The sequence below is a fragment of the Schistocerca americana genome, chromosome 4 (genome assembly GCF_021461395.2).
Source record: "Schistocerca americana isolate TAMUIC-IGC-003095 chromosome 4, iqSchAmer2.1, whole genome shotgun sequence".
NCBI lineage: Eukaryota > Metazoa > Arthropoda > Insecta > Orthoptera > Acrididae > Schistocerca > Schistocerca americana.
This window is the reverse complement of record NC_060122.1, coordinates 289,220,636-289,292,724: the sequence shown is the minus strand read 5'-3', so window position 1 is coordinate 289,292,724 and position 72,089 is coordinate 289,220,636.

The window sequence follows — 72,089 nt, the reverse complement described above, 5'->3', positions numbered from 1 at the left end:
ATTTCCGGCTTGACAGTAGCAGACGATGTTCTCGTGGACCCTACTGCTATCTCCAACACCTTGGGCCACCATTTTGCGGAAGTTTCTGAGGAAGCTTCTCCGAATCGGGAGTGCTACAATGCCGCCTTCACTATGAGGGAGCTCGATCATGCTCTCAGTTCATCCCGATCTTCCGCCCCAGGGCAGGACGCCAACCGCACTCAGATGTTGCAGCACCTTTATCCTGCGAAGAGGCACTTTCTGCTTAACACGTACAACCGCATCTGGGCAGAGGGCACATATCCCGGACGCTGGCATGAAGCCACCATCGTACCCATACCTAAGCCTGGCAAGGACAAAAACCTTCCTTCTAGCTACCACCCCATATCTCTTACCAGCTGCGTTTGCAAGGTAATGGAACGTATGTTTCATGCCCGGCTGGTATGGTGGCTCGAGTCTCGCAATTTACTGACGAATGCACAGTGTGGATTTCGAGCACGTCGTTCTGCAGTTGATTACCTCGTTACTTTGTCCACTCATGTCACGAATGGCTTTCTGCGGAAATCCCAGACTGTGGCCGTGTTTTTAGATTTGGAGAAGGCCTACGACACCTGCTGGAGAACTGGTATCCTCCACACTCTTTACACGTGACACTTCCGTGGCTACCTACCCTGTTTCCTTCAAGCATTTTTACAAGATCGAGTTTTCAAGGTGCGTGTGAGTTCTGCATTGTCGGACACCTTTATCCAGCAAAACGGTGTGCCTCAGGGTTCTGACCGAGCGAGGTGGCGCAGTGGTTAGCACACTGGACTCGCATTCTAGAGGAAGATGGTTCAGTCCCGCGTCCAACCATCCTGATTTAGGTTTTCCGTGATTTCCCTAAATCTCTTCGGGCACTTGCCGGGATGGTTCCTTTGAGAAGGGCGCGGCTGACTTCCTTACCCATCCTTCCCTAATCCGATGAGACCGATGACCTCGCAGTTTGGTCTCCTCCCCTAAAACCACCCACCACCTCAGGGTTCTGTCCTGAGTGTTGTCCTCTTTGCTATCGCCTGTCTCCAACCGGACATCTCTGGCTCCCTTTTTGTTGACTATTTTGCCATCCATTGCATCTCTCCACGGACCTGTCCCACTGAGCGGCGTCTTCAGTGCTGTCTTTTTCGTCTTTACTCCTGGAGCATCGCCAATGTCTTTCGCTTTTCACCTGACAAAAACCTCTGCATGAATTTCTCGCGGCGCAAATGGTTTCTCCCACCATCTTGGACCTGTTGCCCTTCCGTTCGTTGAAACTACTAAATTCCTGGCGCTCATTCTCGATAGAAAACTCTCTTGGTTCTCCCATGTATCTTACCTGTTAGCCCACTGTACACGTTCCCTCAGTCTCCTATGTGTCCTCATTGGTACTTCCTGGGGTGGCGATCGAACCACCCCCCTCCATTTGTACCAGTCTCTTGTCCGTTCGAAACTCGACTATGGGTGCTTTGTTTATGCGTCTGCACGCCCATCCTTCTTACGCCATCTCAACACTATCCATCATCATGGCACCTTTTCGGCTATAGGCGCCTTTTACGCCAGCCCAGTTGAGAGTCTGTATGCTGAAGCTGCTGAGCTATCACTGTCCTACTGCCGTGACTTCCTCCTCAGGAGGTATGCATGTCGTTTGTCTGCCATGCGTGGCCACCCCTCCTATGCCTCCTTCTTTGATGATTCCCTTGACCGTCCATATGGGGCTCGTCCCTCTTCTCTGTTACCTCCTGGAGTCCGGTTTCGCCACACAAGATGACCGGGTGCGGACGGCTACGTGCCACTGCCGAGAGGAAAGACTATGGTGTTCGGCCTATAGCTCCAGCGCTTCGTACTGCATCTGCAGCAGTAATCTGAGCATCAGTTGGCACCACAGTGACACAACGGTTACAAATCGGTTATTTAAAGGATAGATCCGAGCCGGACACTCTGTAGCGTGCATTCCATCGATCCCAAACCACCACCGTTTGTGACTTCATTGGTCTCAAGCGAGAGCTCATTGGAAGGTGGGGTGGACGACTGTTGTGTTTCCTGATGGTAGCGAGTTCTGTCTCGGTGACAGTGATGGCCGTGTGGTGTTCGAAGGAGATCAGTTGAGGACCTGCAACCAACCTGTCTGCGTGCTAGCCACATGCGAGCTTATAGCTGGAGTTGTGGTCTGGGGCGCGATTTTGTATGACGGCAGGAGCACACTCGTGGTTATCCGAGGCACCGGGCCGTTCAGTCTGGTGACACACTTGACCTCTTAGCCACAAACAATCCAGAGCTAATAGAGAGCATCATGACTGATACAGGGATTAGTGATCACAAGGTCGTTGTAGCTAGGCTCAATACCGTTTCTTCCAAATCCATCAGAAACAAACGCAAAATAATTTTATTTAAAAAAGCGGATAAAGTGTCACTAGAAGCCTTCCTAAGACACAATCTCCATTCCTTCCGAACTGACTATGCAAATGTATACGAGATGTGGCTCAAATTCAAAGATATAGTAGCAACAGCAATTGAGAGATTCATACCTCATAAACTGGTAAGAGATGGAACTGATCCCCCATGGTACACAAAACAGGTCTGAACGCTGTTGCGGAGGCAACGGAAAAAGCATGCAAAGTTCAGAAGAACGCGAAATCTCGAAGATTGGCTAAAATTTACAGACGCGCGAAATTTGGTACGGACTTCAATGCGAGATGCCTTTAATAGGTTCCACAACGAAACATTGTCTCGAAATTTGGTAGAAAATCCGAAGAAATTCTGGTCGTATGTAAAGTACACAAGCGGCAAGATACAGTCAATACCTCCGCTGCACAGTGCCGATGGTACTGTTACCGACGACTGTGCCGCTGAAGTGGAGTTATTGAACGCAGTTTTCCGAAATTCCTTCACCAGTGAAGACGAATGGAATATTCCAGAATTTGAAACACGAACAGCTGTAAGCATGAGTTTCTTAGAAGTAGATACCTTAGGGGTTGCGAAGCAACTCAAATCGTTTGATACGGGCAAGTCTTCAGGTCCAGATTGTATACCGATTAGGTTCCTTTCAGATTACGCTGATACAATAGCTCCCTACTTAGCAATCATATACAACCGCTCGCTAGCCGATAGATCTGTACCTACAGATTGGAAAATTGCGCAGGTCGCACCAGTGTTTAAGAAGGGTAGTAGGAGTAATCCGTCGAACTACAGATCTATATCATTGACGTCGGTTTGCAGTAGGGTTTTGGAGCATATACTGTATTCAAACATTTTGAATCACGTCGAAGGGAACGATCTATTGATACGTAATCAGCATGGTTTCAGAAAACATCGTTCTTGTGCAAAGCAGCTAGCTCTTTATTCGCACGAAGTAATGGCCGCTATCGACAGGGGATCTCAAGTTGATTCCATATTTATAGATTTCTGGAAAGCTTTTGACACCGTTCCTCACAAGCGACTTCTAATCAAGCTGCGGGCCTACGGCGTATCGTCTCAGTTGTGCGACTGGATTCGTGATTTCCTGTCAGGAAGGTCGCAGTTCGTAGTAATAGACGGCAAATCATCGAGTAAAACTGAAGTGATATCAGGTGTTCCCCAGGGAAGCGTCCTGGGACCTCTGCTGTTCCTGATCTATATAAATGACCTGGGTGACAATCTGAGCAGTTCTCTTAGGTTGTTCGCAGATGATGCTGTAATTTACCTTCTAGTAAGGTCATCCGGAGACCAGTATCAGTTGCAAAGCGATTTAGAAAAGATTGCTGTATGGTGTGGCAGGTGGCAGTTGACGCTAAATAACGAAAAGTGTGAGGTGATCCACATGAGTTCCAAAAGAAATTGGTTGGAATTCGATTACTTGATAAATAGTACAATTCTCAAGGCTGTCAATTCAACTAAGTACCTGGGTGTTAAAATTACGAACAACTTCAGTTGGAAAGACCACATAGATAATATTGTGAGGAAGGCGAGCCAAAGGTTGCGTTTCATTGGCAGGACACTTAGAAGATGCAACAAGTGCAGTAAAGAGACAGCTTACACTACACTCGTTCGTCCTCTGTTAGAATATTCCTGCGCGGTGTGGGATCCTTACCAGGTGGGATTGACGGAGGACATCGAAAGGGTGCAAAAGAGGGCAGATCGTTTTGTATTATCACGTAATAGGGGAGAGAGTGTGACAGATATGATACGCGAGTTGGGATGGAAGTCATTAAAGCAAAGACGTTTTTCGTCGCGGCGAGATCTATTTACGAAATTTCAGTCACCAACTTTCTCTTCCGAATGCGAAAATATTTTGTTGAGCCCAACCTACATAGGTAGGAATGATCATCAAAATAAAATAAGAGAAATCAGAGCTCGAACAGAAAGGTTTAGGTGTTCGTTTTTCCCGCGCGCTGTTCGGGAGTGGGATGGTAGAGAGATAGTATGATTGTGGTTCGATGAACCCTCTGCTACGCACTTAAATGTGAATTGCAGAGTAATCATGTAGATGTAGATGTAGATGTAGATGATTCGACCTTTTTTGCAGCTAGTTATGAACAGCACTCCAGGGGTGTTTCCAACAGGATAACGCTCGTCCACATACCGCTGTCGCAACTCAACATGCTCTAGAGAGTGTCGACATGTTGCCTTGGCCTGATCAATCACCAGATCTATCTCCGATCAAGCACATATGGAACGTCATTGGACGACAAACTCCAGCGTCATCCACAAAAAGCATTAACTGTCCCTGTACTGATTAACCAAGTCCAACAGGCATCGAAATCCATCCCACAATCTGACATCCGCTACCTGTACAACACAATTCATGCACATTTAAAAATTCTTGTGGTAATACCGATTATTGATATACCAGCGTTTCATATTTCCAATGGTTTATCTCTCGCTTAGATTTACCTGTAATTTTGCAGGTATATTACGTAGACAAATTTTTCATTACTCTGCATTAATTATTATTTTTGGTGTTGCGATTTTTTTAATACACTACTAGCCATTAAAATTGCTACACCAATAAGAAATGCAGATGATACACGGATATTCATTGGACAAATATATTATGCTAGAACTGACGTGTGATAACATTTTCATGCAATTTGCGTAGATCCAAAGAAATCGGTTTTCTGAACAACCACCTCTGGCCGTAATAACGGCCTTCATACGCCTGGGCATTGAGTCAAACAGAGCTTGGATGGCGTGTACAGGTACAGCTGCACATGCAGCTTCAACACGATACCACAGTTCATCAAGAGTAGTTACTGGGGTATTGTGACGAGCCAGTTGCTCGGTCACCATTGACCAGACGTTTTCAATTGGTGAGAGATCTGGAGAATGTGCTGGCCAGGGCAGCAGTCGAACATTTCCTGTACCCGGAAAGGCCCGTACAGGACCTGCAACATGCGGTCGTGCATTGTCCTGCTGAAATGTAGGGTTTCGCAGGGATCGAATGAAGGGTAGAGCCACGGGTCGTAACACATCTGAAATGTAACGTCCACTGTTCAAAGTGCCGTCAATGCGAACAAGAGGTGACCGAGACGTGTAACCAATGGCACCCCATACCATCACGCCGGGTGGTACGCCAGTATGGCGATGGCGAATACATTCTTCCAATGTGCGTTCACCGCGATGTCGCCAAACACGGATGCGACCATCATGATGCTGTAAACAGAACCTGGATTCATCCGAAAAAATGACGTTTTGCCATTCGTGCACCCAGGTTCGTTGTTGGGCTGCACGATCCGTTACAGCCAGTTGAATAAGATGCCTGTCATCTCGACTGCTAGTGATACGAGGACGTTGGGATCCAGCAAGGCGTTCCGTATTACCCTCCTGAACCCATCGATTCCATATTCTGCTAACAGTCATTGGATCTCGAGCAACGCGAGCAGCAATGTCGCGATACGATAAACCGCAATCGCGATAGGCTGCAATCCACCCTTTTTCAAAATCGGAAACGTGATGGTACGCATTTCTCCTCCTTACACGAGGCATCACAACAACGTTTCACCAGGCAACGCCCGTCAACTGCTGTTTGTGTACGAGAAATCAGTTGGAAACTTTCCTCATGTCAACACGTTGTAGGTGTCGCCACCGGCGCCAACCTTGTGTGAATGCTCTGAAAAACTAATCATTTGCATATCACAGAATCTTCTTCCTGTCGGTTAAATATCGCGTCTGTAGCACGTCATCTTCGTGGTGTAGCAATTTTAATAGCCAGCAGTGTAAATACATTACATTGTGACTATGACATGCCATTCTCCACGGAGGATGCGCATTGATACAGGACAGGAAAATAGAGACACCTGTTGACTTCCTGTAAACCTGTTTGCAGTACGGGCATTCAGCGTAGTTTCATTTGTTAATGCATCACGCATGTAAGTAATATCACTTCATATGTGTTGTATGGCTATGTGTCGTTTGTGCGTTACACAAATATGTCAATAGAATTTTCCTTTGATAAGCAGTTTCAGTGCCGGTAAGTTAAAATAAAAAAAAAATTAATTGCACTGTCAAGAACCACGAACATTACACATAGTGACAATTGTTGAACTATGTGAAATGAAATTGTCAAAACTGCTGAACGGTTTGAGTTAGGACGTCCAAACTGCACGGTTTGCCACGGTGCATTATGGGAAATAGTAATGGACTGTATGGTTTGGTTTAGCGACGAAGCCTACTTTCTTTTGGATGGATTCGTCAATAAGCGAAACTGGCGCATTTGGGGGACTGAGAACCTGCATTTCGCAATCGAGAAGTCTCTTCACCTTCAACGAGTGACTGTGCGGTGTGAAATGTCCAGTCACGAAATAATCCGTGCGATACTCCTCGATGGCACGGTGACTACCGAACGGTACGTGAAGTTTTTGGAAGAGGATTTCATCCCCATTATCCAAAGTGACCCTGATTTCGACAAGATGTGGTTCATGCAACACATAGATCGACCCCACCGAAGCAGGAGAGTGTTTGATGTCCTGGAGGAGCACTCTGCGTACAGCATTCCGGCTCTGGAGTACCGAGAGGCCACTGGCATGGGCCTCGATTGGCTGTCATATGCTCCGAATCTGAACACATGCGACTCCTCTTTGTGGGGCTATAATAAAGGCAAGGCGTGCAGCAATAACCCGAAAAACATTGGTGAACTGAAAATAGCCATTCAGGAGGTCATCGACAGCATCGATGTTCCGACACTTCAGCGGCTCCTGCAGAATTTCGCTATTCCTCTGCGCCACATCATCGACGATGATGGCAAACATATCGAGCATGTCATAACCTAAATCCGAATATCTGTAGTGATGTTTACGTGTTGGATAGAGTCTGTGCACGCCGTAGTTTGTAACTAATTGACGTTTTTTCCATATAGTTCAATAATTGTCACCCTGTATCATAGAAATATTATTTTCATTACACCTTTCCTGATACTACAAAGTTATGTACGTCTAGTTTGAGAGTGAACAGGTAGGTTCGAAACTAGTCAGAGGTACAAATTACACACAACTGTGAAAGAAATTTAAATAAAGAATTATCCAGTCTAATTTTCTGGTTCTTTGCCAACAAAATGTTTGAACTACACAAAAACTTTGAAGTTTGCCGACGGTGATGTAATTCTTTCAGAGATGGGAAGATACTTGGTAGAGCAGTTGAAAGGAGTGGACAGTGTCTTAAAGAGACACTGTTTTCTGCTCAATCTGTTCAGTTTCTAAAATGCTGTAGTTTCAGTTACGATTACAAAGCACTAAGAGAATCCGTAGTACTGGCCACTAAAATTGCAACAGCAAGGCAGACAGCCAATGAAAAAATTCTACTTATCACTTGCATAAAGCATAGCAAGAAGATTAAGCCTGCACGTGATTTAGGAGTGTATTGGGTGTGTCATTTAATAACAGAGCTGTCAACTTCAGCAGCAACAATTGCTCTAATCCCGGCGGGGCAGTGAGTGGAACTGAGCTTGCATGACAGACGCATGCGCGTCATTCTATGTTTCTTCAACTCTGTGTCAGAGTTGATCAGTATTTGGAGTGTAGTGCCCGTCTCTCGGCAACCCATGACCGGATGCTGTGTAGCGCAGAGCTATGATTCTTCGCTGAACACAACGCGATGCTCTCGCTTCCCACGTCCGGGTTCCTGGGTTCGATTCCCGGCGGGGTCAGGGTTTTTCTCTGCCTCGTGATGACTGGGTGTTGTGTGATGTCCTTAGGTTAGTTAGGTTTAAGTAGTTCTAAGTTCTAGTGGGCTGATGACCATAGATGTTAAGTCCCATAGTGCTCAGAGCCATTTGAACCAACCAACGCGATGCCATTCGTCAGTAGTCCATGCTTCCCGGTCAAGGCACCACCTCAAACGCAGCCCTTTGTGTAGTGTGTTGTGTTAACGGCAACCTACACATCAAACGGTAATTCCCTGGTCCAGCTGCTGCTAGTGTCCGAGCAACGGTGGGAGATGACCCAGAATATTACAGGCAAAGGTCCTTGGATGGCAACGCAGATGTGAACAGTTTGCCGATGTGCTTGTTGGGCAATACCACAATCCTCGGTTTTGGTGGTCAGGTGTGGGCGAGTAAAACACTGGGGACAAAAATACTTCTCTTCACGCTCCCATGCGGACCAGTGTCACATTCGAATGCTCTCAAAATCTGGATATTGCACGATTCGACCAGCTCGGCAAATGGAGACCAAAATGGGGCCCCTTTAATACTCTGTCGCTGTTAATTACGCTATCTCACACAACCATGAGTCATCTTCGTGTCCTTCGCGGTGATCAGACAACATCCAACGCTATTCACGCGGCTTACACGCTGATCAGCCACAACATTATGATCAACGACTTAATATCCATATAAATCCGTCCACGCGATGACAGCGTCTCCTGGCGAGGAATGACTGCTAGTCAAACACATGCACAGTGCATGTAGTATGTGACCGTGTTGTCGGTGTGTAGAATGGGGAAGGCGCGCGACCTATCTGAGTTTGACAGAGGGCAGAATGGGATAGCCTGGAGGTTCAGCACGAGTATTTCGGAAACTGCGTGATTTGTCAGGTGATCAAGGAGTGCTGTGATCAGTGTCTTTAACACGCGGTGAAACTAAGGTGAAACGACGGCGAGACGTTGTGGGGTTGGGCGGCCACCCCTCATTATAGATGTCGGACGTCATAGGCTGGACAGACTGCTAAAACAGGACAGGCGGCGAACTGCGGCGGAACTGACGTCAGACTTTAATGCTGGGCACAGTACATATGTGTCTGAACAAACGGTGCATCGAACACTCCCAACGATGGGCCTCCGCAGCCGACGACCAATGCATGTGCCAATGTTAACACCACGACATCAGCAACTACGACTGAAATGGGCATGTGCCCATCGGTAATGGACGTTGGCGCAGTGGCAGAGCGTTGCATGGTCTGATGAATTCCGATACCTTCTTCACCATGCCTACGGGAGGACGTGAATCCGTCGTCTTCCAGGGAAACAGCTCTTTCACAACTGTACTGTGGAAAGGAGACAAGCTGACCCCGAGAGAGGTGGCGCAGTGGTTAGCACTCGCATTCGGGAGGACGACGGCATCCTGATTAAGTTTTCCATGACTTCCCTAAATTGCTTCAGGCAGATGCCGGGATGGTTCCATTGAAATAGCACGGCAAACTTTCTTCCCCATCCTTCCCTCACCCGATGGGACTAATGACCTCGCTGTTTGGTCCCCTCCCCCAAATCAACCAACCAACAAGTTGGCAGTGGCTCTATTATGCTCTGGGGAACATTCACGTGAGCAACCATGGGTCCAGTGGAGCTCATGCAAGGGACCAATATCGTATACCGGTTGCAGGCCACGTACTACCCTTCATGACGATCATGTTTCCCACTGGCAGTGGCATTTTTCAAAAAGATAATGCGTCCTGTTACATGGCCAGGAGTACGATGGAGTGGTTCAAGGAACAAAATGGCGACCTGCAATTGATGTGCGGGCCTCCCAATTCACCAGATCTGAACCCAGTCGAACACATCTGGGATGTGACTGAACGTGGCGTCAGAGCTCATCGCCACCCTCTGCAGATTTACGAGAATTAGGTGACTCGTGTTTGTAGATGTGACGCCAACTCCCTTCAGCGTCCTACCAAGGCCTCACTGCTTGCAAGCCACGACGCGTCACCGCTGTTATCCACGCCAAAGGTAGGTAGTCATAATGTTCTAGCTGATCAGTGTATTCTACCAGGCCTTGTAACAACAGTACACATGAACAATACTAATGCTGTCTGCTGGCTGTCACAGAGAATTTCAACTCTATCGTTCACATACCCGCCGACGATGCATATACCGGGTGATCAAAAAGTCAGTATAAATTTGAAAACTGAATAAATCACCGAATAATGTAGATAGAGAGGTACAAATTGACACACATGCTTGGAATGACATGGGGTTTTATTAGAACCAAAAAAAGTACAAAAGTTCACAAAATGTCCGACAGATGAGACAAAGCAAAGATGATATTCCTTACAGGAAATGCTCAATATGTCCACCATCATTCCTCAACAATAGCTGTAGTCGAGGAATAATGTTGTGAACAGCACTGTAAAGCATGTCCGGAGTTATGGTGAGGCATTGGCGTCGGATGTTGTCTTTCAGCACCCCTAGAGATGTCAGTCGATCACGATACACTTGAGACTTCAGGTAACCCCAAAGCCAATAATCGCGCGGACTGAGGCCTGGGGACCTGGGAGGCCAAGCATGACGAAAGTGGCGGCTGAGCACACGAGCATCACCAAACGACGCGCGCAAGAGATCTTTCACGCGTCTAGCAATACCTTTTTTCTTTCGTTCTAATAAAACCCCATGTCATTCCAAGCATGTGTGTCAATTTTTACCTCTCTATCTACATTATTCCGTGGTTTATTAAGTTTTCAAATTTATACTGACTTTTTGATCACCAGGTATGTAGGATGTGACATTGCCGTCCAACCATCTTCTGGGTGCTCCACTTCCTTTTTCAGACAGTGTATAAAGAACATACTATAGTATGTTACATACGAATAACATTATTATTGCAGCACCACTGTCTGTATTTCATAAAACTGGTTGCAGAACATATAGCAGTAGAGTAGTTAAAGAACAACGTGATTGCATACCGTTCCCTACTTCTAAAGAACGAAGGAAGATTAGAGTTTGAGCCCAGTCGACGGCGAGCTCAGTAGACACGGAGTGCAACCTCCGATTGTGGAAGGATGGTGAAGGAAATCGGCTGTTTCCTTTCGAGGGAACCATCGTTGCATTGCCAAACCTTATTCTGGATTACTATATAGGGGTTTGAACAGTTGTCCTCCCAAACACGAGTCCATTATCTTAATACTGCACTGCCTCACTCGATAACTTCATTCGACAGCCATTCGGTACCACAAGTCATTCAACACTATACTCATGTTGCAAACACCATTCTTCAGTATTAATTATCCATCGGTTGCTCTGTTTCAGATCGTACACACACTCCATAGTGAACACATGTGGAGAAAGGTCCCACAAATTACTTTGTGGAGAGCTAACAATGTAAATTGAGGCACTATTAACCTACAAGAACCGCCAATGTTATTAAGCAACATTTCTACTATAAAATACATTTGATTTCCTAAAATATCGACATGAACCTTAGACCTGCTACGCCATTGGAGAGTAACTACAGCACCATAACATTCCATCAGAGTATGACCCGCATCCATTTGCAACCATTTCAGTGTTCGTCATCTTTCTGGTAGAAATAAAGTTAATTCAACAAAGAGAGAACATTTTTACACTACTAATCACTGGAATTGCAACATCATGAACACTGCATGCAAGAAACTTCAAAATCGCACGAAGTGTTCTACATGCTTGGATGTCGAAATGATTACCATTTACGTACAACCGCACAAAGTACTTATAAGTAATATTCTGTATGCCAGGTGTTCCAAATTTCTACTGCATGGTTTTAGAGGTTGTAGAGAGCAGTTAGTAGATAAAATTTTTGAAGGAACCCATGTCTGGAAACATACAGTTTGGATATAAAATATGTTTGTAGATCGAATCACTTCCACATCTCCTATTGCACAGTACGCAAACTCAAAAGAAGGCGCCACCGTTGTAATTATGGCATCACAACCATTTTCGTCCAACTGCAGAAACTGCCGTCAAAAACTACATTCGCAACTTGGAACGCTAGCCATGGTGCTCCATGCACGCGCTGCACTCTTCACTCCAAAGAGGACATCATTAATCACATAGAAGAGAACGTGTGTCAGCCGGAGTGGCCGTGCGGTTCTAGGCACTACAGTCTGGAGCCGAGCGACCGCTCCGGTCCCAGGTTCGAATCCTGCCTCGGGCATCGATGTGTGTGATGTCCTTAGGTTAGTTAGGTTTAATTAGTTCTAAGTTATAGGCGACTGATGACCTCAGAAGTTAAGTCGCATAGTGCTCAGAGCCATTTGAACCATAGAACGTGTCGACGTCTACTCAAAACATTGCCCTCTCCTTGGGCTCCTGTAGATCGCACATGTCACAGCTCGTTGTCTCTGCTCTGGGTGTCCTGTGAAGAGAGAGAACTGAAAGTGATGCGACTTTCATACTTTTTTCATATCCAGACGGTACATTTCCTAATCAATATTTTGTCTGAAATTCCCAGAAGTCCGTAATAGGAATTGTGGAACACCCCGTATAAGGAAAGTGAGTCGTGTGCACTGCCAATTCCTCCTCGATAGCGCAAGGCCACGTCTTTGGTGGTCGCTAAGCAACTCCTTCCTGGTGTCTCGCGAGGGGCGTGTACGCGACCGGCCACGGTGACAACACTGAGCCGCTTTGTCCCTTGGTCAGTTCAAAATGGTTCAAATGGCTCTGAGCACTATGGGACTTAACGTCTGAGGTCATCAGTCCCCTAGAACTTAGAACTTCTTAAACCTAACTAACCTAAGGACATCACACACACCCATGCCCGAGGCAGGATTCGAACCTGCGACCGGAGCGGTCGCGCGGTTGCAGACTGAAGCGCCTAGAACCGCTCGGCCACAACGGCCGGCTTGGTCAGTTCTGTCTTGCTGATAATTGGAGATGAATGTTCCTGAGCAGTTCAAATGGCTCTGAGCACTATGGGACTTAACATCTATGGTCAACAGTCCCCTAGAACTTAGAACTACTTAAACCTAACTAACCTAAGGACATCACACAACACCCAGTCATCACGAGGCAGAGAAAATCCCTGACCCCGCCGGGAATCGAACCCGGCAACCCGGGCGCGGGAAGCGAGAACGCTACCGCACGACCACGAGCTGCGGACCCTGAGCAGTCGCAGGTAATCGTTCCATGGGGATGTATGGGGCTGTAAACCGACGACCAGTTCTCACATTGTGAGCAGGTCTTGGATTGCTAAGCTCACTTGTCTGAGACACACAAAACTCGAGTTCCAATACGGTGTTGGTTCACCTTTGCTGCTTGGTGTGGGTACACGGACAGGTTGGAGCAGCGTATACATATGGATTTGTTTGATGAGCATCTTGCTTGGTCCTGTGGTGTGCTTGTGTTCAGTGGTTAAGTGTACCCACTTCCAAGGGAGGCGTAGACGTAACGGCATTATTGAGCTCTTTTTCCGACATGCAATGGCAGCACTTGCCTTTTTGGCGTCTATGTCTTTAACAAGTGTCTGCCACATGGGTACACCCCAGGGGCAAGCCCAAAATTTCCAGTGCTTTTTTTTGTTTCTTCTTTTCTTTTTTCCTTTTTGATCCCACTGAACTGGCCTGCGTTGGCCGCATTTACGTGTGCCGGACGAGGTGAAATGGTTTTGTTAAGCATGAGACAGTTTTTTGGTACCTTTTATTATGTGTTGTTTATTTGGTTAAATATTTTTGGATTGAGAAATATTTTTAGTGTACATATTTGCACTTTTAAATATTTTTTACTGTAATCTGGCCATTGGCTTGAAGTTTATGATCACTGAAAAGATATTCTTGCATGTGTAGTGCAGGCTTTGAAGTTCAGTATTTCGAGCACTCTTGGCCTTAGCAGTAAATGGTTCAAATGGCTCTGAGCACTATGGGACTTAACATCTATGGTCATCAGTCCCCTAGAACTTAGAACTACTTAAACCTAACTAACCTAAGGACATCACACAACACCCAGCCATTACGAGGCAGAGAAAATCCCTGACCCCGCCGGAAATCGAACCCGGGCGTGGGAAGCGAGAACGCTACCGCACGACCACGAGATGCGGGCCTTAGCAGTAGCTAGGGCCCTAAGTTGTATTACGCCCACTTGTTCTTGTAGTCATTGGCTATGATGGCTCACTCGTCGATCTCGACCTATTCTTAAACCTTCTTGAATGCTGCTTTTCATCAATACACCGAATGTAAATTTTTTCTCGATATTACTATTCTTTGCCTAATACAGGTTGAGAAAGGGACAGCAAAGACTACAACTGGTTAAATTGCACTCTACATGCCTCCTGTAATTATGTTATTGATGTCTCAATGTTTTTAAATTGTAGTTCGTTTGCTTAAATGCTGTTTTAATAGAGAAGTCTTTTTACTAAATTATTATTACTCACTAACTGCCATTCACAATCTTCCAATTTTTTAAAAATTCTTTGAGCTATAAGAGTCATTCATACTGCTGCCATAAGAAAACATTTTGCAATAAAAAGCAAAGCGGAATATCTTTAGTTTTATGGCAAGTAATTTTTACTGGTGTTTTGAAACAAAAGTCTTTGCTGGTGCAAACGTCACTTTCCAGTGCCTCATCGTTCCCAGCTCCCTGTTAATTACCCAATTACAGAAAGGTTACAGAGCGGGTGTCTCGTTCGTTAATCACATTTGAATTTTGGATGCTTGTGTGAAGATTGTGCTTGCCGCGTATAAGAAGTAGAAGCGTGTACCAGCGTGTGGCGGAATTCAGTGGCGGCAGGACTGTGGCTTATCGAGATTGTGGCTTATCATTCCAAGATATTGCTGCTCACACTGGCGAATATGGTATTGATGTGTATGGTGGGCCAAGCTCAACGTCATTAGGGACTTCAATAGCTCATAGTGCCCAAGAGACACATTCTGTTAACTCGGTCATGCATCTTATAGCACTGTTATATACCTCATGGTCAGAAATTGGGATTATTTGCTGCAACAAAACTATCCATACAGGCAGTGCGACAATGTGTGAATCACTATGAAACTGTTGCAGCTTCACTTCATGTGGTAACATATTGTGATGCGCAACAAGTATGCCCAACAACAACACTATGCACAGAGGTGACAATATGTCGTCTATTCAGACGGATCTTGGTTCAGCATTCAGCGTAACGGTGGACATATCCGTGGAAGGAGGCTCTGAGGCGAGCGAAGTTGCTAGATTGCGTCATAGTCATACAAACTCAGCACCTGTTGCGATGTGATGGGGATTTTCGGTTACCCACCACAAACACTTCTGTTTCACATAGCCGGTAATATGAACGTAACGTTTCTGAAATGGTAAGATCGGTGGATGATCCGTATCTCTGAGATATCTGTGCCTTTAACAAGATTTTGCACGAGCACGTTTTGGCCTCCTGTACTGACATATCTCGATGCAGAGGGTGTTAGTCTGTTGTCCTGGCCAGAACGTTCTCCAGGTATCTCACCCATAGCCCTACGCTTCCCAGGATGACCATCGTTGGTGGGTTTGGAGAGACAGAGCAGAGTTACTGCTGGCGTCATGGTATAGGGAGTTATCAGGTATGATTCGAAGCCACGTCTGGGAGCGACTGAGGGAACTCTGACGGCACAATGGGACGCCATGGACAAGCTGCATCCTCATGTTTTACTCTCATGATATTAATGCGGTACCATTTTTCAACAGCACAGTGATATTCCACAGCTGGCATGTACCCCTATGAACTCTGCGTAATGCTGAGGTACTCGCATGGCCAGCTAGATCCCCGGATCTTCCCGCGATAAAACATGTACGGGACCAGCTCGGACTTCAACTCTGTCCCAGTGCCAGTGTCCAGGATACTAAACTCCATTTATAACAGTTGGGGGACCGTTTGACTCGGAGAGGATCGAATGGCTTTACAACGCCTCCCTCAACCGAATCAGTGCATGTGTCTAGGCCAGACTTGACCCAACGTGATGCTGATAAGTGGGCTCATACCGCCTTCTTTGTAAATTTGAGTTGATTTTGTAATCACCGATAATCACCTGCACTCTCAACTCGTAAAGTTTCATTTCGTTTCGTCCTCCCCTTGTACATGCTTCACTTTTTCAAAAAAAAAAAGAAAAAAAATGGTTCAAATGGCTCTGAGCACTATGGGACTTAACATCTGAGGTCATCAATCCCATAGAACTTAGAACTACTTAAACCTAACTAACCTAAGGACATCACACACATCCATGCCCGAGGCAGGATTCGAACCTGCGACCGTAGCGGTCGCGCGGTTCCAGACTGAAGCGCCTAGAGCCGCTCTGCCACACCGGCCGGCTATGCAAGAAGCGGCTCACTTTTTCAGTCAGGCAGTCTATTTTCGGTGTACTCCTTTTAACATTCCTCTTAACATCACAGAAAAAAACTAGATGTAGTTATTACAAATATAATCGAGGAATCGACACACACTTTTACTGCACCAGCCAGAGAAGAGAGTGTGTGAAATCTGAGTCGACATCTGCACACAAATGCTACAGCTCGTCTGGTCCAGCGCGTATCGCACTCTGAACCGGACGGGTGTCCAGCTGTGGTGGCCAGTACGGCCCCCGGAGAAAGTCCATTCCCGGCTGAAGAAAATTCGTTCCCGTTGCCGGCGGGGCCGGAGAAAGCCCGGTTCTTTTGCCGGATCTTTGACACCACGCCGGCCCCGCGGTTTCCTCGGTTTGTGCAGCTCGCCACATCCAGCAGGCAGCCTACTTCTGGCAAGAAGCGCCACCGGCCGTCCACGCAGCCGCCGGATGGATGAGCCCGCCGCCTTTCGTCCCACGCGACGCGCTGCCGGCTTACGGGATAAGCGCACACAATGCGGCCGTATCTCGCAGCCAGCGGGTCGCGCGCCGCTGTTAAGGTCTGGCGGGTGACGCGCGTTTTACAATGTGTAGCTAAGGTTTGCGGAGCATTCTCTGAAGCGTCGAGGTTGCAGCGAAAATCCTTCTGACGCGCCAGTTCTTTAGCCGCGTCAGGACGCTGGGACGTCACTCACTTCTGTATAACGCCAAACAGAGTTTCAGAGTCCTCAGCAAAGAAAAGAAATTCATTCACACCCGTAGCTGCCAATTACATCCGAGCAATGATACATTAATAACACAGGCCAACGATGGAAAAACGTTTTTGCGGAAAGTACCTTATTCTTATGCTTTTTAGGATGGGAAATACAAATATGATACTTAAAGAACTATATAACCCACCATTTCTTCACATTTTACAGTTAAATTTACTAAATTAAGCGATTTTTTAAAGAATTTAACAGCTTTTATATAGTTACAATAATTCAAAAAGGAGGTGTAGATGACATTGGTAGCACTGCTGAAAAACATTTGTTGGCAAAAAAAAGGTCGATCTGTCTTTGTGTTCACAGATGGTGTTTTGTTTACTGTCAACCTAATCTCACTTTCCCGTTTTCTGTACATGTGCTAGCCGGCCGCTGTGGCCGAGCGGTTCTAGGCGCATCTGTCCGGAAACGCGCTGCTGCTACGGTCGCAGGTTCGAATCCTGCCTCGGGCATGGATATGTGCGATCTCCTTAGGTTAGTTAGGTTTTCAGTAGTTGTAAGTCTAGGGGACTGATGACCTCAGATGTTAAGTCCCATAGTGCTTAGAGCCATTTGAACCATTTGTGCATGTGCTCAATATAATGTCTAATGGTAGTTTTAAGAACTCTGCTGACAGTTTTTGTTATATCTGTGGTGAATTCGTGATTAAAAATCACCAAAGAAACATTACAGAGTTTGTGAAAAAGGTTTATCTATCATACTTTGGACCTAAACTTGGTGATCAAGATAAATATTTGGCGCCGCATAAGGTATGTTATGTTTGTGTTGAAGATCTGAGAAAATGGTCCAAAAAGGAGAAAAAAGCCTTTAGATTTGCTGTTCCTATGATATGGAGGGAGACAAGAAATCATTTCGATGATTGCAACTTTTGCAGTGTTGATATTACTGGTCATAATTCGAAAAACAAGGAAGTAATAGGCTACCATAACCTTCCATCCGCCATCCTACCAATAGGGCATGGTGTAGATGTGCCGGTTCCTGAATTACCAGATGATTTAAATTCTATTCCAACAGAAGTATTTTCTGATGTACGATTTGATTTAGATGAACCAGATGATGATGAATTCCACTGTAATACAGAAAGTCTAGAGCCCAAATTGTTTACTCAGACCGAGCTTAACGATTTAGTTAGGGATCTGGGATTAACGAAAGAAAAAGCTGAATTGCTTGGTTCTAGACTAAAAGAAAAGATTGGCAATTTGAACCAGTATATACATGTATAGAAAGAGAGAGCAGCAATTTTCCAAGTTTTTTCAACAAGAAGGTGATTTACTGTACTGCTCAGAGATTTCCATCTGATGAATGAGTTTGGTATTCAATACAAAAAGGAAGACTGGAGGCTGTTACTTGATTCATCCAAAACTAGTTTAAAGGCTGTTTTATTACACAATGGTAACATGTATGCGTCTGTACCTGTTGGTCATTCTGTACAGATGAAAGAAAGCTATGAAAAACTAGAAATAGTGCTAAATAAAATAGGCTAGTCTGCTCATGGTTGGATGATATGTGGCGATCTAAAAGTAATATGCATGCTCATTGATCAGCAAGGTGCCATTACCAAATTTCCATGTTTCTTATGCGAATCGTATCAACACTGGTGCAGAAAGAACTGGCCTGTGAGAGAGTCTTTAAAACCTGGTGAGAACATTCTACACAAAAACTTTGTAGATCCAATAAACGTACTTCTACCACCTCTACATATAAAGGCAGGCCTAATGAAACAGTTTGAAGAGGCTTTGCCTAAAGTTGGACGATGTTTTAAGTATCTCTGCCAAAAGTTTAGACACCTTTCAGAAGCTAAACTAAAAGAAGGCGTCTTTGTCGGACCTGACGTTAGAAAATTTATATCATTCAAGCAAGTCGTTGCAAAGCTCTTAGGACATGAAAAAGACCTAGAATATGTTTCTACTATAACTACAATGTTAAAGAAGTTTAAAACTTTAAAATATTTAATGAGCCTGAGAGTTCACTTTTTGAACAGTCACCCTGATTACTTTCCGGACAATGTGGGAGATGTTAGGATCAAGGAGAGCGTTTTCACCATGGCGTTAAAGTGATGGAAAAACGCTACCAAGGCCGCTGGAACACCACCATGATGGGGGCTACTGTTGGTCACCTCACCGAGAAGTTCAGCAAGTGACTCATCGTAGAAAAAGCTACACAAGAAGCTCCAAAGAAATAAGAGAAAGAAATTACAAACCAATTCCACCTGACAAGTAAATCTCTATTAACACGTATCATTGTTTTAAGTAGCTAACTGCAAATACAAACCATGCTTATGTTGTAACAAAGCGTTTAATTAATTTCGCCGTTTCTCGTATAGCATAGGATTGTTATACTATATAATAAAAAGCATTTTGCTCGAAAACTATGAATGACACAAAAAAACTAAGGCTAGATTTGGATTCAGCTCATAAAAATCTATAAAGATCAGCTATCAAAGTAAAATAAGTTTTTTTAAAAAAAATTTCGCTGGCCTGTATGATGGAACAGAATTCCCTTCTGTGACTGAATACTTGCTATGTCATTCACGTGCAACACCGTTACCGGTTACATCAATATATTTCTGAACCGTTCATTTCACAGGTTACTAAAAGCGTGTTACGGCTCAGAGGTACCAATACGATCGAATTGCCAGTGACTACAGAGTAGTGGAAAGCTGGTATACAAACTGGGCGATAACTGGGCGTAACTGTATCAGTTTCTTCCATCCGTAAGCCACCGTTACACAGATGTTGCGCATGTAATGCTTTAAGAAAAAGAAATGAATCATAATTTATAAACTGAGCTGCCAAATGTGAGGAAAAGGGTTGTCACCTCTGAAGATGTGCCGTGTAGACACAATACGTGAGCAGTCTGTTACAGATAGGTGAATAACGAGAACATGGCAGTACGTCAAGAGACAACAGATTTTGAAAAGGGGTGATAATCAGTGCTAGACACATAGTTCACGCCATATCGGAAATTACACAAGAATTCGGACGTCGATGTCAGCAGTGTCTAGGGTGGATCTTCAATATTACGGAGAAAATGTTTCCATGTTTGTAAACTGCCGCAACGGACGACCACAAGTGTTTGCGGATCGGACATCACGTCACGCCCCTGCAGTGGTGACAGACGGAGTGAGTCAGGTCGCAGCCAATTTGAATGTGAGACGCCAAGAACTCATTCCTGTTTGGAGGAATGGAGGCACTGCATAGGCCTAGGCAGTCTACAACCATTCCTTCTACCTTCGCCTTCCCATGACTTGTGGGTACTCGGTGTATACAGGGTGAATCAGGAGGAAAGATACATGCTTTGAGGGCTGATAGTGATTCTGAACAAAAATCGTCGTATGTAAATATGCCCTGTCCTTAACAGCTTCCGAGGATACTTGATGAAAACAATGGGAAAGAGGACAAATGCAGGTGATAGTAATGAAGCATTTTGAGCTAATGTTTTGTTTAATTGTGTACATTTCCTCACAAAAAATGTTCAAAAAATCCACCGTCAACTGCAACACATTTTGCAGCTCTTGTAGACAGCCGATGAGTAGCTGAGCTGAGCTCATTCGTACGGATCGTCGCACTCCGTGTATTCTGTTCAGTAATGAGTCAACGTTTACCCGCGACGGCATTAATAACACCCGCAACTCTCACATGCGGGCAGATGAAAATCTGCACGCTATTGTGGAAACAAATCTTGAACGACGTTTCGCAGTGAACCTGTGGTGCGGTATTATTGATGACCATTTCATAGGTCCAATTGTTTTAGATAACCGTGTAAATGGAGTAGGTATCTTTGTTTCCTTTCAAATGTGTTACCAGAATTTTTGGAGGGTCTTCCTCACCCCTCAAACCATGTATCTTCCCTCCCGACTCGTAGTGCTATCATCGGAAAAAATCAAAGTGGGTTAATAACTGTTGAAAAACTATAATATCTCAAGAAATACCCACCAGAGTAGGATCCCAGAAGGTTTGAGGCGCCATGTCACGGATTGCGCGGCCCCTCCCACCGGAGGTTCGAGTCCTCCCTCGGGCATGGGTGTGTGTGTTGTTCTTAGAATAAGTTAGTTTAAGTAGTGTGTAAGTCTAGGGACCGATGACCTTAGCAGTTTGGTCCCTTAGGAACTCACACACATATTTGAACACACGTTTGATGCTCGACTTAGCTTTACCAATAGGGACTATGCACTGACCAGTATTCCGATTCAATTGGCCACGACTTGTAAAAGTTGATTCATCAGAGAAAAGTACCTGTGAAATCAAATCATCATACGCTGCTAGTTGTTATTGTATCGAATTCCAAAAGTTCAAGCGGTTCTGAAAGTCGTCTCTATGCAGTTCTTGATGCAACGATAAGTGATATGGATGGAATTTATGTTCATACGGTATGTCCAGAACACGTCTTTGCGAAATTGCTGAAGGGACAAAAGGAAAGAAACACAAAATAAGAACAGCCTTTACTTGGTTGCAGCGCGGACAATAATTTTGTAACATCTACGTTTACAACAGATCACATTTACAAAAATGTTCTAGAAATTAGCACCGCGTGCTCGAATGCATGTATTGCATTGCTCAATCATACCTTCACGTCCAAGCCTAACCTTTGCTTGTGCGGCGAGGTACATCACCTAGTGACGTCACATGTTCAGCATTTCTCCTCTACTTTTGGGGTATTTCCCGACGTTTGCGACCCCATGTGTTCTATATTAAATTACTTGTCACAGAGTCATCTACGTCGCTGTGGGAGTTTTTAATCGTTAACAAGAATCTCGCTGTATAGGAATATCTCCTTAAAAGTACTTCCAATCTGGTGTTTCTTCTGTACATACGAGAAGTTTCGAACAATGACGAGTGATGATAGAATCTTAGTGAACTATCAAAATGGCATCTACGCAAGACACACGTTACGAGCAATGTGCTCTGATTGAATTCTTGTTTGCGGGAAAGGAACTGTGTCGAACATCCAGGAACGTTTGTGTTCAGTGTACGGTAACATTGTAGCTGATGGGAATATAGGAATACTGTTGGGCGATGGGTAAGGGTAGCTAAACCGTGAGGAATTACAGAGACCGACCTCCATGCTCGTCCACGTTTGAAACGACCTGTCACAGTCACTGCTCCCGAAAAGGTGAATCGCGCCACTTGAGGATTATCTATGTGACACACACTTCGAAGATTGTGAGAAAGTAATTCAGGTGGTGAAAACATTGCTATGATTAGAGGACAAGAGCCTTTACCAACAGGAAACACATGCCCTTACACAATTTTGTCGCAGGGCAATAGAAAGTGACAAACAATGTGTAGAAAAATAGTACATTTAAAATTAATTTTGATTGATGTTGCCACCAAAGACTAACTTTTAAGAATAAACATATTCTGAGAAAAAAATATTGTGGGACAATATTTACTGAACGACCTATGTAAGTTATATTATCTAGTCCACTGACACATTGGATTTCTCCGCACACAGATAGATAAGAATCTACACTCCTGGAAATTGAAATAAGAACACCGTGAATTCATTGTCCCAGGAAGGGGAAACTTTATTGACACATTCCTGGGGTCAGATACATCACATGATCACACTGACAGAACCACAGGCACATAGACACAGGCAACAGAGCATGCACAATGTCGGCACTAGTACAGTGTATATCCACCTTTCGCAGCAATGCAGGCTGCTATTCTCCCATGGAGACGATCGTAGAGATGCTGGACGTAGTCCTGTGGAACGGCTTGCCATGCCATTTCCACCTGGCGCCTCAGTTGGACCAGCGTTCGTGCTGGACGTGCAGACCGCGTGAAACGACGCTTCATCCAGTCCCAAACATGCTTAATGGGGGACAGATCCGGAGATCTTGCTGGCCAGGGTAGTTGACTTACACCTTCTAGAGCACGTTGAGTGGCACGGGATACATGCGGACGTGCATTGTCCTGTTGGAACAGCAGGTTCCCTTGCCGGTCTAGGAATGGTAGAACGATGGGTTCGATGACGGTTTGGATGTACCGTGCACTATTCAGTGTCCCCTCGACGATCACCAGTGGTGTACGGCCAGTGTAGGAGATCGCTCCCCACACCATGATGCCGGGTGTTAGCCCTGTGTGCCTCGGTCGTATGCAGTCCTGATTGTGGCGCTCACCTGCACGGCGCCAAACACGCATACGACCATCATTGGCACCAAGGCAGAAGCGACTCTCATCGCTGAAGACGACACGTCTCCATTCGTCCCTCCATTCACGCCTGTCGCGACACCACTGGAGGCGGGCTGCACGATGTTGGGGCGTGAGCGGAAGACGGCCTAACGGTGTGCGGGACCGTAGCCCAGCTTCATGGAGACGGTTGCGAATGGCCCTCGCCGATACCCCAGGAGCAACAGTGTCCCTAATTTGCTGGGAAGTGGCGGTGCGGTCCCCTGCGGCACTGCGTAGGATCCTACGGTCTTGGCGTGCATCCGTGCGTCGCTGCGGTCCGGTCTCTGGTCGACGGGCACGTGCACCTTCCGCCGACGACTGGCGACAACATCGATGTACTGTGGAGACCTCACGCCCCACGTGTTGAGCAATTCGGCGGTACGTCCACCCGGCCTCCCGCATGCCCACTATACGCCCTCGCTCAAAGTCCGTCAACTGCACATACGGTTCACGTCCACGCTGTCGCGGCATGCTACCAGTGTTAAAGACTGCGATGGAGCTCCGTATGCCACGGCAAACTGGCTGACACTGACGGCGGCGGTGCACAAATGCTGCGCAGCTAGCGCCATTCGACGGCCAACACCGCGGTTCCTGGTGTGTCCGCTGTGCCGTGCGTGTGATCATTGCTTGTACAGCCCTCTCGCAGTGTCCGGAGCAAGTATGGTGGGTCTGACACACCGGTGTCAATGTGTTCTTTTTTCCATTTCCAGGAGTGTATAAGTAACAATGGCCGCTCTCGGCCAGTTGAAATCATTATCAGGCGATAATCGTCCACAACGTCAACTTGAAAAAAAAAAAACCAAACAGCGCTTGTTGGATAAGAATTTGCTTTGTAAAAACTATAAAATTTAGAAAACAAATGATCAGTAGTCATCGCTGATACAGCTTATGAACCTTTCGACGGGGCTGTCTGGACTCTCCTTTTTTATGCATATATATAGCTTTCCCCGATATTATTCAGTCTGTATATTCAGCAAGCACTAAAGGAAACTAAAGAAAAATCGGAATAGGAATTAAAATCCATAGAGAAGAAATAAAAACTTCGAGGTTTGCCGATGACATTGTAATTCTGTCAGAGACAGCAAAGGACCTGGGAGAGCAGTTGAACGGAATGGAGAATATGTTGAAAGGAGAATATAAGATGAACATCAACAAATGCAAAACGAGGATAATGGAATGTAGTCGAATTAAGTCGGGTGATGCTGAGGGAATTACATTATGAAATGAGACACAAAAGTAGTAGATGAGTTTCTCTATTTGCGGAGCAAAATAACCGATGATAGTCGAAGCAGAGATGATATAAAAAGTAGACTGGCAATGGCAAGGAAAGCGTTTCTGAAGAAGAGAAATTTGTTAACATCGAATACAGATTTAAGTGTCAGGAAGCCTTTCTAAAAGTATTTGTATGGAGTGTAGCCATGTATAAATGTGAAACATGGACGATAAATAGTTTAGACAAGAAGAGAATAGAAGCTTTCGAAATGTGGTGCTACAGAAGAATGCTGAAGATTAGATGGGTAGATCACGTAACTAATGAGGAGGTATTGAATAGAATTGGGGAGAAGAGGAGCTTGTGGCACAACTTGACTAGAAGAAGGGATCGGCTGGTAGGGCATGTTCTGAAGCATCAAGGGATCACCAATTTAGTATTGGAAGGCAGCGTGGAGGGTAAAAATCGTAGAGGGAGACCAAGAGGTGAATACACTAAGCAGATTCAGAAGAATGTAGGTTGCAGTAGGTACTTGGAGATGAAGAAGCTTCCACAGGATAGAGGAGCATCTAGAGCTGCATCAAACCAGTCTCTGGACTGAAGACCACAACAACAACAACAAGAAGAACATAGCTTTCCTCGCACTACTCGTTCCAATTTTGTTAATGTAGATCATGGAAACCTTTATCGTTCGATAAGGACCATAGCTTATTGTAACCGGTCGTAAATAAATGAGTTCAGTGCAGCTAAAAAAAGAGGAAGGAAGATGGGGAAAAGATAATGATGACAATTACCAGCCACTTAATGTGCTAGGAGTGTTCAGAAAGCTGTTCAGAAAGCAATATATATAAGAGAGTAGTGTTACATTCAAAACACGCAATTTCTTTTCTGACTTGCAATTTGTCTTCAGGAAAGGAGTACATTTCAAATTCACTGTCTGCAAGCGCGGTGGTTGCACGAACAAAGCTTGGGTGAGCACATGTCTACACTTTACTAGTCAGAAAGAGACAGAAGACGTTCACAGCTCCAGGTAGAAAAGAAGTGTGCTTTGCCTACTCCTCCACAATACGCTACTGAACTGTAATCTGAGCGCTAAGCAATATCATTGACCTGTGCGACTTCACATTCAAAGTACTTGGTACACGGTTTGTGCTACCCAGTCAAAGATTAAGCTACTCTTAGCAGAGGGAAATCTTGACTATAGTGTTTTCGAGTGACACGAGTGCTTAGCAACTCGCGTGAGAATACATGACATGAAAGTCCTATTCCTCCACGGGATTTGTGGTCGTCGGTATTGGCTCATTTAGAAGGAACTGCAACATTCATTCAGTAAACACTAGAAGGATAACCCATTTCCACTTGGATAACACTTCCTTCAGAATTGTCATAAAAGTGCGCACTAATCGGCAATATCTGCAGTAGGCTTCCAACAGAACTAAAGACGTTCCGAAATCATTGTTTAGTAAGACATCCCAAGGAGCAGATATAGACCAAGAACATAACTTAGTAATGAGTGTCGACTGAAGTTTAGGAGAATCGTCCAGAAAAATCAGTATTGGAAGAAGTTTGGTACTGAAGACCTGAGGAATAACGAAGTGTGTTTGGAGGTATCTAAGGCTATAACTACTGCAATAATGAACCCGCCAGCATAGCCAAGAGCGCTAATGCGCTGCTTCCTGGACTCGGGTAGGCGCGCCGGCCCCAGGTCGAATCCGCCTGGCGGATGAACGACGACGGCCACTGTGCCGGCCAGCCTGGATGTGGTTTTTAGGCGGTTTTCCACATCCTCCTTGGTGAATACCGGGCTGGTCCCCACGTCCCGCCTCAGTTATACGACTCGCAGACATTTGAAATCCATTCACACTATTTCACGATTTACACTAGACGCAGACAGCTGGGGTACACTGATTCCGTCCTGGGGGGTATGGGGTGGCAGCAGGAAGGGCATCCGGCCACCCCTTCAAATTAACCATGCCAAATCCGTACTTAACCCTGCCGACCCTGCGCACAATGCGAGATAAAGGCTGTAGCAAAAGAAAGAAGAAAAAGAAAAGATATTGCAATAATGAATACCACAGTAGCCTGTATCTCAGCCAAGTAGCAACGAGAATATCGCACCTGTGAGCAGCGATGTGGAGATGAAATCGATTAGTCACCATAGTGGGGTTGAGCATGGGTGCAGAGCCATCAGACATCAGAGGCCACCAGGAGGTGCAATATAGATGGGCGAACTCTTTGCTTTTATGGCTGCTTTAAATAAACCTTTACCACCGCTGGGGAAATAATTTGTATACTGTAGTGACATTACTGTCACATATAGCTAAGCGACACTGATTCATTTTTTCCGCCATTTGTTGGTTAATTTTACACAGAGTGTACTGGACACATTTGCTACCAGGAATCCATTATATTTATCTCACTGGGGAGAAGTTCTCCTGGCGCGGCCTCTGGGTGCTGATTGTCGGCAGGAGGCAGTCAGCAAATCTCATTAGGAAGGGAGAATGTCCTCTGGAAGCTGGTCAGTTTTTGTGGAAGTAAGGCTTAGGCCTGCTTCATGCTTCTTTTGTCGACACAGGTGGCACCTCTCTTTGTACTGAGCGGAAGTGTCATGTCGCCATCGCCATTCCCAGAGAATAACTGAGCATGGCATTTCTGCCTATTTTGTTCGGACATCAAACGATGAGATACCTAGATACCGTTCGATCAGCGTGGAAAGGCCCGTTCCCTTCGCTCCAAACTTTGGTGTATCCATTAGAATTGAGTCGCCTCGTCACTGTGATCAATTAAAAAAAGCCGGCCAATCGACCGGTCACTGCTCCATCCCAATACAATCCTCCTATTTGTATTGTATTGTCTTTGTATTTTGTACACCAAAAGTGTGATGTCTCTCCACCGTTCCAGAATTTTTTGATGAAATAAGCGTTATTCTTATCTATCACATTGGCAACAGCATTCAGTCAGTCCCTCAATACAGATTTTTTTTAAAGTAGAGACTTGTGCAAGGAGATCTGTGTCTCGTGCCCGTTCAATCACCGCCTGCCATGAGGGCCACTTGTCTTCCAGTTGATGGGCGCGTGCATTACTGGTTTTGGAAAATTGTAAGTGTCGCAACTGCAGTAGTGTGGTCCATAATATGAGCAGCTCATTGCTTGCTTACTACTCAATTCAACATGCGTTGCTTCATTTGGTTATAATTTATGACATCTTGTATTGTTAACTTTGAATTCATGAGCTGCCCAAGCGAGCAGATCTTGTGCTTTCTGCATACGGTCTTCCACACATTTTCGAACCTACTAACAATGTGGACATCAATTTTTAATATGATTTGAGTTTTAGAGAACCTCATTGTGATTTTTGTCTTAAAAGTGGAGTCTTGTGCATTGAGATCTGTGTTTCGTGGCCATTCAATCACCGCCTGCCATGAGGGCCACTTGTCTTCCAGTTGATGGGCTCATGCTTTAATGGTTTTGGGAAATTGTAAGAGTCGCAACTACAATTGTGTGATCCATAATCTGAGCAGCTCATAACTTGCTTTCTATGCAATTCAACATATGTTGCTTCATTTGGTTATAATTTATGGCATCTCTTATTGTTAACTTTGAATTAGTGAGCTGCCCAGGTGATAAGATCTTGTGCTTTCTGCACACAGCCTTCCACACATTTTCGAACCTACTCACAATGTGGACATCATATTGTAATATGATTTGAGTTTTAGAAAACTTTAATCTTCATTGTGATTTTTGTCAATCATTAGAGCAAATAATTATCTGTTAATCTCGCTCTTGACTCAGATTCGAAGATCTTTTACATTGCCATAAATATTACCTGATGCACACCTAAGCTTGTTCTGACTGTGACAGCGTTATCGTTGTGCACAGTGGCCAAACACAGTGATCAGTTATATTAAGATTTCGAGGTAAAGAACCAGCATTACACTCGCTCAACTTGTATGATGAAATGTTTGTTGTATAATGAACAATACTTTCAGGTCTACCCTTATCCAGGATGTTACCTTTGGTTTCTTTTGATATTTGGTAGTTATCACGGCAAAGTGAGGCACATAGGCACATCTTGGGAATTCCAGAAGTTGTAGCAATCATTTTTGTCCCACTCTGTAGCTTGCAAATTAATCTGCAGTTGAGGAACATGCTAGCGTGGCACATGCAGGCTACGTGTTATTTATAATTAGTTATTCTGTGTATTTACTTGTGTTTTGGGGGATTTTGTTGAAAAAAATTGTATTGCATGTCAAGATTTTTTAGTATCAGCTGTGAAGATATATTTTTTGTGCTCAGGATTATTCTCTGATGTCAAATTTGTCATAACAGCAGGTCGTTGTGTAATAGATTCTGATTTCATTTCTTCATGGATAGTCATAGCTAAGCATACGCTAAGGAGGCAAAGCGACTTCTTAACCAGGAGGATTCAATGGAATCAGAGAGGAGTTGTACCAAATTTTATGTGAGAGAGGCATTAGCAGCAGTTGCATTGCCTGAAACCGAGCAAACTGCACTGACAGTTGAACAATGTGAAACTAGGTAAGCTAGGGAAACAGAGGGACTGTTGCACAAAGCAACTCGATTCTCTGAAACATGGACGATATTCCATTCTGAGCACAACAAATGCTAGAAAAAGCCAAAGCAAATGTGAAAGAAATGCAAGAGAGAGACAGGACAGCAGAGAAGAGAGATAGGAAAGCTGAAGCAGATAGAAAAGAAGCAGGAGAGAGAAATTGGAAGGGGGAAGCAGAGAGGAAAAAGGCCGAAGGAGATGGGAAACAACTTTGGGAAAAGATGACTGACCCAAACAGAAAACTTGATTCTCAGTTCAAATAAATGGAAATTCTGGAAATTAACGTGTCTAGTTTGGTCCAGGCTGAGCCAAATTTCATGATGAAACAAACATGTCACTTTCTCAGAGAATATAGAATGTAGAGGAAACTAACTTCTCGATATCTCAAAAAGCTAAGGCTCTTGGAGAGCGCCCTGAATCAGTAACTACAGAACAAGTTCAACTCGCAGAATCTGAGGACTGTACCTCACTCAAGTGCGATGGCAGCATTAATGCCTCTAGCAGAGAGTTTGAACGGAATAGTTGCGAAAATTTGCAGCCTAGTGGTACAAATGCATTAATGCAAGACAATGCCAGTGCGAGAGAATCATGTGTAGCATTGGGTTCTGCATCTATCAACGAACAGGACTTTGATGACAAGCATTTCTTTTCGGTGAGGAAATTCCTCACTGATAACGCAGATGGAGACCTGTATTTCAAAATGTGGAGGTGCAGCTTGAAGGAGGCCTGCCAGACTCCCGGCGAATTTGGGGAATGCTGGAGTTCATGAGTGGCCACACGAATGGAGATGTAATTGCGGAAGTCACGAGGTACTGTAGGAACTTTATGGAATTTTGATCGAAATCACAGAGCTATACTGATCCACTGCTGAACAAAATAGGGCGTGTCTAAGCATCATAAAAGCTCCGCCAAAGGCAAGAATTCGTTTTCAAACCTATTCAGTGTACTTCTACGACATTCTAAAACGGAATCAGCATCTTGACCATCCATACAGGTGGTTAGCTGAGTCAGTTATACATTAACATAGTGCCAACAGAACGCTAGAGGTCCCTGCTCTGTGTTGAATTGAGTGATAAGGAGGCTTTCAAATTAATACTGACAGATCTCAATGAGTATTTGATGTAAGATAAGAGAGCGGATGGAAGGTATCATCACATGAACTCATGCGAGACTGACTGCATGAACGATAACATAGGGGGAAGCGTCAACAACAGCTGGGCCCAAAATCGGGGACCCTCTTGCTGAAATCCACAGAGACCCAGACGCTATGACGAGAGACCACGTCCAGGAAATGGTAGAGTAGGACAGCTGATAGAAATGAAGCGGGGGAAATAGTAGAAATTTAGAATCCAGCTCCAGATTAGAGTCAACAATCGTGACTCGACATTATGCAAAAAATGAGGGTGGATGAGTTCCATGTCTACACACTGAACATGATGAGATATAATGAGGTCAGAGACGATGTTTTGACCGAGACGGGCAACCCTGAAGATGGTTCAAATGGTTCTAAGCACTATGGGACTTAACTGCTGTGGTCATCAGTCCCCTACAACTTAGAACTACTTAAACCTAACTAACCTAAGGACATCTCACACATCCATGCCCGAGGCAGGATTCGAACCTGCGACTGTAGCGATCGCGCGGTTCCAGACTGTAGCGCCTAGAACCGCTCGGCCACTCCGGCCGGCAACGCTGAAGAAACATTGTGCCCCGTCATATCTATTAAAATGGTATACAAGGACTTTGGGCTATACAGGACAGAAGATACTGATGAACAGCCACCTACTCTCTTTGCAATTGATAAAAGCCGCCATCAGTGATGAATTGTGCAGTCTTTGTTGAAATCGCGCTCTGTCGTCAATTTACCGATTATGTAATTCAGGAAATTATTGGCTTCGAAAGCCGAGACGCTTATGTGCGTTTGTCACCAACATAATAATAATCGTAGCAGCTGACATCACAATCTACGAGGCGTCCTGTTTGTTGTGGCTACCGTCAGGGTATTGAGACGGTTAAGGAATATGTCAGCACGTTCAGCCAAGGGGATTATGAGTTTTTGTTTACATGCAGAAATCCACGAGCTATGTGCAAAAATGACAGGATTAATAAAGCTCTGTATGTGGCACACTTGAAGTTAGCTAGTGTGATTAGTATGAGGTCCTTTGATGCAGTACGTGAGCATGTGAATCAGTGTGTCAATAAATTAGGGGATAGGCTTTCGTCAGTTCACCAGAAGAAACTACGGAAGTCACGCTCCCGAAGTAGGGAACCTCACCCTCCCAGTATTCCTCAAAGTGGGTTTAAATTTGCCCCACTGGGTCTGCAGCCTAAGTGACATTAGGTTCAACACCATTGCAACACAGCTACTTGAGAAAGGATTATCACATAATACAACCCAACAACAAGCTGATTATTCCATACCTCACTCCTTAGCCGCCATGGATGGCGTTCTATTGTCAATTGTCCCAATGAAATAAAACGGCAGTTAAAATTAATAAGGTAATACGGGGAACCTCCAGCAGCAAGAAAACTGTTACTCTGCGGAATTCTGTAACTTCCTATCCCATATGACATTCTATACATATATACATCACAAGACCCAACTCAAAAGTTTCGAAACCGGTTGTGTGGGTGTCTAATCGATTCAAACAAATACAGCTACAGCGGAGTATTTAACTTTCCATTAAGTTTTATGTTTTAATATTTTTAACACCTGCATTTAAATACCTGTTGCACTGTATGAATTTTAGCTGTGATTGCCCCATTTTTAAAATTATCTGAATTGTGCTGTGTATGAAATGAGGATTTACGGACGTTCTGTTCTGCCCAGTCAGTGAACGCGCTGCAAACGTTATTATGATATTACCTTGTGTAGCACCTACAACGCCTCTCGGTGTTAATAAGCCAAAATATCTCCCAAATTAGCTCCCATCCCCTCGAAATATAAATTCAGAAAATGTCCGAAGCCCCTCCACAAGTAGTAATTTACGAAATAGAAATAAGAGACAAATAGAGGGAAATCTATAGTAGGAAAATAATAGAAAAAGGAAAGAATTTTAGTCATAAATTTTGGAAGCATGGGAGGGGGGGAAAACGATAGAAATGGTTAAATTATTAGTTATTCTTATATATGAGAAAATCAATATTATAGTCACAGAACGTAGGTCTTGAACATCAAAGATAGCGTTTACTAAAGTATAAATATACATACAATGCAATTATGATACTCCAGTCTCTATCCTCTAGTCTGTTCGAAGTCAATTAGGACGTACAGCTTTAGGAAGCAACAATAGGAGCTTTATTAAACCAGGGCGCAAGAATAAATCGCGACGAGATTGTTTTTTGGGAAGCATTAATTTCAGATCAGAATTAGAACTTTTGTCATATTAGAGGAACGGGGAGGTGATCAATAATCTCTCTGACTTTAACGTCACTTCGTGTGAAGATTTAAATACTTTACGGAATTAACGATTTTTGGACAGATTCGGACGTTGCATTGTGATAGTGGAAAAGCTTTACTTCACGCGACTAGTAATCACAGTTCGTGACAGTTTATGGATATTAAACAGGAACAATCTTTTTATCGAAAGTGACAGAACATTGTTTAGTATCTCTGATATTGATGGGATTCCTGATTAGATACTTATTCAAAGAACCCCTTTGAATGCGATTGTGTGAATGAACTGATTTATTAATAATTATTGTTAAATAAAATAACGTGTTAATTTGAAACTGACTATTTGTCTTGAACTTTACTTCTAGGTTACGTGATTTTCACCAAGAATAAACTGCAGACTAGTAACTGAAACAAGTGAACGAGAATCTATTGAAAACACTAGTATTAATTTACTTATGGTTTTTTCCTCCAGAACTGGGAAGACAATATGAGTAGTGACTCACTGGGGTTAATTTAAGAACTAGCCAGGATAAAACAAAACCCCTCAATACCAGTCAATGTATAGATAAATTAACATTCCTACTTTAATGCAAGATACGGAAGTCGGGATAGAAAAAAGGGTCGCTACAAACGTATATGACGCCCTATAACGTGGGTCTCGATCAGAAGACGAATTAATCAAGATTTAAAGCTGTTACAGGATTTGAGCCCCAAACAGAATCTTAGGAAGAAGAAAGTCGTGCGCTATTTGTTTAACAGGGCGCGAGAAACGCAAGTCTTACCAGTTGCTGGAGGAGACGACCGGCAATGCAGAGGACGATTCAGCGCAACCTATAGGCTACACTTGGCCTACTGTCAGTATTAGTGTATTACGCCTTAGGGTATTTGCCGACTTGTTTTGCACATTTGTCAGATATCAGCTTTCGCCAGCTGACTGATCCTGACCATACTTGTTATGAACTGTGTCTCCCTCTGTAACATTTTCCTACTTTCACAAGGCTGTTTTGCTGGAACGTGTTGTCTAATTTTGATCATGCTAGCCTGACTGAACTTACTACGGATAGTGAACATTTCACTTACACCATCATATGGACATACCTAAGGTATAACACCAGTAGTTTGTTAAACTTAACGTCTTTCGAGGTAACGTGACTTCTTTTGCGGTAAAAACCATGTCTTGATTTCCTTTTATGTGGAGTAAATAAACTGATCTAAGAAATTTTTCTTGGTTGCGCAGTCATATTCGTTCTTTTAATCATTGCGATATGTCAAGACAGGATTATCATGTGCTGGGGTAATGTTGTGCACAGTGGTAAGACTTGCTAATTGGGTTGTACAGCTGTTTCAGAAACAGACGAGCTGCAGGGAGATGCGAGGAGAGTCCCGAGCAACAGGAATAGACGATGTCAGTGACCTCCTCCCACGTCAACTCACAAAGGAATCGCTGGCACGCGCCTCTTGTCAGTGCCGTAGCGGCCAACGCTAAAAAAATGCGAACGTAAACCTTCCATGGGCAACTCCAAGTCAAAGAGGTGACGTCCTTTAAAACTAGCATAGCCTTACACGATCTGAGCTACGTCTCAGAAGAAGAATATTTTTAAGAATACCCTGTAAATCAAGCTCATTTGAAAACACTTGATTTTGTGGAGAACAAGTTGATGTACAAACACAATTAATTTGGTTTGAAAACATTCATAACCATTTGTTTTCCAATACACTTGTAAACAAGTGGCAGATGCCACCATTTAGTGCCACAGCTCAGGCCCACCACTACTATTCTCTAGGTTACATTTGTCAGGTAACAATTACATTTGGCCCATTGAGGCGCCAGTAGATAGTGATTTTTAATTATAAGATTAATTCATTTTTGTGTGTTTCGCATAGAGATAAATTCATTACGTAACTTGTAAACAGTAAATAAAAATAAGTAGATTCCCCCTACACTAGGGGATGTTAGATTTTACGTTAAATGCTGTTGGGTTCTTATGAGCCATCATGTACACAACACGTCCTTTTGACCCAAAATTTGCTAGATATTAGTATACCTTGGACACACTCATATAACAAGGTTTTTTTTATTATTATAATTTTGTCAGACTAGTGTGGCAGAAAATGTTTATACAGATCTAACCACACTTTCGTTGTAATAATCATGTGTCATAAGTTCAATTTCGTGGGCACAGGTCCACAAAGCATACATGTTGTACAAATATTTTTCATCGTGTAACACAAGAAAATTTTGATTAATTAAGTCGATAATGAAGCCTGAAATGCGTACTCAGACCAAAAGATAATTTTATGATTATCAAATTTATGTTATCTGGAATGGAATTACCTGATATTATATTTTGATTTTGCAAATGCACTGTTAATTTACGTACAAACTTGGGGTGTCATATCTATCCTCAGATTATAGTGCCATTACAAATGAGACAGCCAATATCATGACTTCCTTTTTTTCTCAATAATCCTGACGGAAGACTGTTAGGGGCCATTTTCTGGCTTGGGTCATTCTTGAGCTAATTAATTTCTGGTATGCTTCAACTAGGTGATGAACGAGGACTGCTACCTGTGGAGTATCTATTCTTCTTCAAAGAAGAATTAAGGGGTTATATGCCACATATCACAATGCGATATTGATTCGTTTTTGCCACTACCTCATGGTTATTTAGAGTCTACTGGGCACATTTTCTGTGAGGAAACCTTTGCGTTTTCTCACTGGGGAGGTGTTCTCCTGGGTCCTTTCTGCCGCCAGGAGGCAGTCAATGAATCTGTTTAGAAATGGTGAAGGTCATCTGGGTGTTTTGGTGGAAATAAGGCTGTGCTCTACTTCGTGCTGTAGTTGGCAGAGCTGGCGTCTCTTCTAGACCACCTCTGTCATACCTACAGAACAACTGAGCATAACATTTCTGCCTATTCTGCGTGGACATCAGAGGACAAGATACCGCGACGCCACTCGGCCGGCGCGGAAACGTCTATCGCTTTCACTTCAAAATTTTGTGTACCCATCCTGTCACCAAGGTTGGCACAAGGAAGCCGACAAATCGATGGGACATTGCTCCATTCCAGGATGAACTACTTATTTGTTAAGGTGCGTTTTGTATGCCAAGAGTGTGAACTTTCAAAAGCGTTTCCCCATTTCTTCATGAAATAAGCAATATCTCATCTATCACATAGGCAACAGCGTCGAGTCGTCCCCTCCAAACGAAGTTGTTTTTGAGAGTAGAGAGTTGTGGAGAGTGTTCTAGGTTACATGATCATTCGACTGATGCACACCATGGGGATTAGTCACCTCCCAGCCACTGCTGTGAGCATAGTTCGGAGATTTGGGAGAAATTCAAGTGTCGTAATTGCGGTAGTGCATACATATTTTGAGTAGCTCGTTACTTGATTAAGTTGCCACGCAAGTTGCTTAATTTGGTTACAATTTCTGCCATGTTATTGTGTTGTTAACTTTGATTCTGCAAGCTGCCCAAGTGAGCAGATCTTGTTGCAGTTTCTCCTACAGTCTTCCGCACTTTTGGGTACCTCCCCACAGTGTTAGCATCATTTCGTAATTTGATCTGAGTTTTAGAGAACTTCAATTTTCATTGTGATTTTTGTCAGTCACTGGAGCAAATAAATATGTGTGAAGCTCAGTCTTGACTTAGATTCAGGATCCTTTACATTGTCCTACCCACTAATAATAAATGTAACCGATGCTTGTTGTTCTCACCGTGACAGCGATATCGTTGGGCGCAGCGACCAAACGCAACCGTCAGTAGTATGAAGAATCCAGAGAAAAGAACGAGCCTAGCACTCGTCTTGTACAATCAAAATTTTGTTTTATAACGAGCATTGCACTTCCGCTCCTCGACTATGATCCAGAACTGGGACCCAACTTTTACATTCCAGCACGCTCTCATATAAGTAAAATTACTGTTATTAATTAATCATCTCCTCACACAGACAATACAACAACACATCGCCACGCAATTACGGTTTCACAGCTTTCCAGTCGCTGAGGGTGACAGTAATCTGAAAGAGAGAACAGTTGACACGAAGTGTTCCGAATGACGACTTAATGATCAGTACTTGGGAGGCCAGCGGCTAACTTACCGCACCATTACTACAGAGCTCGCCTGCACGAATTAACAACAAGAACGGTACATATGCGGCCCTGCACCCCCCCCCCCCCCCCTCCACAATGTCAATATATTTTTGTGAAAATTATATAAAGATTATTTCGCGTTCTAAGAAAACAAATTTCTTTTCAAAAAATTGCCTTTACTATTTCTCTTGCCCTTGTATCATGGAGTATGAGCCGCGGCGTTACTCATCCGCCCGTTGAATGATGAAGTGTTCGCTGACCCTCTTCGTGTCGTTCAAGTGTAGTAGGCTAACTGCAAGCACCGTATTTTGCAGATCACCTTCAATTCAATTACAGATTGCGACGCAGGTGAGCTAATCACAGTCATTCACACTATACAAAATGGCACTTCATAGCGCGTGAAAAGTAAAGAACGCCTTTTCATCTCCGCTGTAGCCTTGTGTAAGTAAGCAGTACGGGGTTTTTGCCATTATCCCACATGTCCATTGATAGTTGTGGGATCTGTGGCGTCCATCGAGGCGAGCGATTCGTAGGTCCTGCGTCACCAGAAGATAATTCTTCTTCATTAGTGGAACAATGGATTCCCAAATGGTAATATGTACGAGAGGGCTACTTCCGGCAAATGACTTATGTACAGGGTGTCCGAAAAGTCTTTCCCTGATTACATAAATTGATAACTCAGGCTAGAAGTAAGATACAAACTGGTGTCCAATTGTTTACAAACTTTCAAAGTTTTTTTCACACATCAGTAAACTTCCACATGAGCACCCTTGGTATCACGTAGCACATCTAGGCGATATTCAATTTCCGTCCAATCATTAGCCAACATCACTGAAGGGATCGATTCAACGACTGTGGTTATCCGTTGCCGCAGGGTTTCAAGATCTGGTACACGTGTTCGGAAGACCTCGTCCTTGACATAACCCCATAAAAAGAAGTCTAATGGGGTTATGTCAGGAGAGCGTGGAGACCAAACCGTTGGCCCATCACGACCAATCCATCGCCCAGGAAAGGTCATATCGAGATAGGCACGGACGTCCAAACCCCAATGAGGCGATGCACCGTCTTGCTGAAACAAGACATCGGGGTGATACTGAAGCAGCTGAGGAACAGCATACATTTGCAAAATGTCCAGATACACTGCAGATGTGATGGTAGCCTCAGCGAAGAAGAATGGCCCGATAATTTGATCGTACAATAGCGCGCACCAAACATTCACCTTTGGACTGCCTCTGGTGCACTCCATGACCTCGCCAGGGGGTTGTGAACCCCAAATGCGCACATTATGTCGATTCACTACTCCACTGACAAAAAAGGTCGCTTCGTCGGAAAGTGCAATTCGTCTGAGATAACCATCATCGTCCTCAATACGTGATAGCATTTCGACCGCAAAGTCATATCGACGTGTCCTGTCATTGGGCAACAGGGCCTGAACGATTTGCACTTTGTATGCACGAAACAATAAACATTTGTGTAAAATGTCACGGAGAGAGCTTTTTGGCATCTGTAATTCACGTGAGGCCCTGCGCACCGATTTCTTCGGACTTCGCAGAAAAGACTGCCTTACAGCTTCCACCCTGTTTGCTGAGGTTCTTGGTCGACCAGACCTCGGAAGGTCAGCAACCGATCCTGTGTTCTTGAACTTCTCATACCAGGCTTTAATGCTCTTGACATCAGGTGCATTCCTTCCAAATGTAGTCTGGCAGTGTCTCTGCACTGTGGTTGGTGATCGTGTCTCATGGTACAATAGGACACACTGTGCCTTCTCCTGATTGGTTAACATGGCTTCTTGGGTACTGCACCTCATCCACTACTTATGTACTGCGAACCTACAACAGAAAAAAACTTTGATACTTGTAAACAATTCGACACAAGTTTCATATTTGTATCTTACTTCTAGCCTGAGTTATCAATTTATGTAATCAGGGAAAGTCTTTTCGGACACCCTGTGCAACAAAGGACAATCACGAGGGAACATTGATAGGAACACGAGGAATACAGGTTTTTCTATTTGTTTCTTCAATGGAACGTGTGGGATTTGTGTTGTAATACACCTCCTGCTTCTCTTTGTGTCATAGGATAGGGTTTTGTAGAAATTTATTTATTTCATGAGCCTCCACGAATGATTTTTGTATAGATAACGCAACCGGGCATATTCTGGAAACGTTAAACTCATGACAATGACTAATCTTTCCATTACGGGTGAACGTCAGAGAAAGATGCCAAACACACGCAATTGATACTTCTCAAGACACAAAATTGTGACCACTTCATTAAATACTAAAATACTGCCAAGAGAGAAAGATTTTTTTATCAGACAACTGCAAACGTCATTCATGGGACATTTCTGCACTGCAACAAACACACAGAGCGCAAACGACCGAAGACCAAAAATGGACGAATGAAGGTGGTAGTAGTTTACCTTAATGAACGACATTTTAGTGAGGTAAGACCAGTTATAGAATTAAGTAAACAAGTCTTGCGGACGGGCCCAATATTAAATTTTTCACATGTGAGCTATAGTCGTGTAGTTTTGTATCAGTGTGCAAACCACCGAATACTAATTTTACTTTCCACGAAACAAATAATTTTTATAGCCACAACATGATTATATTGAGAGATTTTAACTGTCACAGTGTCAACTAGGGATATAACTCGACTGATAAATATGGAGAGCAACTAGAAAGTTAGAGAGAAAGAGAGATACTAAAGCTTATTTTTGACCCTAAACTAAGACCATCATTTAATAACGGCATATGGCAGAGATGGTATAATTCTGACAATATCTTCATTACTGAGAACATTACTCTGCATTTAACAAAAATATTAGAACCCGTCCCCACAACTCAACATTTACTTGTATCCCGTCTAGTTTTCGGAGGCAGTTTCCTGTCCGAGGCAGGATTCGAACCTGCGATCGTATCCGTCGCGTGGTTCCAGACTGAAGCGCCTAGAACCGCTCGGTCACATCGGGTGGCCATATCATCTCAACCCGTGAAGTTTAATTTCGTTTCCTCCTCTCTCTCTCTTGGTGCTTCACTTTCTTTATCAGGCAATGTAGACTGGAGAGAGCTTAGACAGACCATTTCACCAATCCAAAATACTTGAGAGGTAGCCTAGATCGTACCTTGTCATTTAAAATGGTTCAAATCCTCTGAGCACTATGGGACTTAACATCTATGGTCATCAGTCCCCTAGAACTTAGAACTACTTAAACCTAACTAACCTAAGAACATCACACAACACCCAGTCATCACGAGGCAGAGAAAATCCCTGACCCCGCCGGGAATCGAACCATGCACTGAGCACAAAGGAAAAATATGTACAAGAAACCATGTTATACGTAAACCGACTAGATCAACATATGGAGTGCAGCTGGTGTTCTCCGATCGCTAGAAATGGGCCCTGTTTTGTAGTAGTAGAATATGCGGCTCCAGTATGGGTGGCGTCTTGCCACTCCAAACAAATAGACGTCGCTTTAAATGAGACTGTCAAGATTATAATGTAATGTCTCAGGCCTCCATCTCTACACAAAATTTACTCACTTGCAGTCACGGCAGCACCATATGTTAGCGCAAAATAGCCGGTGAAGTAGAGAGGAGAAAATAGAAAAGCGGTCCACAACACTTAATAGATAACCACCTAACAGCTCCACCTCCTCTTAAGTCAAGGAAGAGCTTTATCCAACGGATAGTACCGCTAGGAGGCCGATCTGAGACCCATTGAGTATCTTTATGGTTGGACTCTGCAAAATACACACTTATGCCCCAAAGAAATCACACAAGGGAAACAAGTACAGTATAGTACATGGAGAGCACGCAACAGATTAAAAACAGGAGTCGCAAAATGCTAAGTAAACGTGATTACGTGGGGCTACTCTGAAGATGACCAGTGTGAATGCGGAGAAACAGACTATTGTACATTTGGTAATGTTCCCAAGTATGGAGTTTGCTTGATGCAACGAAGTATGACGGAAATTGGTTTCAACGACAGCGAGAGGGAAGCACAGAACAATAAAGAGCGAACGGATGTTATGCCCAACCCTAGCAAAAGTACGAGAATATAGCAAATATCGCTGACAGTTCATTTAGAGCAATGGTGTTAAGATTAATGCCCATCATAAAAAATTGTGTAATCTATAAGAAAATTAATGTCACAAGAGGGAAAATTAAAGGCATTCAGCTAATAATACATATAGAAACTTCCAAAGATAGAGAGCAAACGGATATGACCCCAAACGCTAGCAAAAGCACGAGAATGTAGCGAATACCGCTGACAGTTCACTGCGAACAATGGTGTTAAGAGCAATGCTCATCATGGAAAATTGTGTAATCTATAAAAAAATTAATGGTCACAAGAGTGAAAACTAAAGATATCCAGCTAATAATACACATAGAAACTTCCGAAGATTGTAAATAGTATGAAGTAAATATTTTGAAATAGGTGTCAGAGTTTTCAGTGAAATAAGCAAATAAATCAGGTCCGGTACATGTGTCCATTTCAGGACTGCAAATCATCAAACACATAATTTTGTTTCACGATAGCTCTAGGGTCTCCCCCCCATCTGCGCTTGACTCGTAAGTGCATGCTTTCGGTGCCATTAAATATAATGTCGTGTACATGCGCAGATTACCTTAGTTGCATTTCTGCAGTTTCTTACCTGAACCTGAATCCTGGTAAAAAACCATAACGCGCGGCAATTCTTAGAATGCAGATAATTCTTTCTAAAGCTAGATGAATACTCCTTGTATAATAGTCCTTGTATTCATGTGGAGTTTAAGATCAACGTTACACTCTTTGCTCCTACGTCCTCATTCAAGGAAATTTCTAGTTGCAGATGAGATTAAATGCTTATCAGTTGTGGTGCTAATCCACTCTGAAAACTGCGCATTTCGTCACGAGGCCGTTCACGTATGAGGATTACGAGCAGGGAGATTAAACCAGGTTGCCCTGCATGACAGCACGCACTGGCAATGACTGTCTCACACGAGAACTGCCAGCGTCATGCAGCAGCAAGCAGTCGGATGCTTAAGCCACACCACGAATACGCCCAGCAAACCGGTCACAACCGGCATTAATTTTTATGACACCTGCTGCCAAGTCATTGTGCGTTATTGTCTCAAAGTTAACATTTGACTGAGTGTGGACTACGTGTGCTTTATCAGGCACGGGTATTTCTTTTGTGTGATGCTGCTCCCGATTAGATGCACCAAAAATGGATCTCTCTGTTCCTTGTAAGAAGAGACTCCCTTAAATATTAAATATTTGAAACAGTAAACATTTGAAAATAAAATTTAAAGCTTCTTTGAGAGCAGACGGGAAACTGTAGATCATAAAATCCAGAAAACGGTGAAAGAGGCTGTACATGAAGTAACTGTGATGAGAAGAAAGAAAATAAATGGATCGTTTGATGACGATTCTAAACTAGCAGGAATGGAAATAGATCCAATAGGAGTTTGAGTGTTATAGCGAGAGACAAGAAGAATGGTGGAGGTGTATAAGGAATTAAATGCCGACGGGATACGCAAGCAGGAGAAAAAAACGTGACTGACAGTACAATTTCTAGGGATAGTGAACTTAATGACAGAGGAAAATATTCCAGTCGACACTACGTGAACACAAAAATGGAAGTGATGGAATAATTAGATATTAGCAAAAATATTACAGACATGGATACAATAGTTTGAAGGTATAATGAATATCAGCTCAGACTAGGCACCTAGAAATCCACAGCAGCGGGAAGAGAAGAGGCATAAAGATAACAAAGCAAAAGGTGGAGTTTGTCATACACAAATTCGAAAATATCCAAGCGTCTGACGAAGACAGAATAGTGTCACAAAATATTAAATGTGGTCCACCGTTTCCCCACGAAGTGCATGTAGTAATAAACAACATGCAGGATAGTGAATGTCCCATTTGATGATTGTTTCAGATTAGGTGTTTCACCCTGAAATTTGCGAAACAATAAGTGAAAGGAATATTTATTTAGATAGGTAAACATAAGCAACGTTATTCTTTCCGTTACTTTCCAGAGTGTTGCATTAACAAGGTATAATTTTTTAAATAGAGCGTTATCTTTTCTGTCATGTAGCTGATATGTTTAAACCAACGGTGTGCAAATCGGTTTAAATTAATTTCCAATCAATTTTAATTAAAGAGCTAGAAACATTCAAAGTTTTACCCGTTGATGTAATGTGCTGTATATAATTGTCTATGTTCAGTGCGCCTTCTAAACGACCTGCGGATAATGTGTGCTCACTGGCAGAAAGCATGCTTCACAGTATTTCGTAACCTTAAGCCCTAGCATAGTCGCTCGATGTTTCATATTACTGCAAAATACGTTATATAGTGCGCATTTACGTAGTACCTCAGTGTAGTCCAAATGATCAAACCTCAGCATTCCCTGTGAAAATCAAATGCAGACTATTACCCATCACTGGCTAAGAAATGTTTCTCCGATACATGTTTCAGTGGTCATTTTCAGTTATGGTGATGATGTAACAGAGGGTTATTAAAAGAAACTGTTGTAGCTTTCTCTCACTGGGTGCATGCTCTACTCGATGAGTAAAATCCTTTTTTGTCAGATCAAAACACAATGACAGGGCTGTACTTTCTTCTGGTTACGATTCTCTAAGCAAGTGTCCAGTCAATGGAGACCCTCTAGTTTGATTTACCGTTGTTTCTGCAGCAATGGAAAGTGAAAGGGATTGATTTTTCGTTATTATTTCATTAATAATCAAGAAAGAAGAAATTTTATTACGAAAATTTGAATAACCGCATCGAAAATTGTATCCGTCAGTACTTTCCCTATCTTAAAACGTTTCATGCGTTGAACTATATTCAGTATCTTTCTGAACATTCTTCTCCTTAAGTAAATCTTTTACCATGTTACTAAAACTATCCAGATGACTACCTGCAATTAGAATCGAAGTTTGTTTATTGGTCCATGTCTTGCAGTGCAACAGAGATTAGTCCATCTCTCTACCTCTTATTATATCCTCCACAGACTTACTAGCTATTAGATACTGAAACTTCTAGAACGCTATCTGTTGAATTCGAGCTTGCCAAGTGGAATACAGCTCTATTATGAAATAGGCTGAGCGTTTAATAGAAATAACTACGCAAAAAGAGGCTCATTTAGCGGAAATTCAACTCTTTAACAATGAGCTGACACAGAACATGTACACGGTCCAGTCACATTAATGTGACCACCGCCTATGTTGGACGTCAACGTGCAATAATCACTCACAGTTGGCACGTGGCAACACTAGCAGTGGAGGATATATACAGCACGTCGGGAGGACGCGAAAAACAGTGCAGTCGTTATCGTAATGCGGAAGCGGGACGATTTATATGACGTCCAACAGGGCATGACCATTGGCTTTCGGGCAAAGGGTGGAAGCATTTTCGAAATGAGTAAGTTTGTGAACTGTTTATGCGTCAACGTGGTTGAAATATACCGTTCATGGCAAAATGGCGCTATCCAAAACCGGCGCAGAGGAAACCATGGTGCACCAAGGGCCATAGACGATAGAGCTGAACGACAGCTGCGGAGATTTGTACGTGCGAATAGACGTGCAAATGGTTCAAATGACTCTGATCACTATGGGTCTTAACTTCTGAGGTCATCAGTCCCCTAGAAATTAGAAATACTTAAACCTAACTAACCTAAGGACATCACATACATCCGTGCCCGAGGCAGGATTTGAACCTGCGACCGTATCGGTCTCGCGGTTCCAGACTGTAGCGCCTAGAGCCGCTTGGCCACTCCGGCCGGCAATAGACGTGCAACTGTTGAGCAATTGACTACGCAGATGAACCAAGGGAGTACCAAATGTGACTCCTCCACGATCGTTCAGCGAACATTGCTGCGTGTGGACCTTCGCAGCAGGTGCCACGTTCATGCACCCATACTGACTACTGTTCATCGGCGCCGAAGGCTGGAATTTGCACACCAGTGCGGCAACTAGACATACACTGAGTGGCGACAACTGAACCACGTTTTATGCTTCAGTGCACGGATGGCCGCTGGAGTGTACGGCATGAAAAGTCCGAAAGCAAACTCTCTGCATGTTTTATGGTTTGGGGAAAGTTTTCGTGGTATTCCTTAGGTGATGTCGTCGTTCTGGAAGGCACAACGTATAAACAAAGGTATTCAGGTATCACTGGGCCCCTACATGCAGTTTGTGTCTTCTCAGGGTGATGGTGTAAGTAGGCTGTTTAGGTTTTTATGTTGGTAACGCCACGTAGCGCTCTATATGAAAATCACTAACTGTGCTGTGTGAAGTCTGTGGCTGGTTTGCATTGTTGGAATATTTGCTATTACGGTGTTGGGCAGGCTGGATATGAACAGCGCGTAGTGTTGCGCAGTTGGAGGTGAGCCGCCAGCAGTGGTGGGTGTAGGGAGAGAGATGGCAGAATTTTGAGAGTGGACGATCTGGACGTGTGTCCATCAGAAAGAGTAAATTTGTAATATTGGATATCATGAACTGATATATATATATAATGACTTTTGAACATTATTAAGGGCCGGCCGGAGTGGCCGATCGGTTTTAGGCGCTACAGTCTGGAACCGCGCGACCGCTACGGTCGCAGGTTCGAATCCTGCCTCGGGCATGGATGTATCTGATGCCCTTAGGTTAGTTACGTTTAAGTAGTTCTAAGTTCTAGGAGACTGATGACCTTAGAAGATAAGTCCCATAGTGCTCAGAGCCATTTGAACCATTATTAAGGTAAATACATTGTTTGTTCTCTATCAAAAATCTTTCATTTGCTAACTATGCCCATCAGTAGTTAATGCCTTCTGTAGTTAGAATCTTTTCTTTTGCTGGCAGTATTGGCGCTCGCTGTATTGCAGTAGTTCGAGTAACGAAGATTTTTGTGAGGTAAGTGATTCATGAAAGTTATAGGTTATTGTTAGTCAGGGCCATTCTATTGTAGGGATTGTTGAAAGTCAGATTGCGTTGCGCTAAAAATATTGTGTGTCAGTTTTGTGTTGATCAGAATAAGTAAAGATAGAAATGTCTAAGTACGTTCAGTTCTGCTCAGCTGTTTGAAAATCAAATAACGTAAGAGGTTTATCAGGACAGTAATTCATTAATTTTTCCAAGGGGACGTTTCAATGGCATAGATCAGCAGGACAATGCAACGTGTCACACAGCCCGCAGTGCTCGTAAGTGTTTCGAAGAGCACCAGGAAGAGTTTACTGTACTCCTCTAGCAACCAGACTCCCCGAATTTAAACCCAATCAAGAAAATGTAGGACTACCTCGGTTGGGCTATTCACACCACGGAAGCTCAAGCGACAAACCTAAGGCAGGTAGCCACGGCACTGCAGCCGGCAGGATTCCTACCTTCCATAACCTCACTGACTTGCTTCCCGCACGTCTGCCCTGCAAAAGGTGTTTATTCAGGCTTTTGACAGGTGGTCACATTAATGTGACTCTACAGCGTATTTTGTGCCGAACGTGCACGTTACCGACAAGAAAGTACAAATAGTCATTCACCTTTGTTCCTCCTGTCGTGTGAAGGTCACTTGGTGTATTGTCTATGCCCGAAGCTTTGTTACTTTAGAGTTTTTTAAAGCAAATTCTTCTAAGCCATTTTTCAAGATACACGGATCACCCAGAACGTTATGACCGCTGACCTACTATCGATATAAACCAGTCCAGGTGATAGCATCGTCAGCTGACGGGAAATGACTGCTAGTGAAACACATGCACGGTGAATGTGATATCAGTCAATGTGTCGTCCGTGCGGAGAACGGGCAAGGCGCGCGATCTACCTGAGTTTCACCGAGGGCATATGGTGATAAACCGTAGGCATTTCGGAAACTGCACGCCTTTCGGGTGTTCGAGGAGTGCTGTGGAGAGCGTGACCAACACGTAGCGAAACAGACGTCGTGGGGTTGGGCGCCTACCCATCACTACAGATGTCAGACTTCGTAGGCTGGTCAGACTGATAAAACGGGACAGAGGGCGAACTGTGGCAGCACTAACATCAGATTTTAATGCTGGTCGGATTACAAATATGTCTGAACACACACTCCACTGAACGCTCCTAACGAGGGGCCAAGGAGCCGACGACCCATGCATGTGCCAATGTTAACACCATGACATCGGCAGCTGCTACTGAAATGGGCAGGTGACCATTGGTACTGGGCGTTGCCGCAGTGGCAGATCGTTGCATTGTCTGATGAATACCGACACCTTCTTCATGGGAACAGTGCGTAGAGAAATTGTACAGCAGAGAAAATATCTGAAGACGTTAAAACGTTACTAAAAAAAAAGGAGAAGAAGAACGTCCGAGATGGTACTGGTGCAATGGGAGAGCGAGAATCCGTCGTCTTCCAAGGGAACAGTTCCTTGATACCTGTACTGCAGGGCGGAGAAATGTTGGCGTCAGCTCATTATGCTCTGGGGAGCAGTCATGTGGGCATTCATGTATCCAACGGGGCTCGTGCAAGACACCATGACGGCCAAGGAGTATGGTACACGGTTGCAGACCACGTACACCCCTTTAATGGGGTGGTTCGAGTAACACAGTGGTGAGTCCAGTTTATAGCCCCGCAACTCGCCAGATCTGAACCCGATCGGACACATCTGGGATGTGATTGAACGTGGCGCCAGAGCTCACCGCCCCTCTCCCCCAAATTTACAGGAATCAGGTGACTTGTGTGTGTAGATGTGATGCCAACTCCCTCCAGCAACCTACCAAGGCCTCACTGCTTCCACGTCACGACGCACCGCCACTGTTATCCGTGCCAAAGGTACACATACTGGCTCTTAGCTTTATGATCGTAATGATTTTGCTAATCGGTCTTCATGCACCAGTACCATCTCGGACGTTCTTCTTCTCCTTTTTTTTTTAGTAACGTTTTAACGTCTTCAGATAAGTTTTCTCTGCTGTACAATTTCTCTACGCACTGTTCCCATCTTTGTGCAGCCCAGTCATTAAACAATATAGTGGCACTTTCTTCCACAACTACTGTGTGTCTGTTTCTTCTGTGTCCAAACAAATATTTTTCAAATGTATTTACCTCTTGTTTTTAATGTGTTCTCCACTGTCACGTAGATATACCAAACGCATTTATCCATTTGCTCTTGTTTTCTCTTTCTTATCGATCCTCTCTTATATTTCTTAGGGTGCTACACTTCTTATGGTCTTCACTTTTTTTTGAGATCTTTCTTTTAGATTTCCTCTACATTTCATACCAAGACTTTCAATAGTTACGTATTAATTTTACCTCCCCTTATCAGGCCTTTTCTTTTACTGCTTCTAGGTTTTATTAATCCCAATCTTATTTGAATGTCATTATAGTATGCTACATTTGTTTTTCCACGCGTTGTCGTGTTGTAATAGTTTCAGTTTTCATTTATTTAGTTTAATTAAATCATCTTTATAATTGTTTTCGATTACGATATTCGTAAATTTCGGCTTACAATTTTCCATTGTCGATACGGGGTAACTTAGGACATTAACTCTGTAGATAAGACGGACAAAACATATTGACTGAAACGATCTCCGTCTCGAATAGCAAGTGTATTTTTGACATGTGGAACAGGCTTTCAGCGCTAGACCGTGAAAGTTTTTGCTTTCCTCGTATGTTCACAGGACCGGCTGGTAGTACTGCCTTCTCCCTGGTGTTGTCTCAAACTGTGGCTGGAAGGACGTGAAAGAGTTCCACGGCTGCCTGCCTTTTGTTTCTCAGCAATTTGTCTCAGCGTCTGGAAGCTCTCAGCGACGCCAGCTTTTTAGGTTATTAACTGAGCAGCGAGAAATGTCGCCGTGTATACCTTGCAGTTCCGCAGTGTCGTCATTCCATGCTCTGCAACATGCTTTAAGTGCTTCACTTGGAATCGCAAATACGTTGGCCGATGTCCTGCTTGAATCACACTGATTCAGATTTCCTCCCAAAATATCAAACAAGAATTACACTTGTAAACTAAAGATTACGGCCAGGACGCACAAGCAAGGGCTAGTGGAGGGTAGTGCACATCTCCCCTCCCGTGCCACCCCTAGGTCCGATCCTCTAGAAGAAAAATTATCATCTTAGCAAACCGAACTCGCGTTCTGCCACGCCACACGTAGAGATATGTCAGTTCCGTATCAGTCTGAACAAAACCAGATATAACTGCTATAATGTGGGTGGCTGTATCTTATGCTGGCCTGCTGAGCCCATTGTAACTTGTTGGCCTTTTCTTAAAACTGACTGATCCGCTTTGGTACGCCAAGTATACCTCTGCTGTCTTACACTGGCACGGATCGCCAAGTATAGTTCTGTCTGTTAAATCTTAATGTTTATACATAACGGATTTCATGTCTGTACGTATTACTGGATTTGACTGTGGTTATGAATGCGGTCCAAGGAAACTTTTTATTGATTCTGCAACAGCTATGCTGCAACTCATGAAATAAATACTTATATGGATACGGTGTCTGTTCTTTCGGACATGTCCGAAGTTCTGGCATCACTTTCTTCTTCTGTGCGGGTGCACACATATTCCCCGAACTCTTACGGGACTTGGAAAGACTGTCTTCCACGAGTAATGAGTGTGTTGGGGTGGCTCAAATGGTTCAAATGGCTCTGAGCACTATGGGACTCAACATCTTAGGTCATAAGTCCCCTGTTGGGGTGGGACACTACGAATGTAGTGTGTGGACATACAAGGTGAGAATGTGGGACTCGCAGGAGGCGTGAGCGAGATAGTCCCTGCAGTCGCGCTATCTTCTGTGCCCTCGCTGGCTCAGATGGATAGAGCGTCTGCCATAAAGCAGAAGATCCCGGTTTCGAGTCCCGGTCGGGGCACATATTTTCACCTCTCCCCGCTGATATATATCAACGTCCGTTAGCAGCTGAAGGTATTAATATAGTTCTAACTTCGTGAAATGAAACTCAGTTCTTTGCTATCTTCAGATCAGTTGAGCTGCCGTGAAGTGCGTCGATCCTTTCCTGAGGTAACTTCACAGAAAAATCTTTTTCCTGTCTTTATCCCTTACCTTCACAGGGTCGACATGTTAAACTGGATTTGGCAATGTTAGTGGTAGGGAGTGACTGGATGCGCTTCTCCTCCACTTACCCCCTGCCCCCTTTCATCTCTGCCTTCTACTCCCCACCCCCACCCCCCGTCCGTCCTGTGTACGCCATCTGTCTGCCCCTGCTGTTATCCCATTTGAAAGTGTGTTAAGATTCTCGAGAATTGTGTAACTGAGGTGGGACGTGGGTACCAGCCCAGCATTCATCCCCAGTCTGAAGTGGGAAACCACCTAAAAACTACATACAGGCTGTCTGGCACACCGGTCCTCGTCATTAATCCGCCAGACGGATTCCATTCATGGACAGTGTGTCTCCCCGAATCTCAGAAGGGGCGTGCTAACGCTCACGGCTATCTGGGCGGGTATACAATTGTAGGCAAATTATTTATTAAATGAGAGAGACCTACACACACACCTTCTGCTTTATCAGTTACGATACCAACTGTTATCATACACTGTTATTATCTATTGCATTAAGTGTTTTCACTAAGTTTCACTTGCGCAAAAATCAACTTGTTTTAGTATTTTATATTCCGTATCACCACTTTCTTCCGCTCTTAGTATTCTGTCTCAAAACTGGTAATTGTGTCAGTGTTTGTCCACATAATCAGACATCACTCTTGTTCACATAAACAGACATCAGTCGCTACTGTTCACTCACTACGTTTGGCACTAATCTTCCACTACACATATCTATTCCTAACAGCCTAGCTCGGCATCACTCTCCAGGGCTACATATCCTCGGCTGACGTCACTGGGTAGCGTCCGTACGTCATATGTGATGATTTCCACTTGTTGCAACACATGCAATGATTTAACGACGAACACAACACCCTTTCAATAATTTCGTTTTCTGAGTGGTGCTTTCTGCTAATTAAAGTGCTGCATACTCTCGGGTTTGAGTTCAGGGTTTATTAACATGTTACTTTACATATAGAAAGTTTAATTGTTTGTCACTGAATGAAACAGAAAATGTTTGCACAGATATCATCATCTTACAGTTAACTGGTAATAAGGGTGCGAAGAGCATTCTGTCGTGATATTTCAAAACTATTTTGCCAGTCGTCTCTCATCCCGTTCCAACTAAAAATTCCAGGTTTCTAAAGGCTTCCCGCACCGGTAGTGTTGCACCTTCAGATTGCGATGATTTCTTGTCGTGTTGCTATCTAACGTCAAAAACTTAAGAACAGAATATAGAATGGATTCGCATGTATATGAACGTTAATTACGAGGTAATATGAACAAATCTCATACAAACTAATCTCTGTCTTAAGTACACAGCAATTAGTGGATACTTATAATAAACTAGTAACATTAGTAGCACAATACTTCTGAGCATTATTCTGCAAGGCCCGCATCTCGTGCTCGTGCGGTAGCGTTCTCGCTTCCCACGCCCGGGTTCCCGGGTTCGATTCCCGGCGGTGTCAGGGATTTTCTCTGCCTCGTGATGGCTGGGTGTTGTGTGCTGTCCTTAGGTTAGTTAGGTTTAAGTAGTTCTAAGTTCTAGGGGACTTATGACCACAGCAGTTGAGTCCCATAGTGCTCAGAGCCATTTGAACCATTTTTTTTATTCTGCAAGGAATTGCACTTCGCTTCCTCCACACCTCCCCCTTCCAAGAAAGTAAGATGAGCTGTTTTCCCCTCCCATGGCTCACATCTTGGTTGAATTGTTACACTGTGGTGTTTTCGCGAAATGGAACGCTGGCTCCAGTTCAACAGTTGTTATTTTTAAAGTCACAGTCGTTATTGTTTAAGTCTAACAGTGATGTTCTTTTGCCACACGTATTTATGTACATTAGACGCAATAAATTCTGTAACAAATGGTTCAAATGGCTATATGCACTATGGGACTTAACATCTGAGGTCATCAGTCCCCTAGAACTTAGAACTAGTTAAACCTAACTAACCTAAGGACAGCACACACATCCATGCCCGATGCAGGATTCGAAGCTGCGACTGTAGCAGCAGCGTGGTTCCGGACTGAATCGCCTAGAACCGCTCGGGCGCAGCGGCCGACCCTTCGCATGTGAAAGAGTAAACGTCCGCGATGTGGTGGTGGCCCCTCTCTCTCTCCACGGGGCCGCATACGGCTTTCCGAGCAGAATACAGGGCGCACACACTGCAGACTCACGATGGAGAACACGGAACTTAGCCACCAGTGCTTGACGATCGCATGTCATGGCTTGGAGACCATTTTCATGTCTCTAATTGGCGTTAAAGGAAAATGCGCACAGCTTTAGTAGCTACTAAAGAATATTAATCAAATGCCGCACGTGGCTAATAATATCTGAAGATGGCCAGTATAGACAGAAACTAGTTATGATAACTAAATCAAAACCCAAAGCTGTCGATTGGTGTTGATATACATCAACAGGGACAGCTGAATATGTGTACCCCGACTGGGACTTGAACTTTGGATCTCCTGCTTACATGGCAGACGCTCTATCCATCTGAGCCACCGAGAGAGCAGAGGATAGTGCGACTGCAGGGATTTATCCCCTGCACGCTCCCCGTGAGACCCACATTCCCAACTTCATGTCCACACACTAGGTTCGTAGTGCCCCTGACCATTACACTCATTACTCGCGGCAGACAATCTTACCGAGTCCCGTAAGAGTTCAAGCAATGCGTGTGCATCCAGCACAGAAGAAGAAGATCAATGGCCGCTTAGCCTTAACTATATGAAGATGGTATCTGTTCTTTCGGACACGTCCGATAGAACAGATACCATGCTCATATAGAAACTAGTTATGATTGTATTATAGAATATGATTGTGTCTGACATATAAGGAAGTGCACAAAACGTCAGTCACGAATCTGCTTCCACAGAATGTCATTTCTGTTCAAAAATGGAAGAAGGTAATAGAATTTTGTGTCTGGGGTCGTTATCATAAAATTTAAATTTAAAATCAGTTTCTCTATAGATCAACGTGGTCTCTACAATACGTCTTTTAACCAACAATTTTTGTGAAGAATTGCTACTTTACATTTTACCTTTTTGATGGACAGAATCAAGTAACTACCCCGCCTCTCGTGGCATTTTGCCTGATTCTTTCCTTAGGTTCCTGAGTGAATTAGATGCATATAAATAAGCTATCTGAGATACCACTTCACTCGAGTAATCGAGTGATGATTTCGGAATTACCAACTCTACTGCCTCATATTTAACGATAAGCTCTCGCACGGTGAATAATCCTGTCTGACCAGAAGAGGGTGTAAAACACGTCTGCTTCGAAGAAAGAGCGAATGCATACACGTTACTTACTCGATTGTAAATGAGAAAAAATGAGAGAAACAGAGAGTCGTGTTTCGTAATTTATTTACATATTTATGCCATCAATGGATAGAAAAAAGCTCTCTCTTTCAATTTAATAGCAAAATTCGGTTCAACCACACTTAACAGCTGATGTGCTCGTGTGGTCTAGCGTTAGTCCCGATATATCAGGTGAGCACGGAAACAAGCTGCTGGAAACCTTGGCAAATGCTGTTGACCTAGGAGGCTGTATGGTGATACAATGGAGGTGGTGCCGACAAGATGACTGCCTAGGACAACGTAGTCTCAAAAATCTTGCTATGTTTTATGACATGAACCGATTTGTGCTTTTATTCGTCGAGTCATTCAGGTTCTTATCATGTGTGCTGTAACTTTCCTACTACATAACTCTGTGCGTATATTGTAGAGTGTAAGCGAACAAAACTAATTACTGAAAAGTGCGATTACTTAAGCCCTGTATTACACAATAGAGTGAACAGTGGTCTATTCCCTGACCTCGCAATGGACAGCTTTCAACATCTGAAAGGTACCCTAAAATAAAACCAATAAATATTACACATCAAATGAACTACTAAATTTAGTCAGCATAATTTATAAGAATTACTTTAATAGAAGTCCACTGCTGACTTATCCAGCTTCGGAAACAACACTCAGATTACAAACAATGTATCACACACGGATATATCGTACTGTTCACTGACATGTACTTTGAATAATAAGAAAACAACTTCCAAACTGAATGTAATCTATCTGGCCTAATAACTGATTAAAATGACGTTGTTCTGTATGTACAGGGTAATTATATGACTATGGCCCTGAACTATTCCCGCACTTACCTCGGTACAGTAAACAATTTCTCCCGAAAGTGGAGCACAGCCAGCAGCGCTGCAGCAAAGCTAAATTAAAATGGTAAACTAAATATGACGTTCAAGGCGTGTATGTTGCCACGTGCAATGCGGACACAAGTAACATACGAATTTCTTACATAGGAATAATTTTCGGTGCTAATGTCCTACAAATGATATTTCTGAAACAGTTTTGTAACGAGGAATTACTTTATGACTTGACTTTCAAGGCCGTGAACAACATTGACTTTGTGCAAAAATGACTTGTTTTTACAAGTTGATTATTCAAAATTTTACTTTGCACAAAAGATTAACCTACCCAAAGGGATCTCTATTTTTCCAGAAAATGGATACGTGGGAGAGGAGAACTAACTTCCCTAGCTGTGAGCAATCCATGAGGTAAGTTTCAACCAAATTTCGGTACGATAATTAATTTTACAACAGAGTGCTAACTATGTACAAGGATGCAAAGGTACAAATTTACTTTACATCAGTTCTTCGTAAAACTCTTTTCAAAACCCATAAATAAATACTCTCATCATTGTCTTATTGAGTTATTTGCATCAAATCTGAATTCAATATTTATGAGCTCAGTTCCAGATAAAAGCTTCCTGACCATTCAGTTTTACGTCTGCTTTGTAACACATCTCGATTAATAATGACACTCTCTCTGTGAGTGCCCTCAGGCACAGACGGTGTAGCAACACAACGAAACATTCGGGAGGACGACGGTCCAATCCCGCGTCCGGCCATCCTGATTTAGGTTTTCCGTGATTTCCCTAAATCGCTCAAGGCAAATGTCGGGATGGTTCCTTTGAAAAGGGCACGGCCGACTTCCTTCCCTAATCCGATGAGACCGATGACCTCGCTGTTTGGTCTCTTCCCCCAAACAACCCAACCCAACCCAACACAACGAAAGGTCACCGATCAATAAAGTTTTCTCTCGAATGTATACACACCGATGTATGAAAGTAAGAAGTTAACAATTTTGTAATGATCAAGATGACATGCACGCTTCACAGAGTACCTGGAGATTGAAGATTGTTGTTCCAAAACGCGCCAATTCTAATGTCATTAGATTTTAAGATGATTAACATTATACGTCTCCCGAACGAATTTTCGCTCTGCAGCCGAGTGTGCGCTGCCATGAAACTTCCTGGCTGGGTAAAACTGTGTTGCGGACAGGGACTCTAACCCGGGACTCTTACCTATCGCGGGCGAGTGCTCACCAACTGAGCTACCCAAGCACGAGTGACGACCTTTTTTTCCAGAAGTGCAAATCTCGTCAATTATCTAGGAAAACTTCTGTGAAGTTTGGAAGGCTGCAGAAGGAAGCGACGTGACTAATGCTCGGATAGCTCAGTTGATAGTCCACTTACGCGCGGAAAACAAAGGACCCGAGTTCGAGTCCCAGGTCGCCATACAGTTTTAATCTGCCAGGAAGTTCCATTAAGCGTCTGGTTGACCCGAATCGTTCTCTTAAAATAATGAATAAGAACCGCGACCTCGTTACCACCGAGCTGTGGATAAAGTCAAGGCTCACTTTCTAATGTGATGATGGCTTCGCTCAGTACTGGAGATTCACATGCTGAATACTGCTTCGAACATCCACATTAATGTACCGAGCGCTGTTTTGTAGCTTTTCAGCTGACTTGTCTCACCTTTTTGCAAGGAGCTATTGAGAAAGGTACGCCGCGCTAATCACGCTTTCACTCTGCCTGAAAGTTATTCTTGCTCTTGTTACCTTAATTTGAAGTAGCGGTTAAGGACTGCGGCAGCGATATTGAGAATTAGGTCATTAACGACAGGGAAACGCTAGGACGAATAGTGAGCTCTACAAGAAATACTGAGCGTCGCTACAACATTCACAAAGGAAAGGCAAGTAGAAAGCACGGAATGAGGTCATTATATTGTCGCTGTTTATGGCTGCATCGGTAGCTCGCGAACAGTTATCCGCTGAAACGAGTTAATAATTCCGACTTATCACTCATTTTTCGTTCTCTTCTCGTTTGTCACCTCATATCTTCCCATTGAATTACTCGAGGAGAAATTATGTCACTACATATAATCTCGCTGCCTTTCTAAAATCGTTCAGAATTTTGTGTGTGTGTGTGTGTGTGTGTGTGTGTGTGTGTTTGTGTGATAAAGGCAGCCCACTGGTTACAATGGACTTTATAGTCGAATTGACCATGGTTTCGACTCCTAAACTAAGGGAGTCTTCATCAGAATATAAAATCCATTGCAACCAGTGGGCTGTCTTTGCTACAAAAAATATTTTCACGGTTGCTGCAACAGCTATGTTTAAAGTTGATCGTTGAGAAAGTAATAACAGCTGCTGTTCATAGGCTATAGAAACGTATCTCATTAATGTATGATTACGTTATCTAAAATTTCGTTGTTGTTGTTGTGGTCTTCAGTCCTAAGACTGGTTTGATGCAGCTCTCCATGCTACTCTATCCTGTGCAAGCTTCTTCATCTCCCAGTAACTACTGCAACCTACATCCTTCTGAATCTGCTTAGTGTATTCATCTCTTGGTCTCCCTCTACGATTTTTACCCTCCACGCTGCCCTCCAATACTAAATTGGTGATCCCTTGATGCCTCAGAACATGTCCTACCAACCGATCCCTTCTTCCAGTCAAGTTGTGCCATAAACTCCTCTTCTCCCCAATCCTATTCAATACCTCCTCATTAGTTATCTGATCTACCCATCGAATCTTCAGCATTCTTGTGTAGCACCACATTTCAAAAACTTCTATTCTCTTTTTGTCCAAACTATTTATCGTCCATGTTTCACTTCCATACATGGCTACACTCCATACAAATACTTTCAGAAACGACTTCCTGACAGTTAAATCTATACTCGATGTTAACAAATTTCTCTTCTTCAGAAACGCATTCCTTGCCATTGCCAGTCAACATTTTATATACTCTCTACTTCAAACATCATCAGTTATTTTGTTCCCCAAATAGCAAAACTCCTTTACTACTTTAAGTGTCTCATTTCTTAATCCAATTCCTTCAGCATCACCCGACTTAATTCGACTACATTCAATTATCCTCGTTTTGCTTTTGTTGATGTTCATCTTATATCCCCATTTCAAGGCGCTATCCATTCCATTCAACTGCTCTTCCAAGTCCTTTGCTGTCTCTGACAGAATTACAATGTCATCAGCGAACCTTAAAGTTTTTATTTCTTCTCCATGGATTTTAATACCTACTCCGAATTTTTCTTTTGTTTCATTCACTGCTTGCTCACTATACAGATTGAATAACATCGGGGAGAGGCTATAACCCTGTTTCACTCCCTTCCCAACCACTGCTTCCCTTTAGTGTCCCTCGACTATTATAACTGCCATCTGGTTTCTGTACAAATTTTAAATAGCCTTTCGCTCCCGGTATTTTACCCCTGCCACCTTCAGAATTTGAAAGAGAGTATTCCAGTCAACATTGTCAAAAGCTTTCTCTAAGTCTACAAATGCTAGAATCGTAGGTTTGCCTTTCTTTAATCTAGCTTCTAAGATGAGTCGTAGGGTCAGTATTGCCTCACGTGTTCCAACATTATTTCTACGGAATCCAAACTGATCTTTCCCGAGGTCGGTAGTTTTTCCATTCGTCTGCAAAGATTCGCGTTAGTATTTTGCATCCGTGACTTATTAAACTGATAGTTCGGTAATTTTCATATCTGTCAACACCTGCTTTCTTTGGGATTGGAATTGTTATATTCTTCTTGAAGTCTGAGGGTATTTCGCCTGTCTCATACATCTTCCTCACCAGATGGTAGAGTTTTGTCGGGACTGACTCTCCCAAGGCTGTCAGTAGTTCTAATGGAATGTTGTCTACTCCCGGGGCCTTGTTTCGACTCAGGTCTTTCAGTGCTCTGTCAAACTCTTCAGGTAGTATCATATCTCCCATCTCATCTTCATCTACATCCTCTTCCATTTCCATAATATTGTCCTCAAGTACATCGCCCTTGTATAGACCCTCTATATACTCCTTCCACCTTTCTGCTTTCCCTTCTTTGCTTAGAACTGGGTATTTCGTAACTTATTTAAATGTACTGGATTTGGTAAGATAACTGCATCCTTACTCTTAAGTTACTGCTCGTTATTGTTGGCATGTAGAGGTGCACCAGTGTACTCTTACATCCTTCGTTCTCACTTTGCCGGGGATGCACTGGAATAACGACAATCGTTATTTCTTCGTATAATCTGGTTTATAAAGGTAACTGTCACAGCAATTATGGAAGACGCTTCTGGGAGGAAATCATATATTTATTGGTTAGATTTGCAATATTTGCTCTCAGAATTTAAGGAAATAACCTTTCCGTGACGTACAACGTCTCTTTCTCACCGTCCAGTCACATTAATGTGACCACCTGTCAGAAGCCTGACCCTCCCGCCGGATGTTCGTGTCCTCCCTCGGGCATGGGTGTAAGAGTTGTCCTTAGCGTTAAGTTAGTTAAGTAGTGTTTAAGTCTAGGGACCAGCAATTTGGTCCCTTAGGAATTCACACACATTTGAACATTTTCAGAAGCCTGAATAACAACGTTTTTCATAACGAACCGCTGCGGAGCGTGCAGGAAGAAAGTCGGTGAGGTTCTGGAAGGTACCAAGAGGAATGTGGAGTGATGCCGTCTCCATTGCCGTGCCCAGCTGCGCTAGCTGAGGTTCAGGATCCATGGCCCGAACTGCCCGATCGAGGTGGTCTTACATTTTCTCTATTGACTTCAAATCCATTTAGTTTGGTAGCCAGGCGACCAATGTAAACTCACCCTGTTGCTCTTCGAACAATGCACGTACACAGCAAGCTGTGTGACGCGTTGCACTGTCCTGCTGATAGATGCCCTAATGTCGAGGAAGAAATTAACTGCTTGTAGGGTCGGAATTGGTACCCAATAATAAGCCATACTTGTGTTGATCCACTGTGCTTTCTGCAATGACGAGACCACCAGGGGAATGTCACAATAACATTCCCCAGACCATAACTCCCCATCCTCCGACCTGCCAAAGCCAATGATCACGCCCTTTTGGGCGCCAGATAAATCGCTCTGTTTCCGCATCACGAGAACGATTGTCATTTTTTCCGCGTTCCCCGACACGTTTGGTATGCCATCCGCTGCTGGTGCTGCCGTCTGTGAATGGTTATTGCACGTTGACGTGGAGCATCGGTGGTGGTTACACTAAAATGACTGGACCTTGTAGCCGAGCATTTCCGTGTTACGCTCTCGTGCCGCTCTTGTAAACATCTTTTCTATCTCTATCACTCATCTGACAAACACCACTCAAGCTTCGGTCTGCCAACAGTTCCGTAAGCGATCCTACTTGTGGATGAATTACCGAATATTTACCACTTAAGAAAATACTTTGTGAAAGAGAATATTGACCGCCATTTTCGATGTCTGCAAATACTGGAGTACTGGATTATCAGATCGCAACCAGAACCAAGTTCGTGAAGAGATTTTCTGCTAACGCGACTTCCCCTGAAGAATCTAGACATAAATAAACACATCAGTCCCTACTGATTAAGTTACACTGTTCACACCTTAGAACAACAATATACGAAGAAATCGCCAAGTTAAAATTAATGTGAGTTGATTGAGGGCTTTTTTTTAATGACGTAGATGACAAATATTCAGTCTCTGAAAAAAATATGATCTCGAAAACTAATTATTACAAATATTTTCACACTATTTTTTATCTGATGCACTGTTCTCGTAAAATACCAGCTATTTTTCTTCAGAAAACTGGGATGAGAAAGTATACCAGATCCAACGCTAGAAACGATAAAGTACTTATCGAGAATAGAATTTGAAGGCAATGTACCGACGATGGTTGTTTGCAAATGTATTAATATCGGAGTCAACGTGAATTAGTACAACTCTTTCGCGTGGGAAACGTATTCTTATGGAACAGGAAATTTCAATTATGGAACAAAATTAAAACCTTATTTCGCTTTATTAAGTTTATTCTTTACGTTATTAAGAAGTATCGTATTAAATCACAACTCACAGAGAAATCAATTCATATTTTTAGAAAAACTGCAGATTAATAAATTCTGGGTGTCATACAGATACTTTTTTTTAGCAATACATTTGCTATGACATTATTCATTCACGAGTTAACAGAGTAATTTGATATTCGTGAACAAAAAACATTAACTGTGTATGTTCTGCTATAGTAATTTTATGGCTGATAATTAAAGTAAACGTTCATTTTTTATGTTTTTCATCCTCAAAAACGTGTTTGAACTCAAAAGTTTATCATGGAATTGGCTATGGTTTACGACTACCTTACGGAATTTGCAAAACTCCACACGTTTTGCGGGCCGAAGTGGCCGCGCGGTTCTGGCGCTGCAGTCTGGAACCGCGAGACCGCTACGGTCGCAGGTTCGAATCCTGCCTCGGGCATGGATGTGTGTGATGTCCTTAGGTTAGTTAGGTTTAACTAGTTCTAGGGGACTAATGACCTCAGCAGTTGAGTCCCATAGTGCTCAGAGCCATTTTTTTCCACACGTTTTGTGCTTCAGTCACCTGTTATATAGTAGTGATTCAGCATGACACGTTTCGTCGGTTTGATGCTGTCTTTCCCAAATGTTATTATTACACCCTTTTGTGTGTTTCAGAGGCGATGTTTGTGCGGCGAGGGTCTGTTAGCGTAGGTACCGGAATATTTTACTAATTCCAACTACTCCATTGTAAAATTCCTTGTAAAGAAAAATTGCGAATCGCTGTTTTTTGTGTTCAGTGTGTCACAAATGGATTAAATTCTCGTACAATGCGTAGGTAAGTGCTTTCTCATATTGTTACATATCACACAAACTACAGAACGATATATTTTTTTCTGTCCATAGGTCACAAATCAGAGATGTGAGTTGCTTGTAGCCCAAAGTCCTTCATTGAATTTCTATTGTGATCGATTTAATGCAGATGATGAGGGAAGGAAGCTTCACTTGGATTTTCAATTACATGTTGGTGCTTAGTCATATTAGGACGCTCTATTTTCAAGCGGATATCCAAAAGAATCATACCGACCAGAAAGTATAATTTGTCCTCTCCACAGGTGTTGGTTTTAACTGGACAGTGACCAGGCAGTGCTCACCTCCGCCCATCTTGCTTCTACAGATACGTCGACGATACTTTTTTAATCTGACCACACGGCAGCGACACGCTGCAGCAGTTCGTCGAATATCTGAATGGTGTACATCCAAACATAAAATTTACATTGGAGGTAGAGAAGGAAGGGAAGTTACCATTTTTAGATGTGTTGGTGGAGCGAAAGCCGGATGGACGACTGGGCCATTCTGTGTACAGGAAGCCAACCCATACAGACTTATATCTGCATAGCCATAGCTTCCATCATCCGTCTCAGAAGAGAGCTATGCTGAATACTTTAGTACACAGAGCCAGGACTATTTCCGACAAGGACCACCTCGGTCCCGAGATTAACCATTTGACGACTGTTTTCAAGAGGAATGGTTATTCTGGCGGTGAAATTAAATCAGTATTGTACAAGAAAGTAAGACACGATGCCGGCCACATACAAGAAGAGGACCAACACATAGCGCGGCTTCCTTTTTGCGGTGCTACAACGAGCAAGATAGCCAGAGTCCTGAAGAGGCAAGGAATAAAATCAGTTTTCCGACCACCTTGGAAAATTAAAGGAATAAAATCAGTTTTCCGACCACCTTGGAAAATTATGGAAATGTTGAGACCAGTCAAAGATAGTCTCGGCTTAAGAGTGCCGGGAATTTATACTATTCCTTGCGAATGCGGCAAGAATTACGTGGGCCAGTCTGTAAGAACCGTTGCCGACCGCTGCATCGAGCACCAACGCCACCTGAAATACAGGTATTTAGAAAAATCAGCGGTGGCTGAACATAGCCTGCTTAACAAGCATAAGATTTTATTTGAAGAAACGAGAGTAATAGCCCACGCATCGAATTACTGGGACTCTGTGATCCGGGAAGCAGTCGAAATTAGACTTAGCGATAATAACGTTACTAGAGACAACGGCTATGCACTTAGCAACACTTGGAAGAGTGCACTGGATAAAGAAAAATCGAAGAGAAAAACTTCTCGCACTTTACCTCCTGATTCAAGGGATGGCGCTGCAAGCAACGCGGGATAGCAACTACATCTATGGAAGTAGAGGGCACCACTTCACTACGCGCCATATCGCTGCTGCTATGACGTATTCCAGCCAATCAGAAGCCGTCCTTTGCATATAAAAGTGGGAACCTCGCTGGTTCACGACACATCAGTGTGCCTCATCAGTGTTGTGTTAAGTGCTGTTTCTCCTGTGCGTCAAGAGGTGTGATTTTAATTGTGTATTGCCTTGAGGTCCGCCGTCAGTGTTACGTTCTGTGCTACGCCATCCGTCGATACCTTATGCTCCAGTCATACTGTGGCTTGTGTTCTTTTAATCGTCGCAGTGTGTGGCTTTTTGTATGTGCTACTTTTAATCCAGTTTTTTATCTCCATTTTACAGTCACCCCGTTTTTTTGTCTATTGCCTTCCACGATGTTCCCCCTTTGTTGTATCTATGTTCACCTTATTCTCTCCTTTGCTGTTTTTATATGTCTTCTATTGTTTTGTTCTATGTCTTTCGGCTGAAGAGCAGCGCATATGCTGGTGCCAGCCCGCCCCGATGGGGAATTGAAATACAATAAAGAAAAAAAAACAATGGTTCACGACAGTCACCGCCACAACTTCCGTGGCATAGACGAGACACGCTTTCGTGTTGAGGTCCTTGACCGCCTCGAGGGCGCGCCCGATCCCACTGTGCAAGGGGCTGACGAAGCGTTGGCCTTCTTCACGCAGCACACACTGGCTGCAGCGGAGGCGGCCGCGAGAGATGTCGCGCCAACTCCCGCCGCACATCCTAGAGGCGATCACAAACAAGAATCGCCTCTTCTGGGAGTGGCAGCTCACACGGCTGCCAGAGACGAAGCGCCGCCTCAACAGGGCGCGGCGCGAGATTCGGGCCGCCATCGACGACCATCGACATCGGGACTGGGCGGGCCCCTAACAACGACAGATGGTAGTGCTTGGCGGACCGCCAAGCGTTTCCTTCGTCGTCGCCAGCGAGTCCCGCCTCTCCATACGGGTGCGAACGTTGTCTGCGAGCCAGATGCGAAAGCCGGCATTCTCGCGGACACGTTCGCGGAAAATTTTCAACCTGCTGATGGTGTGGTCGATCCCGACCACGTCCGTCTGGTGGCGAACCGCCTGCCGGTTTTCCTCAAATGATTCAAATGGCTCTGAGCACTATGGGACTTAACATCTGTGGTCATCAGTCCCCTAGAACGTAGAACTACTTAAACCTAACTAACCTAAGGACAGCACACAACACCCAGCCATCACGAGGCAGAGAAAATCCCTGACCCCGCCGGGAATCGATCCCGGGAACCCGGGCGTGGGAAGCGAGAACGCTACCGCACCACCACGAGATGCGGGCCCGGTTTTCCTCGCTGCAAGGGAGGAAGACGACTCGATCGAGCAAATCACACCTGAGGAAGTGGACCTGCAGCTCCGTCGACTCAACCCGAAGGAGGCGGGTGGCACGGATGGTGTCACCAACTGCCTGTTGAGGATACTTCCGCCGGAGGTACACCAATCTCTGGCGGACATCTTTAACAGCATCCTCCGCTCTGGGACCTTCCCTTCCGCGTGGAAACATGCGGAAGTGGTTGCCATCCCCGAGAGCGGCAAGGATCCATGCCAGGCCGCGAACTACCGGCCGATCAGTCTGCTCCCGTCCCTCTCAAAAGTGTTTGAGAGGTTGTACGCGGAGCGGCTGCTGCGCCACGTGGCGGAACAGCAACTCATTCCCGAGGAGCAGTTTGGTTTCCGGTGCGGCCACTCTACCACGCAGCAGCTGTTGCGCCTTGTGGAGCAGGCGATGCGAGCGCTGGAGAAGCGGGAGTACCTAGGGGCGGTGCTTCTCGACGTCTCCAAGGCCTTCGACTGCGTGTGGCACGACGGCCTCGTGTACAGACTTTTTGCGCACGGGGTACCGACGTCGCACGTGGTCCTGCTGCGCTCGTATCTCTCAGGACGCACTTTCCACGTCCGAGCAGATGGAGGCACTTCCACCGACCGGCAGATTCGAGCGGGTGTGCCGCAGGGGTCGGTCCTCGGCCCCCTGCTGTACTCCCTGTACACCGTGGACGCCCCGCGGGTGGCACGCGTGGAGTTGGCACTTTATGCCGACGACACGGCGTTGTTCACCCGCAGCATGAACGCGGCCGAGATGCGCCGTCGCCTCCATCTCGGATGCGACGTCCTGGGCGCCTGGTCCACGAAATGGCGCTTAAAGTTCAACGCTGCGAAGAGTCAGGCTGTCATCTTCAGCAGAAAGAGGCTGCCACCGGACCTACCGCCGGTCACGATCGTGGGCGGCCCCATCCCATGGTTGCGCACCGGCAAATACCTCGGGGTGACGTTGGACAGGTACCTGACGTGGCTGCCACACGTTCGAGACGTCAGAGGGCGGGCAGTGGGGCGCCTTCGTGCGCTTTACCCACTGCTCAACCCTTCATCGACATTTCCTCCACGCCACGGCCTCACCATGTATCTGTCCCTTGTCCGGCCGGTACTGGAATACGCGGCCGTGGTGTGGGGTAACGCGGCAGCGACGCACATTGCGACGCTCCAACGCGTGCAAAATAGGGCGCTGCGACTTGCGCTCCACAAGCCGCCTCGCTACCCGACGAGGCTGCTCCATGAGGAAGCTGGCATCCCCTTCCTGTGGGATCGCTTCCGGCAAATCGCCAGAGTGTTCTACAGCAATGCAGAACAGTCTGGCAGCCGCCTGATTCGTGGTCTGGGCCGGCAGGTCCACCACAGCCCAACGACTCGTTGGCCAGACCTACTGCGAGAGTAATCATCTCTTGCAGCCCGATGTCGAAACAAAGGGCGTCACAATGAACGACGCCCAGTGAGGACAGCTCACCCCGTTAGGTCCCACCGCACCCCAAAGAGGTCACCGCAGGAACAGCAGCTCCGCTGCTTAAACTGCCCCCACACCTGGCATATGTAGCCAGAGTTTTAGAGCGAGCGAGTTCACAACAGTCAGTTTTAACCCTGACGACGACCATGGAGGTAGTGGTCGAAAGCTTGGAGTTTTATCCTGAATTGACGCGGCATGTACACTGAGAGATTTTTACTCAAGAAATACGTCGCGAAAGACTTCGTAGCCAGGCTTTACAGTTTCACTGAATTCCAGAACTCCTTGTTTCGCGTGAGTTGACTGTGCCATACAGTGGAATAATACCGGGTATAGCAAAAAGAATAGTCCGATTTGGCACGTCTATATTTCTGAAACTAATAAACATATAAAATGATTTTTCTTTTTGATGCACGGGAAACTCAAAAAGATTTGTTTTCATGCTTTCTCGTAGGTATTCAATATGCCCCCGTTGAGATGCACGGCATATGTTAATGTGGTATTCAAATTGTTCCCAAGCTGCAGCGAACATGCCTTGAGTTACAGCTTAAACAGTTGCTGTTATCCGATGTCTCAGTTCATTCATTGTTGTTCGTAACGGAGGCACTTAAACAGATCTTTTACAAAACCCCCACAAGAAATAATCACATACAGTCAGGTCCGATGACCTTGGAGGCCAGTAATGTAAGGCTGAGTCATCTGGTCCAGTGCGACTGATCCATCGTTCAGTAATCCTTTGATTTAAGAATTCCCGCACTTCCAGATGCCAGTGTGGCGGTGCCCCGTCCTGTCGGTAAATGAAGTCGTTCGACACAGTCTTCAGCTGTGGGAAAAGGAAGTTCTTAAGCATATCGTTATATGTGCTTCCTGTAACAGTGTTCTCGGCAAAGAAAAATGGACCATGCACCTCAGAAACTCGGGGCGGCCCGGCGCTTTACCTTTGCAGAAACAACCTTTTTCTCGGAATTGTTCATGCCTTCGTCTAATGCTCCGTGCTGTAGGAGGATCCACATCATACCTAGTACGAAAGTCACGCTGAACAGGTACTGCTGACACGCACTGCTCAAAACGTACAACACTAAACGGTTTCTGTTGTCCCGACACCATTTTTACTATAACTGAAGAGGGCTCACATTGGTGCTACCTAGCGGGAACCATGTAAAATTCGAGAGTTTGCTCTTTCCAACAGTATGTTGTTCACGCACGTATCTCAAATAACATAATACTTATGTTTTATTTTCTTGGATGATTCTTTTTGATACACGTGTATTTCTATCGGAATTTCAGTTGTGCGTTGTACATTTTGGTTATCGCATATTACACCCTTCTTCAGTGGTGTGAAGAAATTTTCGCAAAAACAAGGGTCATTACCTAACAAACCGAAGAAATAGTAATTACATTATCACTCTGTAACGATCTGCAGGAGACCGTGCGTCCGTAATACCAAAATATTCAGAAGGTGTCCCTGAACAATCTCCGGAAGTTTGTCGGTTCAGTTTTGAGCCACCCTGTATAAATGGTGTGTCGTAATTGTTAGTGAACACTGACACGAGTGAAAGTATAAGGTAATAGGGTGAAAACGTTCCAGTGGACACTGCGCCGCTAACATTTCCAGGTAACTGCAAATGTGTTGTTTCTACACTCCTGGAAATTGAAATAAGAACACCGTGAATTCATTGTCCCAGGAAGGGGAAACTTTATTGACACATTCCTGGGGTCAGATACATCACATGATCACACTGACAGAACCACAGGCACATAGACACAGGCAACAGAGCATGCACAATGTCGGCACTAGTACAGTGTATATGCACCTTTCGCAGCAATGCAGGCTGCTATTCTCCCATGGAGACGATCGTAGAGATGCTGGATGTAGTCCTGTGGAACGGCTTGCCATGCCATTTCCACCTGGCGCCTCAGTTGGACCAGCGTTCGTGCTGGACGTGCAGACCGCGTGAGACGACGCTTCATCCAGTCCCAAACATGCTCAATGGGGGACAGATCCGGAGATCTTGCTGGCCAGGGTAGTTGACTTACACCTTCTAGAGCACGTTGGGTGGCACGGGATACATGCGGACGTGCATTGTCCTGTTGGAACAGCAAGTTCCCTTGCCGGTCTAGGAATGGTAGAACGATGGGTTCGATGACGGTTTGGATGTACTGTGCACTATTCAGTGTCCCCTCGACGATCACCAGTGGTGTACGGCCAGTGTAGGAGATCGCTCCCCACACCATGATGCCGGGTGTTGGCCCTGTGTGCCTCGGTCGTATGCAGTCCTGATTGTGGCGCTCACCTGCACGGCGCCAAACACGCATACGACCATCATTGGCACCAAGGCAGAAGCGACTCTCATCGCTGAAGACGACACGTCTCCATTCGTCCCTCCATTCACGCCTGTCGCGACACCACTGGAGGCGGGCTGCACGATGTTGGGGCGTGAGTGGAAGACGGCCTAACGGTGTGCGGGGCCGTAGCCCAGCTTCATGGAGACGGTTGCGAATGGTCCTCGCCGATACCCCAGGAGCAACAGTGTCCCTAATTTGCTGGGAAGTGGCGGTGCGGTCCCCTACGGCACTGCGTAGGATCCTACGGTCTTGGCGTGCATCCGTGCGTCGCTGCGGTCCGGTCCCAGGTCGACGGGCACGTGCACCTTCCGCCGACCACTGGCGACAACATCGATGTACTGTGGAGACCTCACGCCCCACGTGTTGAGCAATTCGGCGGTACGTCCACCCGGCCTCCCGCATGCCCACTATACGCCCTCGCTCAAAGTCCGTCAACTGCACATACGGTTCACGTCCACGCTGTCGCGGCATGCTACCAGTGTTAAAGACTGCGATGGAGCTCCGTATGCCACGGCAAACTGGCTGACACTGACCGCGGCGGTGCACAAATGCTGCGCAGCTAGCGCCATTCGACGGCCAACACCGCGGTTCCTGGTGTGTCCGCTGTGCCGTGCGTGTGATCATTGCTTGTACAGCCCTCTCGCACTGTCCGGAGCAAGTATGGTGGGTCTGACACACCGGTGTCAATGTGTTCTTTTTTCCATTTCCAGGAGTGTAGTTGCCACTTCAGCTTGAATTACTGGCCTAACCAGGAAAAACACGACAAATGCATCATCGAACTGGCATCATATTTTACTCATGGTTCGGAAAAATGGTACGTGATTGATGGGGCGCTGACAAATTTTGTTGCTCATCTACGGCTACATGTATCTCGTTGGCCTTCAAGGTCACCTGACCTCAGTCCTCTGTGATCCTCTGTCTGGGGTCATTTCAGAAGCGAAGTGTGCAGTACTGCTGCTGAAATGGTGGAAAAACTGGAGCAGCGTGTTGTACAGTGTTGTCAAGATTTACGAGATGATGCGCACTGTTTGCAGGAATTCGTAACTCACAGCAGGAACAAGTGTAGTAATGCATCCGAATGCGAGGGCTAGTTTACAGTAGCGAAGATGAATAAGTGCTCGTAGCTCCTCAGATATGTATATTAGGGGTCATGTTTACTGGATATTTCTTCTTTTTTTCGTCCACACTACCACCTCCGAAACTCGCGTACCCTACAGTCTTAGCAAAAAGAGTACCAGAAAATGTATCTCAGATCGATACATTATCCTGCTCTATCGTCTACCAATGTCTTGATTATCATCATGGAATCATCGTATTAATACTTTGTACATGCATTTACAGGCGCTGGCGGCTGCAACCTTGACGCTCTGCAGTGTCGTTGAATGGCGCTTCCGGACATGGGCCTCTATGTAAAACCCATCTATTAAGTCCCCTCTACAACCACTACATATGTGTGTAACATGATCTGTGAAACATCCTATATATAAATGCATATTAGAAATATTACAAGTTTTACACTTATTATAAGTAGTGGCATTGGACCTGGCTGTCAGATACTTTTTGGAGGCCTGTCAGGCATAATCGTCAAAGAACAGGACTCACCGAATGCTCTCTCTATGGTCCACTTATCTATTGTTTCATATTGTCCGAGTACAATTGCCTCGTATGTGTCGGACGACAAAGACAGTAGTGGTGGTACTTTCGCCTAGGGATGCTCAAATTAATGTTTAAAGGTAAACATATGTTCCCTGAAATGGCGTATGATTTAATGACTTGCCCAGAAATTCGTATGCAGGCATGTATTCTGAAACATTAAGTTGAGAGCCACATGCAAATGTTTTTCTCTTATGCAACTCGCGTGTGCTAGGACAAACTTGTAAATGAGTAAGAAACTAAATTATGAGCCAACAAAGCAAATAACAGAATGTTATCATTTGTAAATCAGTCCGGTAGCAAGAACAGTAAATATTCATCTTAAGCGGAATCGGAGCGTCGCAACTGCCTTAAGATAAAACTAACGTATTTTTACTTTTCTGTTACTTCATTTGCTATCCACCTAGGCGATGTCTTCAGCATCCTTAAACACAAAAATTCGTCACCGTTATCCCGCATCTCGTGGTCGTGCGGTAGCGTTCTCGCTTCCCACGCCCGGGTTCGATTCCCGGCGGGGTCAGGGATTTTCTCTGCCTCGTGATGGCTGGGTGTTGTGTGATGTCCTTAGGTTAGTTAGGTTTAAGTAGTTCTAAGTTCTAGGGGACTGATGACCATAGATGTTAAGTCCCATAGTGCTCAGAGCCATTTCGTCACCGTTCCTATGATTTCATTGTTAATTTGTACCATTTTCTTTCCATTGTGCTGATTATTCTTTACAAGCTGGCAAACCCAGCATTGACAAAGTATTCTTTTTGGTAATTTTCTATTAGGAACGGAAACAAAAAATGAATGTGATTGTAGTGAAGTATCGAAAAAATTTCATTTATATGGATTCGTGAAGACGCCTTTCAAATTAAGAAACAGTCGCACAAAGAAATATACATAATGTACAAATGTATAAGTGCAGTATCCAAATTAAGAAACATAGTCCTGGCCAGTTTCTGTACTCTGGGCGCAGCTGCTTCACGCGTCTACAACGCCGTTCTGTAAACGTCTCTATGGCAACGCCTCTTCATAGCTCTACTAACACACCTCCCGCTGCTTCGCTTGCGTAGACTATTTGGTCTGCGTAGACATTTTTTGTTTTCTTTAATCAAATTTTCATGTTATTCATAAACTGCAACACCTTCTAAACTTTCCACGCTAATTAAGGCAGTACAAGAATGCTCTTTTACGAATGTACTTCTGACCAAAAAGCGATTCTAGTAGCTGGAGTCCAAAGTTTTGTTACTCGTGCCTTTCATCTCTTAACACATATTTCGTTATATCTAACCGAGTAGTAAAATACCAATTTTCATAGATGTAGTTTTAAAAAATTTTTAATACAACGAAACGTTTTCTTAAAAATTTCCATCCTCTCGTTCACTCCCTTAAGCGTTGAATTTGCAAAAATAGTGAAACACGTTGTCGGTACCGGTTTGAATTACCGCGATCGACGGTTTAACAACTGCGTGTGCTTGTAGGCTGAATAAGAGAAGTAAGCGTGTCTCAGCTTGATGGAATAATTTATTAACGAAACACTGCGATAGGAACAGACAATAATACACTGCAACCGATAACTCGTGCGAAGGCGTGAGAAAAGTTCAGTATGGTAAATTATTCCATATCTAACACACTTGGATTCACGCTTTCGCCAAGGCGTAGAACATGGAACAGAAAATCGACAATCAAAGAATAAATCACAGAACAAATGCTGCTTGTGTGTAGCGTCTCTGGCGCCGAGCGGGAAAGTTTGGCAGCACTGTACTTCCAAACAGCCGAGCATGTCACGGCGCTGGACGATGACAGGAGACGCCACAGCACGTATTTTTTATTTGTAACCTAGTTATCAAATGCAAATTGTCACAAATTTAGGTCAAAAAAGTTTTCATAATGAAACAATATCATCCTCCATTTCACTCCATTAGGGGGTTGAATTTCCAGAAACACTAAAACACTTATTTTCTTATCTCCACCCGATAAGTTAAACACCAATTTTGATAGATGTAGCTTTAAAAATACTTCAGTCATTCTTGAATAATGATTTATTATTTTTTAAAGAAAAGAAATTTCACCCACTGTTTCATCCTCATAAGGGTTAAATTTCTAAAAATGCTGAAACACACATTTTTTATTTCTGACGGAGAAACCAAATACCAGTTTTCGTAATTGTGGCTTCAAAATTGCCTTAATAGCCACATACTTTCAAAATTACTTTCATCCCATATTTTACCTCCTTAGAAGTGGAATTTCGGACAATCGCTTCTTAAAAGATACTTACAGCATATTATCCACACCCTCTCAAAATTTCAGGTTTCTATCCTTAGCGATCATGAGTCAATGAATCAATCTGGCCTTATTTTGCCCCCTTAGGGGTTGAATATCCAAAACAGACTGTTGTTGTGGTCTTCAGTCCTGAGACTGGTTTGATACAGCTCTCCATTCCACTCTATCCTGTGCAAGCTTCTTCATCTCCCAGTACGTACTGCAGCCTACATCCCTCTGAATCTGCTTAGTGTATTCATCTTTTGGTCTCCATTTACGATTTTTACCCTCCACGCTGCCCTCCAATGCTAAATTGGTGATCCCTTGCTGCCTCAGAACATATCCTACCAACCGATCCCTTCTTCTAGTCAAGTTGCGCCACAAACTCCTCTTCTCCCCAATCCTATTCAGTACCTCCGCATTAGTTATGTGATCTACCCATCTAATATTCAGCATTCTTCTGTAGCACCACATTTCGAAAGCTTCTATTCTCTTCTTGTCCAAACTATTTATCGTCCATGTTTCACTTCCATATATGGCTACACTCCATACAAATACTTTCAGAAACGACTTCCTGACACTTAAATCTATACTCGATGTTAACAAATTTCTCTTCTTCAGAAACGCTTTCCTTGCCATTGCCAGTCTACATTTTATATACTCTCTACTTCGACCATCATCAGTTATTTTGCTCCCCAAATAGCAAAACTCCTTTACTACTTTAAGTGTCTCATTTCATAATCTAATTCCCTCAGCATCACCCGACTTAATTCGACTACATTCCATTATCCTCGTTTTGCTTTTGTTGATGTTCATCTTATATCCTCCTTTCAAGACACTGTCCATACCGTTCAACTGCTCTTCCAAGTCCTGTGCTGTATCTGACAGAACCCCAATGTCATCGGCGAAGCTCCACGTTTTTATTTCTTCTCCACGAATTTTAATTTCTACTCCGAATTTTAATTTTGTTTCCTTTACTGCTTGCTCAATATACAGATTGAATAACATCGGGGAGAGGCTACAACCCTGTCTCACTCCCTTCCCAACCACTGCTTCCCTTTCATGTCCTCCACTCTTATAACTGCCATCTGGTTTCTGTACAAATTGTA